The 70468-nt window shown below is 44.6% G+C and overlaps 6 protein-coding genes and 1 pseudogene across 9 annotated transcripts; 5 read left to right on the forward strand and 2 right to left on the reverse strand.

Moving 5' to 3' along the window:
* Window positions 1–9328: 9328 nt before the first annotated feature.
* LOC127335633 (uncharacterized) lies at window positions 9329–13334 on the forward strand. Of its 2 annotated transcripts, none has more exons than XM_051362352.2 (2): window positions 9329–9814; window positions 11025–12926. In XM_051362352.2, the coding sequence occupies exons 1-2, from the start codon at window positions 9559–9561 to the stop codon at window positions 11189–11191; spliced, it is 423 nt and encodes a 140-aa protein (XP_051218312.1). In that variant the 5' UTR covers window positions 9329–9558; the 3' UTR covers window positions 11192–12926. The 2 variants fall into 2 exon arrangements, with proteins under 2 accessions (XP_051218312.1, XP_051218313.1); XM_051362353.2 differs by lacking the exon at window positions 11025–12926 and adding an exon at window positions 12933–13334 and having other exon boundaries at window positions 9337–9814.
* A 1182-nt stretch (window positions 13335–14516) lies between these two features.
* On the forward strand, window positions 14517–20886 carry LOC127335631 (uncharacterized). Of its 2 annotated transcripts, none has more exons than XM_051362351.2 (2): window positions 14517–15121; window positions 15245–15412. In XM_051362351.2, the coding sequence occupies exon 1, from the start codon at window positions 14661–14663 to the stop codon at window positions 15111–15113; it is 453 nt and encodes a 150-aa protein (XP_051218311.1). In that variant the 5' UTR covers window positions 14517–14660; the 3' UTR covers window positions 15114–15121; window positions 15245–15412. The 2 variants fall into 2 exon arrangements, with proteins under 2 accessions (XP_051218311.1, XP_051218310.1); XM_051362350.2 differs by lacking the exon at window positions 15245–15412 and adding an exon at window positions 20484–20886 and having other exon boundaries at window positions 14519–15121.
* Window positions 20887–20990: 104 nt separating this feature from the next.
* On the forward strand, window positions 20991–25317 carry LOC127335628 (IAA-amino acid hydrolase ILR1-like 5). The gene is made up of 6 exons (XM_051362348.2): window positions 20991–21502; window positions 21733–21858; window positions 22164–22478; window positions 23107–23235; window positions 23656–24162; window positions 24602–25317. Exons 1-5 carry the CDS (start codon window positions 21164–21166, stop codon window positions 24037–24039), a joined length of 1293 nt encoding a protein of 430 aa, XP_051218308.1. The 5' UTR covers window positions 20991–21163; the 3' UTR covers window positions 24040–24162; window positions 24602–25317.
* LOC127335629 (uncharacterized) lies at window positions 24501–25081 on the reverse strand (annotated as a pseudogene).
* Window positions 25318–31678: 6361 nt separating the features above from the next.
* Window positions 31679–35083, forward strand: LOC127335627 (IAA-amino acid hydrolase ILR1-like 5). 2 transcript variants are annotated; one of them, XM_051362347.2, is made up of 5 exons: window positions 31682–32079; window positions 32185–32310; window positions 32828–33142; window positions 33896–34024; window positions 34488–35083. In XM_051362347.2, the coding sequence occupies exons 1-5, from the start codon at window positions 31735–31737 to the stop codon at window positions 34887–34889; spliced, it is 1317 nt and encodes a 438-aa protein (XP_051218307.1). In that variant the 5' UTR covers window positions 31682–31734; the 3' UTR covers window positions 34890–35083. The 2 variants fall into 2 exon arrangements, with proteins under 2 accessions (XP_051218306.1, XP_051218307.1); XM_051362346.2 differs by having other exon boundaries at window positions 31679–32310.
* LOC127335630 (uncharacterized) lies at window positions 35045–35797 on the reverse strand. The gene has a single exon (XM_051362349.1). The coding sequence runs from the start codon at window positions 35741–35743 to the stop codon at window positions 35273–35275; it is 471 nt and encodes a 156-aa protein (XP_051218309.1). The 5' UTR covers window positions 35744–35797; the 3' UTR covers window positions 35045–35272.
* A 5089-nt stretch (window positions 35798–40886) lies between these two features.
* Window positions 40887–41946, forward strand: LOC127330589 (defensin-like protein CAL1). Its single transcript, XM_051356747.2, has 2 exons — window positions 40887–41451; window positions 41550–41946. Exons 1-2 carry the CDS (start codon window positions 41385–41387, stop codon window positions 41744–41746), a joined length of 264 nt encoding a protein of 87 aa, XP_051212707.1. The 5' UTR covers window positions 40887–41384; the 3' UTR covers window positions 41747–41946.
* Window positions 41947–70468: the final 28522 nt, after the last annotated feature.

Below are 70468 nucleotides of genomic sequence, written 5' to 3' on the forward strand. Positions count from 1 at the left end.
CATCTCTTTTATCCACAAAAATGACTGATGTACCCCATGGTGACACACTTTCTTGAATAAATCCCTTCTGTTCCAATTCATCTATCTGAGCTTTCAGTTCCACTAACTCCTTTGGTCTCATCTTATATGGTGGTTGAGCTATTGGTGCTGTGCCTGGAATCAGATCGATGGTGAACTCTATCTCTCTATCGGGTGGCATGCCCGGTAGTTCCTTAGGAAATACATCTGGAAACTCATTTACTACAGGGATATCTTCAATCCTCACCTCCTTCAAACTATTGAGCTCCAATCCTATCTCCAACTCACTTTATTTGTCTCCTTGGAAAACTATTTGACCTCCAATAGAGTTGCGAAGTGATACTGTTTTGTCTCCACAGTTGATCACCGCTCCATTCTCTGTCAACCAGTCCATTCCTAGGATGACGGATATGTCCTTCATGGGAATGATGAATAGGTCCGCGAAATACACACAGTCACATATGGTTATGACTTGTGCTTCTTTCACGTGGGTGACTAAGATCGTTCCCCCCGCGGATAGAACAGTTATAGGGGTTTCTAACTTAGAACATCTAAGCCCAAATTTTTCCACAAATTCCAGTGCAAGAAATGATGTGGTTGCTCCAGTATCAAATAAGACTTTGCCAGGATGAGTAAGAATGCTTAGCGTACCTAAGACGGTTTGATCCGACTCTTCCGCTTGCTCCAAAGATGTGCAATTCAGCTTTCCATAAGGCTTTCCCCTCTTGTTGTTGTTGTAGTTGCGGTTGTTGTTGTTGTTGCGGTTGTTGTTGTTGTTGTTGTTGTTGTTGTTGCTATTTCCACCTCATCCTCCTGAGCTCTATCCGCTCCATGCTGCCTTGTTAGGACACTCTGGCTTGATGTGTCCATCCTTCCCACAACCATAACAGATGATTCTGGGTTTCTGACAATCCTTCTGCAAATGACCTCTCTGGCCACAATTGTTACAAATGATTTGATTGATTGGGTTCTGACTCTGACCTCCCCGGTTGTATTGATTACCAGTAGGTCAAAATCGGGGTTTGAAACTCCGATCAGGTGTTGGTTTGCTAATTGGGTACTTCCTTGGCTCGATACGAGCCCTCTTCCTCCTATCCTCCTGGACTTGCCTGTAGTCATCCTCGAAAGTGATTGCCGAGTCAATCAGTTCCTGAAATTCAGCAGTCCGTGCCAACCTCCGTTGCATCTTCATGTATGGATTCATGCCTTTCATGAACTGCTTCTTTCTCTTTTCCTCTGTATCAACATCCTCAGGTGCATACCTTGACAACCTGTTGAAATCCCGAACATACTGCATAATGGGTGCAGTGTTCTGACGTAGTTCGTCAAACTCCCTCTTCTTCAGCTCCACCACGCTCTCCGGAACATGGGCATCCCGGAACTTCTTCTTGAACTCCTCCCAGGTGAACACCTTATCTGGAGGGTGTACTGCTACGAGATTCTCCCACCATGACGCTGCTGGTCCTGACAACAGATAAGAAGTATATCGAATCTTCTCCTCATCGTTGCATCCAACGGTCCTCAGCTTATGTTCCGTATCCATGAGCCAATCTTCAGCGTCCATTGGTTCTGGAGCTGATGTAAAAGGTAGTGGTCTTGCATTTTGGAAGTCTGATAGGGTTACTCCCTTGCCTTCATTACCCTTATCATTAATGACGTGGGTAAAGAAGTCTTGCATGTTCTTGCTTTGACTTTCCTGGTACTGCCTCCTATCTTTCTCCATTGCTCTCATATACTGTTGGAAATCTGGGTGCATCATTGGGTGTGGTAAAGAAGTCTTGCATGTTCTTGCTTTGACTTTCCTGGTACCGCCTCCTATCTTCCTCCATTGCTCTCATATACTGTTGGAAATCTGGGTGCATCATTGGGTGTGGTGGTGGTGGTGCATTCTCTGCTCTAGCTGCTGCATGTGCCTCCTCTTTTTCTCTCGCCTCCCGCTCTCTTCGAGCATCTTCAGTTTCTACTAACGCCATGTTCCCCCTAGTCCTGTAACAAAGAGCGATTACTCATAATTACACCATGCAAATGTTTTCTGAGCTCAACTCATTGCCCAGAACTAGTCACACAATGAAATCAAGAAGCAAATCCAAAACAAACATTATTTATGCATATACTTTGTATATTACATAACATACACACTTATATTACATGTGGTATATATAAACCACTTATTTGGCTTAAAGCCCAAGCCAACGGAATTTAAAAATACGTTCTATTACAATACCACCTATACGACTTTATTCTTCCTTGGAGCTCTACTCCTCGTCATCATAACTCGCCTCCGCGTACATCCCTGGGGTCCATCCGGTACAGCGATTCGTCTTCCGAACACCGTCCGGAATGAAGGTCCTTCTAGTAGGTATGTAATCTGAATCGGACAAAGTGCCGAGACAGAGATCTGTCATGCCAAAGTAGCTGGATAATGACTCATACGTATCCCCAGTAGGATACAGCTCACCTTCTTCCGCCATCCATGGAGGATTTCTACTCACTTGACCTCTCATCATCTTCTTCTTCTTTTTCTTTTTTCCAGAACTCTCACCTACAACGTACTGGGATGTTTTGGGTAGTCTCATCTCCAGATCTAAAGAAATGGAGTTGGTGTCTTTCTCTTCCTGCCCAAAGCTTTGGTTAACGTCTTGGTTAACCGCGCCTCCTTCATCCTCTGTATCACAAGTGATGGGTTCTCCTTCATCCCCAAATGGTTCCCCGAAACGCCAACCAGTCGAATTCTCGATTGGTGACTCCGAGCAGTTTAGGTTCCTGGAATCATCTCCCCCATATCCAGACTCATACGGTGCTGACACATGCGGATAGTGTGGGACAAAGTTGGGTGTGAGTGGATCTTTCTGGGACAACTGGTCACTCAAATCTACATAGCTGTCTAGGCTAAAGAAAGGTGTAGTGTGTTGTGGTTGTGCCCTCAGATCACGCATCCGAGTTTGGACTTTATCAGGGTCCGTGAACTCAGTTAGCATGTGCTCAATCTCACCCCTCATCTTCATGTGTAAAAGGTACATCGTGGTCAATAAAGACTTACAGCTATCCATGTGTCGTGTCAGCTTCAGGGCTTCTATGTGCTAACACCAGATGATTCAGAGTGGGATCCTCATCTTCCTCGGCATGAGGTATATGAGAATACTCTGAACATAGCAGCTCTACTGACTTGTGCTGCCTTATCTCAAGGATTGCCTTGAATAGGGCCATGTGATAGGCTGTGGTGATGGTTTTGGCTTCTCCGTATGGCATTATACGACTCATCATCAGTTGCATCGGTAATTGGACCGATACCCTGCACTTGGCTAGGATTTCCCCATCATAATAGATATACTTGATAACAGGTATCCGTGGGTCACAATGGAGTTCCTTCAGCATCCCACGAGGAGATATGTGATTTGTCCATCATAATCACCGAGCCATCCCTCAACCTTCCTCAAAGTCCTCTTAGGAAAAGTGTTCGCCATTATGGCTGTATACAAAAGCAGAATATTAGTAGTGATGATGCATCATAATAGCTATAGTAAAGAATTATCGCACTAAAATATATGGTTTTGCTATTCTCATGTGAATAATCACCATATTTCTAGAGAATCCTTTACTATTTCTACTTGTCTCCTACAGGTTTCTTCCCTATAATAGGTTTTTCCAACCTATGGTCGCAACATTTGCTCTGATACCAGCTGCGGTGACCCAACATACCACTGCATGTTGTAGTATACAAGTCGTTGATATGATCTTTGTGAAGGGACTTCTTCACAATTGCCATATCCCTCAGAGTGGTACAACATAAACATTGCAGGTCATAACACTCCATATATTATTACAAACATTGTCTTAACAAGTTGGCATTCTCACAGGTCCTATGAGAACACCCTAAGCTACTACTTAAGTACGATTACAACTCATAACAATATATAAAAGAGAGCTCAACAACTTATTTAGGTAAGTTCTACGCTGCTCGGCTCTATGATGCTAGGGTATATCACTACTCCTCCAACTCCGTGTCATCCAGTCCATAGACTATCCCATAGTCTACTCCTTCAACTCCGCCGGTAAGATCAGGTTCCTCGTAGACCAGCTCGTAGCTTCCTTCTGGTGCTCCATCGTTGATGGCCTCCACTTCCGGATCACAGTCTAGCAAGGGTGTCAAAAGAAAGTGAGTACAGAGGTACTCAGCAAGTTCTAAAAGAGTAAAAGGTGTTTGATGCACTAGCTACGACCATTGATCAGGAAATCGCAGGTCAATGCATGTTTTGAAATCATTTCTTCAAAAGGTTGCTTTTATTATGAAAACTATGCCCATCAGTCTTCACAGGTTGACCAGAACTTTGTGGAGTTCCTTTCCTGCCGCGTTCGCAGTTCCCTTCCCGGAACAGGGAGTGACAGCCACAATTTGATACACTCTGCAGAGGTGCGTTACTTTTCCCACAAGAGATCCCACCCTTTTTGCCATCCGCAGGGACTTGCCCCCGTTCACACTTCCTTTGGTGTGAGGCCATGTATGAAAATCCAAGCCCACACCGCCTTCTCCACGACCCTGCAAACCCACTCTTTTGTCCAACCGCACACCCCCAGTAGACTTCTCCCGATAATACGGCTTTACTCACGGTGTTATTTGGACAATCCATCATAGACCGTAGAGCTCAACATCACATATGGATGGGGATTTAAAACGCTATCCCAACCTACGGCAGTGCCTCCAACACCCCGCAGCTCTACCAGTCTGTTGGCGTGCAGGAGGGAAAAGATACGGCTGGCTTCCCTAGAGCCATTATATATCTCATGGTTAACGCGGTTTGTACGGCGCTAGAATCACTGGACGGCATTGGTAATTAATCCTAGGTTAATATAACCCATGCAATGGAACCTCCACCATATCAACACATACCATGGTTCCATTGCCAGCCACATAGTCATATTCATAGTTGGAAAAGTAACATTTTATTTGCGATGCAGGAATGATAAGTATATAGCTTTGCATTGAAGTAATAGAAAATACTCAAGTTGGTATGAGCAAGGGTGAACTTGCCCGTGGACTACGAGATAGTGCAGTGCAATGCAGTTGATGGAACCTGGACCTCGGGTTCTGTAAGAAGCATCATTGTCCGGTAAGGACAATGTTATAAAATCCAAATAATGCAGTCATGAATGTATTATTTTATATGGAATCCCTTTACCCCAATGAGTTATTACAATTTAGGGTGGAGTTCAGATTTATGCCTTTCGCAGTAACTTGCAATTTTTTTTATATGTAACACCACTTTAATTCTCATAAAGTAAAATGATTCAAAGTAAAACTACTTTACCTTGGTGATTCATTATTCATTCCAAAAATGCTTTGAAATAATAGAGTTGCCTCTATATTTTTGGAATAAGAAGGAATAGGATATTTTCCTTTGGAAAATATCTTTCTTAAATAGAAATGACTTGGAATAATAGAATTTCATTTTGAAATGTTTGAAAATAAGTATTTGAACTTAGTTGAGATTTTTCCTTGATTTGTAAATACAAGGAAATAATAGTTTGAAATTCCAAGTTTTTATTTTAATTCAGCAAATTCATAAATTTGAATTTGTTTCTTAAATTCTATTTCATATTTTATTCTTGTTAAGAATAATTTTTGATTCACAAATCCAATTTTTAATGGATTTTTAGAGTTGTATTTTATTTACTAAAAATTGGTGAAATTCTGGCCTTTTCTTAATTGTGAAAAGACCAGAATGCCCCTGGCCCCTATTGGGCCAGCCCACTAACTAAAGCCCATGGGACAGCCCACTAAGGCGTGTCCCATAACGGGTCGGTGGCGCCGAAGCGGCCTACCTCGCTCGCTCACTCACTCGTCTCTCTCACTCGCTCGACCTAACCCTAACCTCTGGCGACACCCGTGGCGATGGCGTCGCCGCCATGGCCGCCGCCGTGCTCCGGCCGTCTCCTTGCTTCCCTGACCTCGCCACCTACCTGATCTGGACCGCCGCGAGACGATCTATCGATCTGTCCGCGTGGTTTCTCCGATTGCTTCCTCTCCTGGCGAATCACCTCCTCTCTGGATCTCGTGGAGAATCGCCTCGGGCGATTGGTGGTCTCCGATGAGCTCTCGTCCTCGCTGTCGACGTGTGCGCCTCCGAGACCGACCTGGCGCGGGTGCTGCTCGCAGCGCCTGTGTCGTTGTCTCTGTGCCGTGCTGGTGGTGGTGGTGTTCGTCGGAGTAACGTCGGCGACTTCCCTGGCTTTGCAGCAGCTATGGCCGCGCGAGCACTGCCTCGCCATGCCATTGCCTCTACCACCAGGCGTGTGTAAGTCTCTGCTCCTCCTTCTCCTTCTCCTCTCCATGTCTGTGCGCCTCCCATTCTTCTGTGCGTCTTCTTCCTCTTGCTCTAATGCTCTCTGTTGATCCTGTGATCATGCAGAGCCTTGCTACTGCTGCTTAAGCTACTTGTGCTTCCATTTTCTGCAAGCTCTGGCCAATTCACCAATCTCTGGTACTGGCCAGTGTGTGTTGCTTGCTGTGCATGCCATTTGTTGCTTGCTACTGACTGGTTGCTCACATGATTGGCTGGATTTTGTTGGCTACTCATCTTTGCTTGCATATTTGGGGATCATACTAAATATGAATGCCAATATGCTTGCCTGTGAAGAAATCTAGGGTTTACTGATGGTTATATACTTAGGATGTTCTGTGTAGTCTTTATTAGCTGCTAATCCTTGCAATACATCTACTGGTGCTATCTGTGCATGGGATCTTGCTAGTGTGTGCATCTGTGCATGATTGCTAGCTTCTGTGCACAAGATCTGTATCTGGATGATTTCTGTTTTAGTGGCTACTAGACTGGCAGTAATCCTTGGTGAAAACCAAGTGATGATTTACCCTTTTGAGCATCTGCTCAATCCCATGACTATGTCATGCATGATTTATGGATTAGATCCATTGGATCTCCTCCTTGAACTAGGTATACCTTGTTCCAGCTCCTAGAGTGAGATTTTGTGTTGATGCAGACTTGTGGTTTGTGTCACAGCCCTTCACCTCCAGGTCTTGGTTGATCTTCTTAGGTCACCATGATTTCTGGTGGCTGAGTGGTTGTGTGTGTTGGTTCTGTTCTTGAGCAAGAACTGGATGAACTGTGCTGCTCTACCTTCACCTTACCTTGTGAATCCTTATCTGTCGACTGGTTACTGTTTCTAGGGTTTGTGCCCCTTTTATATGAACTCTACTTCTGTTCTTGCCATGACACACAAGCCTGGCTTGCTTTGGTGACTAAGCTTGTGCATTGCCTTGCTGTGGCTTGCCCAGCACACATGAGCTGTGTGCTCTCATATGCTGAAACTTGAGCCCTCTGGTGGTGCTCAGGTTTGGTCTGCTTGCTCTTATCTTGTGCTGTCCAGGGCTTTGGACAAGCACAAGTGTGTGATGATTGGTTCTGTCCAAACTGAATTCTGTCAACACTTAACTCTGTCCAAACTGAATTTCTGTTTAACACTTGACTCTCTGGCTATTACTTGCTGTTTTATTTTGCAGGTTTTGAAGATGAATATGACCATGAAGATATTCTTCAAGTCAATTAGTCTAGGTTTTAGTTTAGGACAATATTGTAATCTTCCTTTTTCATTTCTGTTTATTATTCATCAATTCTTGTATCAAGAATATTGTAAAGACAATGTAATCTGTGTTGGTTATCAATAAAGCTCAAGTTTTGCTTATGAGCTTTTGATTTATGTAATGTTTATATTCTTGATTAAATATTGTATTTAATATTCAATTTGAAATTCAAAGTCATTTGAATTGTGAATTCAATTTCCATAGTGCTTATTGCTTGTTGTTCAATGTATTATAACTTGTCAAATGAAATCATTACCCAACTCAACAAGATACAAAAGAGATCATGTCGAAATTTCCCCAACTCACATTGCCTAACCCTAAGTGCAAAATGAGAGAGAACCTCGATCCCTCTTAGGTTTAGTTGCAATAAGGCGCGAAAATTTCCCCCGTTTTGCGATGAAATGCACATCCCATTTCTAAATCTACCCTTCATTGTTCCTATGTTCTGGGTTATTACAGTCGTCCTCCTCGTCGGTGCTGTCGCCGTGGTAGTCCCGGCGGCAGCGCGTCTCGTCGAAGACCTTGACGCTCATGTCCTTGTCGTCGAAGTAGGAGAACAGGAGGATGAAGCCGGCTTCGAGGCTGTGGTGCCGCACGAACTTCTCCCAGCCGATGTTGAGGTACATCTTGCCGCGAGCGTCGTAGATCACATCGACGATCCACCGGTAGTAGCCGCACGCAGCCTCCCGCAGATGCATCGTGCGCAGGCGGTCATCTCCGGCGACGTAGTCGTCGAAGGAGCCCGGCAGCCTCTGGATGCCGCGCGGGTCGCCCTTGAGGACGAGGACGAACTCGAACAGCACGTCCGGCTCCACGTCCATCTCCGACGATGAAGCCGACGGCGTGGGAGGCGACGGCGAGCGTTCACCTCTGCCGCGGCCACGACCACGACCACGACCACGGCCACGAGGTCGGCCTCCGCCTCTACCGGACATAGCGTCGAGTCTTGTTGAGATGGTGGCGGCTAGGGTTTGGAAGAGAGGCGCTAGGGTTTGTGTGTGAGAGGGACGATGAGAGGCGGCCCTTTTATAGGCCGGAGGGAGGCGGAGGAGCGGTGGCGCTCATTAACGCCGGCACGCAGAGCTAGGCGCGACGGGACGCGTCGCTGCGTCGCTGAGGGAATTGCACCGTCGCTGCGCGCCAATAACTTCCATCGCGAGGTAGGCGACGGTTAGGTTAAAATTTATTGTGCCGCTGACGAGTCGGCCCCGCCACTCCCCGCCTCCCTTTTCGGTGTGTCCGGCGTCCCCGGTGCGTCCCCTGTGGGACGGGGACGGGCTCGGGGCGCCGGACACCGTATCGGGGCGCGCCGGACAAAAATGGGATTTGGGGCACGCGGCTGGAACGGTTTTTTGGTCCGGCGCGCCCCAAATCTCTTTGGGGGACGCTTTGGGGGACGCGGCTGGAGATGCGTGCCAGAGCTATTGTGGTGCTCAAATATGGAGACAATTCCACTCAACGATGTCGCACACGAGCTATTCGCCCGCTACAAATGTGATACTTCATAAATATGTGAAACTTGAGGCTCCAACTAAGAAAAAATAAATTATACGTGAATAATGGTAGTTTACCGTTTGCCACTCTAGCAGAATTTGGTTTTGCCATACCTCTAAAATGAATTTGGTTTTGAAATTAATCCTACAAATTGTTTTACTATGTAAATCTTTTGAATCAAATGGTCCCTGGCTTGGATTCCACCCAATGTTCTGTCGAACTCACCACACCACCTGGCAGCGGCTCACCGGAATCAGGACTCGCGCCTGCTCACCAGTCGTCATCGCCGTCCCATCCTCCGATCTCAACCCACACCGTCGCAATTAAGACGAAGCCGCCACCAAGGCACCAAACCACAACGATCCAAAACCTCACGCTTCTCCCCGCACGCCAAACCTGCGTGATCCCGGAGAAATCCCCACCCCGGCCAGCCCCCTCCTCGCCCGGCGAAGATGCACCTGTGGCCGTCGCTCCGGATCCGGGACTCCTTCAAGCACGCCTACCTGGAGAAGCTGGAGCTCAACCTCGCCGGGAAGAAGCGCGCGTCGCGGCAGGGGCAAGACGAGGACCAGGACAAGGGCCAGCAGCAGGAGCCCCTGATCGAGGTCCCCCCGTCGTCCAGGGGCTCGATGGTGGCCAGCGCGCTCGAGCTCGCCTGGGACGCCGCCATGCTCCTCACCTGCTGCTGCTGCTGCTTCTGCTGCGGCGGTAAGTCCTGCCCATTTCTAATATGTTCAGTCCAGAGCTTTCTGTTTTACTTGTCGTTTCATAAATATAATTGTCAAATACGCATGTGATTGCCCCCAAAACACTATATAAGCACGCGCCATGGAATCAGTTAGGATCGGGATGGTAGTTGAATGTGCAGCTCGACGCCTTAATACCAATTTTGTTCGGATTCTGATTTTGATCGACCAGAGTTGCGTACCAATTGCAAATGATGATCCGTTAGGAACTAGTAGAGCAAAGCTTCGGTGTTTCGTTAATCAGAGCACCACAGCTGTTGCACCATATGGGGTGTTTGCTAAATGCTAACTAGAGTTGTGATGGGATGTAGTACTGTTACTCCTTGTATACTTCGGGGATAACAATTACTGGAGGGCAGCAGAGTATTTTAACCATGTTTGGGATTAGTGGATAGTATACGATGTTTCTGTATTGGATGAGTGATCAATTATTTCCCTGCTCAAGTTCACCAGCTTGAAAGCCCTCCCTGAATATGAACTTGTGGTTTGTTCCATTTACAGGATATAAATGGACTAATTTCCCTGCTAGCTTAACATAGAAAAAATCCGGCTCAAGAAAAAGCTTAACATGTTGAAATAAACAATAATTTCAATTCATGATGTAGTTAAATCAATTTGGACTCAGATTGTTTTGGTTATTCAATTTGGTTGATATCCTCTTAGCCAGATTACATCCTAGACTCAAGAATTGCCACTTTGCATATCCTGTTTGTTCCTCTGAAATCTGAATACTGGGTCAAAAACTCATTTATCACCTCACGGCTCTGACCAGGGGAAGCGACACCAAGGGAGAGCTTCAACAACTTTTACTGACCTCCATGCATGGCTGTTGACATACACCCTACATATAGTTTCGAAACGTGCATATGTAAAATGGATGTGCATCTAGACAAAACTATGTAGTACATAACATGAATGGAACCCTTAGCAAGTTATCATCTAGTTCCACTTCCACAGTGACTTGATTTTCACTAGAAGCCAAAGGTCTAAATTTTGGTGTTCATAGGTGTCTAGTCCAGAGGATACTATGTGGCCATGGGCGTACGCAGCGGGGGGGGGGGGGGGCCAGGGGGGCCGTGGCCCACCCAGAATTGATGAAAACGTTTTGATACCCCTAATTTAAGTGCCTGTCTCGTTCTAACCCTTTCAAAAAAAACCTGTCTCGTTCTAAGGATCGACTGGGGAGACCAGAAGAGCGACCACGCGATTCCCCGTCGCCGTGCTGCCTCCAATCTCTCGCTCGGCCCTCTACGCTATCTCCCGTCCGGCGGCTGCTGCCCGCCTGTTAGCATGTCCGCTCATCGCTGCCCCCTTTCCTGGACTCCCTCTGCACATCTGAGGGCTTGCGGATGGCCGCCGCTCGGCGCTCAAGAAGAAGCGGGCTGGGGCTCGGCCGCCGCGGCGCCGGCCGCCGACCGCCGGTGTACACCTTCCCCGGCTCTTCCCGCCGGCCGCCACACCACTGCGTTCTAGCAGGTCCACGTTTCGCGTCCTCTCCCGCCTCCCCATTCTCTGTTTCTATTTCCATGTGCTATACTGTGTGTTAGTGTTAAGTGCTCCTCAGATTGAAACAAGATTTGGCATTCCCCAGGTCCAAAGCTGATCCGACTATTTTATATAATATTTGCTTGTTCTTCTTATTGTTATGTGATACAAATGATCATACTAACATACCACTACAAGTTAGTGCAATACTTTGACCATCTAAACAATATTTGGCATTCACCCTGAATATTAAGTCGAGCTTCTGAATATCGAAATATTCAAATAGAAATATTGGCATTCAATCTCAAATTATCAATATCCTATAAACATAATGACAAGCCTCCCAATATAAACTCCAAACGGAGACTTACATATTGTTCATTCGGCAAACATTTTTTCACAATTTGGAGGGCGCCAAATTTTTTTTTTTTTGGAGGTGTGCCCCCCTTCAATTTTTTCCTGCGTCCGCCACTGTATGTGGCTCAGTAGTGAGACACAACATCATGGTTGTCCAGGTCTTGGTACAAATATATCCACAGTCCCATAAATCCTTCATCCTACCTATGGCGTTGCTGAAAGATTCACTACACCCTTGACCTGTAAATTATAAGGGGGAAACCTGCTATACATAAAAATGTATTCTGGTGACCAGATCATTCATTTTGTCGGCGGCTATTCATCATAATGGTATAGGTTCTCTTATTTTGTACGAATTTACTAGCTATAGTTGATTCATGGCCAACATTCAACTTCCTGGCTTCAAACTATGTGATTTGTTTTTGTGACAAATAAGTTGGAGATGCAGCTGCAACTCTTGCCCCCTTTCCACATGCTTCAGCATGTCAAGATACTACAACCTCTAGGGTTGGGAAGTTTCTGTGGATAATCCAAAATATCCGATATTTGTATTCGAGAAAATGAAAATGGATATGGAAATATCTCCATCCGATCTAAAATGAAAATGGGTATGTGAAATATCCGAATTTATTTAGCAAATACAAATCTGGTTTTAGATTTTGACGCAAATGTGGATATGGTAATGGATATATCCGTATTCAAATAAAACTACGTTAGCCAATTTCAGAAATCCTAGCCTTATATGAAAATTATCCAACCTAACAAATGGTCAACTGTACTTTTGTGAGCTTGAACCTATTAACTGTTATGTCTTATGGCAGTATATCTATTTTTCTAACAGTCTATAGTAGACTTATTGCATGACAGGAGTATATCATTTCTTATCTCATGTAGTTACATACCTATTTCTTTTACTTCTTCTACCTAACATGAAAAAAATATCCGTATACATTCCGAATTGAGTAAACATCTGATCCGTATCCATATTTGAGGAACATCCACTCCACATTTGTATTAGATGCCATCTGTATTCGTGTCCATATTTGGTTCGAAAATATGAAAATGGAAGTGGGAAGGGCACTAAGATCTGTTTCCACCCAACCCTGTGTTGTGCCATGCCATCACAAGATCTTTTCCCCTTAAAAAGCTCCTGTATTGCTCTCTGATTCCTCATCTTAATACTGTCTAGTTATTTGTTTCTAACTTCATCTTTAACCAATTCGTATTTTATGTACCAGCCTTTGGCGAGGAGGATGATCATCTAACAGGTCGCTGACGCTGCCAATCACCTCCAGAAGTCAGACAACTCATTACATCAGGAAAAGTATTCACCTGTAGTGAGTCAGTCAAATAATTTCAGCTTTGTACATACTGTATGAATGTTTGGTTTTTGGCAGATGTGGCCCAAATTAAGATGCCACTGATAGGTAGACAAACAGGAGTATTTTCTGTAGGAAAATTTTCTCAGTCTAGGCTTCAGAACTTATCTGAATCTACATTCAGGGGTTGTGTGATTGCATTTCTCACCGCTGCATTGTCGTTCTCTCCACATTGATGTTAGCTCAGAACTTATCTGGGTTACTGGGTACATCATGGCTGTATCTACTTCATAGGATTTTAATTGCTCGTTGTCGTATTTAGTGGTTTCCCTTAACTCGGCAAGAGAATTGCTATTTTGAACTAGAGTTTCTAGTTTGTATCTTTTGTTCCTGGTCCTGAACATATTTCTTTTGCGTTTAAAGTGAACCAAAGAAACACTGTGAACTATGCAAGCAAATATCCCTTGGTATGGTATGCAGATTAGTGGAAAGGTTGAAGTTATCGCCTTTGCCACCAGGACGACCGGGCTCTCTGGATTCTATGGCATGGCGCAGCTGCTCATGAGTGCCAGGAGATGGTCATGGACAGTTTACACGCTGGAGCTATCAGAAATACCATCAGAAAGAGCGCTGTGTCTTAGTTCGATGTAGTGCGCAGATTGGTCTCCCCAGCAGTGGCTGGCGACCTCTGAGAAGAAGTGCAGCGACCTCCCAGAGGGTTTTCTCCAGGAGATCAATGTGGAGTCTCCTAGTGCAAGCCGAGTCCCGGAGACGTCAGCTGGTGACATGAACTACATGATGCTCAGGGACTGTGGGAGTAATGTTGGTGTTAGGGGTGAAGTACAAAAGCTCAAGAGAGCAGACAACGAATTGCACATGAGAACTGTTTATAGCTTTGTTCGCCCTGGAGGTGGAAATGCATGTCGGTTGCCTCAGCAGGACATATAAAGCGCTGGATTACTATTCGTTAGTTTCGCGACATTATGTTGGGGTAAACCTCTGATCTTGCAGCCGGCAACCCAATTTATTCGAAGCTATGGCAGTTTCTTAAATCTGCCAATTGTGTCCCAAGCATGGGAGTGCTAATTTACAGCAGTCATTTTTTTCTCTGTCAGTAGGGAAGCAAAGATGCAGTAAAATAAAAATCCCAGGAAGAAGTGAACTGCTATTCATGTCAACCAGATATAGAGACAAACAGTCAGCTAAAATTTTCTATTTGATAATCAGAGGAACACAAATTGCAAGAGGAATATAATCAGTTAAGACAATACAGAAATCGATGTTTGCATAGGATCGCAAAAAATGTAATTTAAGAAATCTGTTCGATCACTATGTTATGCATATGGTTTGACCTACTTTTTTTTAAAATAAACTATGTGTGTTCTCATTCTATTTCATCGCAGAAAGAGTCTGTTTATTTCATTATTTTGCTGGTAACACAATTCTGATCGGTGAATTTTACCATTCCAAGTTTCCAACGTTTTGGTTTATTTTCTTCGTTGCGAAACCAATCCATTTCCGATACTTCTCGAAGGCTGAGGCGGTTTATCTCTGCCAGCGCGACGTTCCCTCTGCTCCGCCGGACCGCCGTCGCCACGACTTGCCACGGCCAGGTGAAAATTCCCGCCCCACCTCGCTAGGCCAGACATGGAGCTCGATTCACCTCCGCCACAACAGGCGCCGCCGCTCGCCGACCTCGCTGCCGCCATCCGCCTGGCCGCCGAGGCTGCGGCCGCGCTCTCCGCCCCATCCTCCTCCGCCGCCGCAGCCGCTGCAGCGGCCACCCTCCGCGACGCCCACGCCGCCATCGGCAGCTTCCTCTCCCGCCTCGACGCGCCCGCCGCTCTCCCATCGGACAACGATCAGCCTATGGCGGATGGCAGCGAGCCGGGCGGGCCCGTGATTGGGGAGGTGGAGGACCGGCTCCGGGAGTGCGCCCTGCAGGGGGGCAAGCGGCGGAAGCGGCCAGTCCCGCCGTCGTGGCCCCTCGGACGCCGTTCCGGCGGCGCTTGCGTGGCACCGGAGGCCACCGAATCGGTGCTGGACGTGGAAGGACGGCGTGGGGCTGCCATGGATCTCTTGCTGCAGTTCCATGCGTAGGATGAAAGGTAACTCTTTGTGCTTCGAAGGGGTAATGGGAATTTAACTCTTGATGTTGTATTTTCCAGTTACTTCCTCAGTTAGAAAAAACAAAGCTGCTTGTATTAAGAATTCTCTTACTCCATCTGCAGGATACAATCCTTGTAACTAGGCATATTGTTAATTTCGCTTTCATCATCACTTGATAAAGTCTGAAGGAAAGTAGCGAAATGTCCTGTTGGAGCAGGATAGATGATAACTAACTGAAAAAATGCTCCTTTGCTTCTATGGTGAAGACCAAAAATTGAAGAAGTTCAATATATGCATTGCTTCTTATTGGTGAACTACGCATAATCAATCACGTTGGTAGGTTGAAAATTTCAATAAAACATTGGTAGGTTGAACGCTGAAATCTGGGAATTACAAGTCGCTGCTGGGATGTCGACTCAGCATTTGGGCTCGATTTCTGCAGTAGTCACTAGTCAGTCGACCACTTGACTATTCATCTACTATTCTTGATTAGTATAGGTTTTTTAGTTGAATTACTAGTGAAAATGCACATTTATCAGGTTTGCTCTGGAGCATTAAGGGCATCTCCAACGCACTGACCCAAACGGACGTCCCTTTCGGGTCGTTTGGGTCGTCGCGCGGACACGCGGATGTCACCCGTACACCCACACACGTCCGGCTACATTTTTAATCCCCAACGCACATACGACCCAAACTCAAAAGTAGACCAAACAGAGGCAGAGGCTGGGCAACGGCGTGGGCGCGGCGCGGCCAGCGACGGCGTGGCGCGGCCGGCGACGGCGTGGGCGCGCGGCCGGTGACAGCGTGGGCGCGGCCGGCGAGCCCCGCGCGAGCCCCCGCTGTCCTCCTTTTGCTTGCAAATAGTACTAGTACTAGTACTAGTTGTGGAGAGCTCCAGCCCGGCGTGGTGACCAGCTGCTCCTAGGCCACGCACGAGCAAGAGGAACGACCCCAAGCTCGCGGCCGGAGTTGGAGAGGAGCACGGCGGTCGGGCACAGCCAGGGGACAGTCCGCGGCAGCGCGCGTCCTCCCCGCCCGTGCCCGCGAATGCCCGACGTGGCGGCGCCGCCTTTCCGTCCGCGCGTGCCCGCTCGTGGCCGACGCGGCCGGCGTCCGAGGCGCGCACGGCCAGCTCCGCTTCGCCCGTGGCCGCCGCGCCGGCGCCGCCCGCCCGTGCCTCGCGCGGCCGGCTCCGCCACGGCTCGTGCGTGCCCCGCCCGTGCCTCGCGCGGCCGGCTCCGCCACGCCCGTGCGTGCCCCGCCCGTGGCCGACGCGGCCGGCGTCGCGGCGCACGGCCGGCTGCGGCCCCGCCAATGGCCGGCTCCGCCCTGCCGGTGCCCGCGCGGGGCCGCCGCCGCCCCGGCCCGCGCGTGCCCGCACGGGGCCGCCGCGGCCGGCGTCGCGGCGCGTGGCCGGCTCCGCCCTCGCCCGGGCCCGCGCGCCGCCGCGGCCGGCGTAGCCCCGCCGGTGCCTCGCGCGGCCGGCTCGGGGAGGTGAACGCGGGGCGGCCGGCGTCGTCGATGGCGACGCGCGGGGCAGCCGGCGTCGTGCCGAGGCGCCCTCGCCGTTCACCGCCGCGGGCGCGGCCCCGTTCGCCGCCGCGGCCCCGTCCCGTCTCCGCGAGCGCAGCCCCGTCGCCGCCCGCTGCCCCGTCTCCGCGGGCACGGCCTCGTTCGCCGCCGCGGGCGCTGTGTTCAGGGCGTCCAGGGCAGAGCGGCGCGCCGCCGTCTTGGGCTCGGCCGTGGCGAGGCGCGCGGCCGCTCGTGGCTCGACTGCAAGGCGCCGCCCGTTCACGCACCCTTGGCCATCGCTCTGCGCGTCGCCGTCGACGAGCTTTGTCGCCGGAGCTCATTTTGGCAGCGGCAACTTCCGGTAGGGATGAAAAAAAAGGAGGACTCGGCGCCAGGGTGCTCCATGTGTGGGCGGCGGCGGCAGTTGGCCAGGCCAGCCAAACTCCGGCAGCTATTCCGGCCATATCCATGGGAAAAAGAAGACATGGGAGAGAGAAGATGTGGGGTCAGGCGGATAAAAACGGACGTCCGGAGCTGTCCCGAGCGAGCCGGACAGACGCAAAGTCCGCCCAGATTTGCGTGAGATTTGGGTCGCCCCGGACTATTATTGCCGTCCGTTTTGCATTTGCGTCCGCGCGTTGGGACGCGTTTTTACCTAAACGGACGAAAGTGGTATCCGTTTTTGGGTTTGGGTCTCCGCGTTGGAGATGCCCTTAGGCTCTGTCCGGGCTATATGTTCCTGGAAACCAAACGTTTGGCATGACAAACTCACAACGGGCTGCCTGGCCTCTGCACCACTGCCTCTGCTGGCACTGTTGCTGCTCTGCTCCTCCCCCATCTGCAGCAACCTTGCTCCTCCACGTGCTCTGCTCCACTGTTGTGATCAACTGTAGCATACTAGTAGTAGTATTAGCCTAGCCATACTAGTATCATGCACATTAGTTCCACAAAAATGCTGATGTGGCAGCTAATTAAGGAAGAGAGAGGAGATTAGAGTAACATAGGTAGATACTGTATCATAGCGCATGTCACGAGAAAAGTTAATGTCAAATAAATCTTGTGCACAAATTTGCATTGAGATTCTAACAAGCAACAAATATAGTATGACTATGATACTACTTCATGATACTAACCACTATAGAGATAGTTTCATACACAAGTATCATATGCATGATACTACTATATGATACTTACCACTATAACCAGCCTTAGTTAAGTATCATGGTATTTAGTAGTAGCTATTACTTTACTACAAGTCAACTAGTCAAGCTCTACGTGTTTGTAGCGACTATTATATGTGTCGGTATCCTGGGGACTCTGCTCTGCTTGTAATAAATAATCTGGGATAAATCTGTACAAAATCCAGCAGAAAAAATGCTAAAACAAAGGGTGTGCTAATTGATTTGTAAGCGTTTCTCTAGTTCTCTTCATCACTTCATCAGTTGTGAAGCGTCTCAGGTTTTCTTTTTTGGTTATGACATGGTCTGTCATTTGGCAACGAACAACATTAAATTCGTCAGTCTACTATGTACGTAGCACTTTGCCTCACACACTGCATAGTATCATACACTAGAATTATGCATATGACCTCAATGAATAGTATTAAAGTGTTGTTTCTCAGACAATTAGGCCTCTCACAGTGCATAGTATCATACATTAGTATTATGCTTATGATTCCAATGGATAGTATTATAGTGTTGTTTCTTAGAGATCATTTAATGATTTTGTAGGCTCCATAAGTGTTTCAACATTATGACCCATTTTTGCCATATACCAAGCAATTTTTTTTTATTGATATCCACATAGATAAATACGTAAACACAAAATTGAATGAGTCCATACTTAAAGGGTCATACAATATTTTAAAATATATCTAGTATTACATGAATGAAGACCTGAACATAACCTATTATGGCCGGAATTTTTTCACGTATGCTCAACCAAGTCAATTTTGAAGATGCCAGATGGTAGTATTTCTTTTTAGTACCCTGAATTTTTTTGGCTTATGTTCATGAACAAATGCTGATGGAAGAACAGTAGGAGCAGATGTGATTTCTTATTCAAATCAAGAATATTGCCCACCTCATACAATATCTACCGTTGTATAGAATGATATAACCTAACATAATATTCTGAATATCGTCTTGGGAATACAAACGCGGCAGATATTGTGTGATGTAGGACCGGCTCAGGAATACCCTATATGCACATTAGACATCCTTCCTTGCCCCATCTTGATGACCGGCAAACAATCTGTACTTATCTATTAGTGTTATTGTTATTGAATTCCCGAATGCGGCCTATTCAGGGTATATCCCTGTCTACAAGGTAATAATCATGTTGGTATTCCTTCTCATTGACAAGATACTTCATCTGAGGAGCTTGCCATTTCAATTTCTCATTGGACAACATTGTTTGATTGAACACATTGATATCATTGTTGGATCCTGCAGTACCAAGAAAGCATGCCATATCCATAGATCACACGGAGCTAGTGTAAGTGTAGGAACAACTTCATCACTGCGGGTGAGTTGACCCTTCCATGCCACAAAACATTTTCCCCAATGCCAGTGCATAGAATCAAAGCTTACTGAAATGCTAGAAAAAACCATAACTCTCCCGATATAAGTAAACGTTGCACATCTTAACTTGAGGTACTTAATTTAGATGTGCAAATCTGCAATGCTTACTTTATATCGGTGAGAGTCGTGGTTTCCTGGCATGTTAGGAAGCCTCGGGGTTTAGAAGAAATGTCCTGCGGAATGGAAGGGTCAACTCACCCGCGGTGATAAAGGTGTTCTTACACTTCTACTAGAGACCGTTGCTTCGCATAATCTTCAGATATGACGTTCCTTGTTGGCTTTGCTGGAACCAACGATTGTATCAACAAATGAATCAACATCGGCCATTGAGCAATTGAAAGAACTATCTTGTCAACGAGGAGAAATTTCAAGATGGTTATTACCTTGTAGATGTGATATACCCTAGATGTGCCACATTAGTGAAGTCAATACCAATGGCATAAGCAGGTAATAGAAAATTGTTTACCGGTAATCAAGAAGGGGCACGGAAGGATGTGAAACATGCAATTGGTGTGTTACAGAATATACACCATCCGACACATTAGTATTCCTCGGGCGCTCTCCAAAACACTGTCTCATCGAGGATGAAAAAGAAGAAGCAGACAATATTTTTTTTTTTTTGAACGAGGAAGAAAACCCATTTATTGTTCTTCCATCATTATTTGTTCATGGTGACTTTAACACCAGCATTTGCCGAACTCTTACAAAGTGATGCTAGCATCTGGCATTGTTCGATGCATGGAGAACTGAAAAATGACTTAGTTGAGCATATATGGAAAACATTTGGGCCACAATAAATTTTGTTCATGTCTTCATTCATGTAATACTAGAAATATTATCACATTTTTTAATGATATTTTATTGACACTTTATGCATGGATCAATTCGATTTTTATATTTATGTGTTAATCTGTTTGGATACCAACATAATGATTTAGATTGATACATGCCACAAATGTGTCCACTATGTTGAAAATGTTTAATATGAATCCTAGAACGCATTAAATGATATTGTCTGAGAAACAAGGCTATGATACTATGAATTGAGGAAGTAGTATCATACAAAAAGATTAATACATAAATGTATGATACAATGCATTGCAAGATGCCTTAGATACTGCTGTAATTTCTCTCCTAATTAACTGCGATAATAAACAATAAGCTTACAAATATGTATTTATCTGTTAGGATTGTTGAAGTGTTCCTCTCCATTTCAGTGGAACTTTCAAATCTCGCATTAATCTGTTCTACTCATTTCCCGCTACAGGATTCATGAATCATGAGTATCAGGAACAAGGTGATGACCGCTGGCTGCAGCACATTTTGGCTTATATCAAGTCCTGTCGTCATCTTTGTTCTTTAGCAGATATTCATAGCCAGAGCACACTTCCACTCCGAGGCAGCTAGGATGAACAGAGTGGTTTAATAAAGAAAAATAACGATACAACCAGAGTCTGAGACACTTCAGATCAGAGTGAGATGTTACATTAGAATGCTTGGTGCCTTCGGAAGGTCTATTTCTGAACAAGCGGGCTAAAGCTAAATCATCTGCCCCGTCCCCTTGTACTACTTCTTTTCCTCCTATCGGACATCAAACTGATAAATAGTCTTGCTCAACATGTTTTGATGTCCAGCAGATCACCTTTTTTTACATATGTTTTTTTTTAGCATTAGCGTTTGTTCGAGTGATTATTTTAATCCTCAGATATGCAGTACTCCTGCTCCTACTCCTGCATGTATGAAGATAAAAATCTGCAAGCATCCTGAAAAATGGTCAAAGATTAAAATGTAAAAATGATTCTTTCAGTTCAGTACCCGACTACCAGCTTACAGGGCTTCGAACGTTCTGCGAAAAATTAAAAATAGAGGGCTTTGACCATTTTACATGTTACTTCTTCTCCTGCTCCTCCAAGCATCTCGTTCAAGACTGTTGCATTCGCCCAGTCAATGAAGTTTGTCCCCACCTACCACTTCACCATGGCTATTCCTCTGGCCTCCCTACTGCTCCCCCTCCTCCTCTCCACGGCCTTGGCGGAGTATGCGCAGGACCTGCTGCGGCAAGCTGTGGGGGAGCGAGAATGGATCGTCGGCGTGCGGCGGCGCATCCACGCGCACCCAGAGCTCGCGTTCCGGGAACACCGCACCAGCGCCCTCGTCCGCGAGGAGCTAGAGCGCCTTGGGATCACCTCCCGGTCTGTCGCCGGGACTGGTGTCGTCGCGGACGTCGGCTCGGGTCTGTCCCCCATTGTTGCCCTCCGCGCTGACATGGACGCCCTCCCCCTTCAGGTCCGTTCACTTCCCCTCTGATGCTGTTGGTGCAGGGTGTGTGACCAATATCTATACTGGTTAAACTGTGTATCTGGTATGGGTTATGTTACTTATGTAGCAGTACTTACATGCTGATCGTGCTTACTTGATTTGAATGCTGTACCATGTGGCTGTTGCTTGCTGTCAGGTATTAGGAAGTTGTTTTCTGCAATAATCACGTTTTGTTGGATGTGCACCTGCGATGTCAGGAATTGGTGGAGTGGGAGCATAAGAGCACAGTTGATGGCGTGATGCACGCCTGTGGTCATGATGTGCACACGGCGATGCTCCTGGGAGCGGCTAAGTTGCTTCATGAGCGTAAGAATCAGCTTAAGGTAAGTGCTTTCTTGTAGTAGTGTTCAAAAGTTGAAGGAATATAGTAATTCATTCATTAAAAAAGGAATTGGATAGTGCCATATAAACAAGCTCTTGATTTTGATTTATCTCTCTGGCTTAACTCAAGAAAGTAGGATGATCGACCTTTCCTTCAAAAAGAGTAGTCTGGCCATTAAATCAGAAATTTTATGTTAACTTACATATTTTCAATTGTCTTTTACTCGTTAGTCGTTAGTTATGTGGACTCACTCTTCAGAACTTTATAGAGGTTAACATGTTATAACATTTTTCTTGTATGATGAAGGGGACTGTGAGACTCCTTTTTCAGCCTGCTGAGGAGGGTGGTGCTGGTGCATCTCACATGGTAAAAGAAGGTGTTCTACATGGTGTTGAGGCTATATTTGCCATGCATGTCGATCATCGAATTCCGACAGGCATAATAGCTGCTCACGCAGGGCCAACACAAGCAGCTGTATGCTTTTATATAGTGAGAATTGAAGGTAAATCCGGGAGGGCCGAAACCCCACACTTAAATGCGGATCCTATCGCCGCTGCAGCATTTACCATCCTGTCCCTCCAACAGCTCACTTCGAGAGAAGACGATCCTCTTCACAGCCAAGTACGTCACTGTCCTTTAGCAATACTATTTTGCATTGCTGATTTTCTTCAAACATTTTACACAGAAAATTATAAAGAAAACACAATGGATCATGCCAACAAACAAAAAAACTTTATTGCAAAAAAAAGTAGAGTAAATCTTGCTCATATACATGTTATTGGGGCTATTTGTGTTGGTGTTCCTCTGTGCAAGTATCCGCCCCTGTTGCTCAAGGCATTGTACCAATTAAAGGAAACAAGTGCTAAATTTTCTCCTTTATACAAAGTTCTCCTACAGTCCTACGTGGTCGACCCCACCTCCATGTAATATTAGGGCTTATACATCAGAAGACTGCATTTGTTCTAGTGTGGATTAGGTATTGATGCACGATTGTAACCAATTTGTTCCATAACTTGGGATTAGAAATCAACAGCTTGGCGAAGCATGTGATTCTCATTTTGTTGCATATTGGTAGCATCATTCCATTGGATGTCTTTAGATTCGGCAATATAACTATATACAATTATACATTCAAAAAGTCTTAAGTTAGGCAACAGCAGATCCTTGTAAATGTTGTCGACCAGAATTTTGCTCTGTTATACAGCCCAACATTGATGTGCTCGGGTTGATCTGTATATTTTATGTTCAGGTGCTCTCTGTTACCTATATCAAAGGTGGGAAATCTGTCGATGTCACGCCTTCATTTGTTGAATTTGGCGGTACTTTGAGGAGCCTCACTACTGAAGGACTTCATCGGCTTGAGAAAAGGCTTAAGGAGGTTAGCATTATGTCACAATTTAACTTGCTAAAAAGTTGGCATTTGATGATAATATTGTATGCTGCAAATTCGCGGGTGCCTTCAAATTTTATTATTGTGTAAGCAAAGGGCTTCATATCATTCACCACGCTAATTTTCAACTACGGAACTTACAATCCCAACACGTTCATGTATGATCTATTGATCTTTTCCCCATGGCCAGCGATTCATGTTTCTTTTCCTTGTAAACAGGCTGCACGAAGGAGTTAACACTGTTAGTGTATGCAAATAATCACTTCAAATACTCCAGTTTCTTGATGAAATTTGAGGCCATTAGGCCCTTTGATCAAAAAATATCATCACTTAAAAATACTGAATAGCTTTGCCGTCGGTGTCATGCAAACTGAAGCAACGTGAATCGATGCTCTTGCTTTTTTCCAGGTAGTAGAAGGGCAGGCAGCTGTACATAGATGCATGGGAGTCGCGAAGATATTGGGAACTCCTGACTACCCAATGTATCCTGCAGTCGTGAATGATGAGAGACTGCATCACCATGTAGAGAATGTGGGAAGACATTTGCTCGGTCCAGATAAGGTGAAGCCTGGAGAGAAGATCATGGCAGGGGAGGATTTTTCTTTCTACCAACAGTTGGTTCCTGGCGTTATGTTTGGCATTGGTATTCGAAATGAGAAAGCTGGTTCCATCCACTCTCTGCACAACCCGCATTTCTTTGTTGACGAGGATGTCCTCGCAATTGGAGCTGCATTACATACTGGTATAGCGGAAATGTATCTTACTGGCCGATCGACTCTTGATGAAGACTAGCAGCCTGCATTCGATTTGATGTTCTTTGAGAAGCAATGGAATGTATAAACTTATATTGAGATGCTCCAAGTCTGTGCGGTACAAGGCTCCTGGGAGGTCAAATTCATACTTGAAAGCGAACAGGTATGTACAAATTGTACTCCCTTCATCCCAAAATAAGTGTCTCAACTTTTTGTAGATACGGATGTAGTATCTAGAATTAAATTACGTTTAGATAGATCCGTATCTAGACAAAACTGAGTCACTTATTTTAGGATGGAGGTAGTAGTTAAAATGCGGAGTACAAGTTCATGCTCTCGAAGGCCCATACAAGTTCATGCTCTCAGTAATCACATACTGTATGTCAAACATAAATGTGATACAAACTGCATACATGTTCGCGTGAAGTACTCAACAGAAAAAAAAAACCCAACAATATAGGAATCGTACAGTGTAACCAAGGAAGATGCTGAAGCCCTGTCATGGCCAGAGTCACAACTGATCAATCAAGTAAACATGGCTAAAACCATTGAGCAAAGAATGTAAACTCATTGACGGCATGGTCTGCTTCATGCCTATGCAGAAGGAGGCGGCGCAAGGAATGGCATCGGCACAGTCACAGACGGAATGGAAGGCATCGGAGGCAATGACACCTTGGGGATGGATGGAATTGCAGGCATTGGCGCCAGGGTCACCTTGGGCACAACAACAGCAGGCATGGGCGGGGCGGCAAGGTGAACTGTGGCACGGTGATCACGGGCACCACTCGCATGGGCGGCAATGTAACCTGGGGCACGGTAATTGTGGGCATGGCCGACATCGGTGGCAGTGTGACCTGTGGTGTGGTGACCGCGGGCACGGTTGGTATCGGTGGGATTGTAGTAGGCATGGTGGGCACGGGCGGCTTCGGCGCAGGGATGCCTGGGACGGCGGCTGGAGTTGCCGTGGGAGCAGCTGCTTCCGTCGTGTCAGCAAGGAGGTGACCGGCATAGGTCATGTTGCCGCTTAGGAGAGCGAGCGCCATGGCAATGGCCAAGAAGAAGCTACTAGCACTGGCGGCCATTGGAGGAAGTAGTTGACGATTGCAGGATTGGTTCTCGGCTTGCTTGGTGCTAACATCAGGAATCGTGCATGCACATTTATACGCGATAAGGTGATCCGAGTTGTGATTAGATTGGTGGTTGGCCAGATTAAACAGAGTCTCGGGAAAAGGAACTTCTATGTGGAGTTGGTGATGATCGGACCAGTTTGATGACGAGGTAGTATTGACAGGTGATGATCAGACCTTTCTTCAGTTAATTCACCTCCCCGCATGAGCATTGGATTTTTTTTTAAAACAGAGGCGGAAGTTTTACTCAAATCTATAATTATACAAGTTTTACGTTGGTATTTTTAATAACCATCTATCAACCCCAATGGTAAATAGACGGAGAGGAGAGAATTGCCATTTAATTTACGGAAAACCAAGCGAAAGCAGATACTCCTACAAACAAACTAAAGCCATATATTCATCACAAAGCAAGAAAACCCCACACTAGCAAAGAAAACCCGACAAACACTGCCAATATATAACAACTGCGCCAATTGCAAACCCTCACACATGAACGGCGGAATGGAGCCCTCGACGAGAGCACTCAACAAAAGCCAATGGCCTACACCAAAGCTACAGAACGGCCCAAACCGAGGAGAGCCAAGAAACTGAAGAACATCCAACAAGCAGCCACAAGCTCCTTTCATATTGCGCCATTCTTCTTGTCTTTGCAACCGAGGGACTTTTCCTTTCGGATGCCGGTACAAGGACAATCACCCACCACGAAATCGCCCTTCGACATCTAGGAATAGCAACCTCCAAGCTCCTGAGCATGTCACATAACTCTTTTGCAAAGAGAGCGCTAGGGTTATGAGCCAGCGGAGGTGGAATGAGCATGGAAGCAACATCCGATTCCTCAGGCGAGCTCAAGATCGCCGTCGAGTCCACCTTCATGTGCTCCACTGAGAGATGAAAATCAAGGCTTTCACCAAGCCCCCAAAGCTTAGGCATGATTTGCAGCACCGGAGCCATAACTTCGGTGATGGCCTCACCCTTAGCGGTAGATGGAAAAGACAGCAAGGAGGAACGGTCTTCAACACAAGGAGAAACAACCATAAAACTCTGCTCATGTGTCCTTCACGGAGCCAGCACCAACCTCACCAAGAGAACGCGACTTAGGGGTAGTCTTCTACATAGCCAACACAACAAAAAGCTTGCTCAGTGCAACCTCCATCTACTCCAGATAGCTCCCAACCCGCGCCAAGCATCTTACAGCTGAGCTGCCAAAGTGAATTGAAGCACTACACCAGACAGAGTCACAGAGCCAATGGGAGCAAAAACAACCAATGCCCAAGACCAAAGAAGAGGTGCTTTGGAAGGGAGCGAGGATGAAAGATCTCATCGGAACCCTTAAGAGTGATTGGCATTGGATTTGCTTACTAGCAAAGTGATGACACCGGCTCTAGCACCTCTTGCGTCATGTCAAGTCCATTGGTCATTTTGCACCGATGTGCACAACCATCGATAAATATAATATATTAGTGATGGCCCCCCTTCGAAGGGAAGGGAGCTAGACCCCATACATCCGAATGGATCAAGTCAAAAGGATGTGCTGACTCGCTAGTGGGATAAGGTAACTGAGTCTGTTTGCCAAGTCTACATCTCTGACAATGTAATGAGACATCTCCTGAGACAGGCCCCAGAAGACCTCGATGAACTAAAGAAAACACACAAGAACCACAAGAATGGCTAAGTCGATGATGTTGTAGCAGAAACAACAAGAGCATGTGGATTAGTGGGTGTGGTGGTATCAGAAGGAGCACGGAGCCAGTCGAGCTCCAAAAGACGCTGGGAGTCACGGCGCCGAGGGCTAGCCCCAACCAGAGCTTTGGTGTGACAATCCTGGATAGAACAAGAATCAACATCAAGAATCAGTAAGCTGAATAGCAGAAAACAAATTCATGGTAAGATGGGGAACATGAAAAATATCGGAAACATATAAGGAGGGGAGTAGAAATGTTGTCGTGACTAGCAATGGGAAGAGAATATAAGATGTGAGAACATTAACATGAAGATCAAGAGGTCAAAGATAAGAAAGAGCGTAAGAATCATAAGACATGTGAAAATGAGCTTCAGAATGCAGAACCCACAAAGATGTACCTAACTGTGTAGATGGTGGGTGCGTAGTGCTAGAAGCACTTGTCATAGACCCGTTGAAGAAGAGCCATAAGTGGCAGGCATCCACTTAAGCCTCATATGTCCTGCTCATTGAAAGAGGTTGCTGAAGGAGGAGCACGAGTACCAGTAGACAAGGTGGGCACACTGTTGTGCAAGTCCAACATATTGTTGAAGCAATCTGTCTCTGGGTGTCCTGGCTTTTGACAATATCCGCACAACATATCGGGATGAGATCGCCCCTACCATGACAAGAATGACCTGCACGACCAAGCGGTGTGGGCAAGAGTGGTGTAGCACTCTAAGGAGATGGCACTGATGCGGCAGGATATCGAGCAACGAGCACATAGGGCACCGCAACTAAACCAACACCATGTAGACAAGTCTCCGTAGCACAAACCTCGGATAATACCTCTTAGATAGGAACACGTCCGGGAGAAATCAACTAAGCATGCATGGGCTCAAACTCCGGGCGAAGCTTAGATAAGAACTCATAGATGCGCTATAAATCCAAGTCTAGCTCACAGTATTGCAACACAGGCAAGTACCACAGACAACGCTGCGGAGGGAGTAAAGATGATGCCAGATAGCAGAACTCTCTGGGTAGAACTCATCAACTATGAAGTCACCCCGCTGAAGAGCGTGCTCCTAACATACGATAAAAAACTGCAACAACCTTGGTAGCCTTCACAGCATCCTTAGCATCCTGGGAAGCATCTACATTAAGGACTGGTGGGATGGACAGGATAGGAACCGCAGGAGCAACTGAACTGTTGGAGGGGAGACCACACTAGTGGCCCCAAAGTCGATGGCAACTAGCAATGTTAACATAGTCCGACAAAGACATGACATACTGGTACCCTATTTTTCTTTTCTTGAGAGTTAACACTCACTAGGCAGTGGCGACCTAAATAGGGAACGAGCAAGCAGAGGCTCACACAATGGGGCAGGCAGAGGCGGCCAGTTCTATACACCGACCAGGTCGGTGCCTACCAGACAACGTACACCCTGGTCTGGTATTGGGCTTGGCCCATTTAGCATTTTTCCTTTTTCTTTTTCGTTGTCTGTTTTTACTTTTTATTTGTTTTTATATTTCCTTATTCTTTCTTGTTTCCTTTTCTTTTCTATTTTTTTTTTCAAATTCGAGAAAAGGTCAAATTCGAAAATTATTAAAATTTTAAAATTATTCAAATTCGAAAATTGTTCAATATGAAATTTATTCAAATTCAAAAGTTGTTCAAATTCAAAAAATCAAATATAAAAAACTGAAAATTATTCAAATTCGAAAAATGTTGAAATTTGGAAATTGTTTATATTTAAAAAATAATAAAATTACGAATTTTGTTTTCAAATTTAGAAAATATACAATTTTATAATATGTTCGTAAGAAAAAATTTCAATCTTTGGAAAAGTTTAGATCTTTAAAATAGTTTAGTTTTTATAAAAAGTTCAGATTAATTTTTATTTTTTAGAAAACGTTGAAAAAAACAAGAAAAGAAAAGGTAGAAAAGAAGAAAACGAAGAAAAAAAAGATAAAAAACAAGACGTGGGTGGCCCAGCCCAACATCCACCCTGGGTGTGCGGCACCTGGTCCGCACCAACCAGGATGGTTTATAGCACCTCCTGGCAGAGGCCGGCACATGCCTGGTCGGTGCAGAGGCGGATCGGGCCTGGCCCGGTGGAATCGGGCCCAGGCTGGCCGAATCCGAGTCGAGTCTGGCCGAATCGGGGCACATACGACGGGATTGAGCGAGGGCGCTCGAGTAGACGAGTACGGCTCGATGGCGACGAGCGCCGACGCGGCGGTGGCATGGGGATGACGACGCATGGATCCACGTGGGCGGCAGCTAGATGACGGCGAGTGGAACGGGGGCGGCTTGCAGAGCAGCGGCACATTTATTTAGGAATTAATAATACAAGATTTCTGATTTTTTACTGCTTAAGTGAATTTGGAAATAGTTTGTGGCACAAGATAATTTCCAAGAAATATTTAACTACGGAGAGGGTGGAGGGGTCTATTTTCAACAAATTCTAAGGATCTCAGTTCAGAAAATGGTTTACAAAAGATTAAACATGGGTTCTCGTGGGGAGCTAAATTTGAATTGGGTAACGGGAAAAAGACGCTCTTTGCATGATCTTTGGATTTCTCAAGTTCCTCTTAGATTGTGTTTTCCTTCTCTGTTTTCAGCTTCCTCTAGCCTTGACTCTTCTGTTTCTGATAATTTTGATATGGCCGAGATGGTTTGGAACATCAATTTAAACGACCTTTTGATCCCGAGGAAGTTCAGAGGTGGGAGCTCTTGGTGGATATGCCCGATTAGGCTGATTTTGAAGGTGTCGATGACAAAGTGGCTTGGCTCCTTGACAAATCTAAAAAAAAAAAACTAAAAATATTTCGTACACTCCATGTAGATGGCTGGCATTTCAGGAAGTTTTTGTTCCGTATCTAAAGCTTATTTGGAAACTGAGAATCTTTCAAGATTAAAAGTTTTATTTTAAGATTAAAAGTTTATTTTAAAAGATATGTCATGGAGAGATGTATCTGATTCATAGAAGAAAGGCTAGAAGGCGAAAGTATAACATCGTTCCAGGCATAGACGTCAAACAAATGCAACCCCGTGTTCCATCCGGGAAGCCAACACTCACACGCTACGGAACTACTCGCGGCATCTTCATTTATCCACTAGTACGCCTCTAAACAACCTAGCAGCTCGCCATAGCTCGGCCTCGTCGGAGATCCTTGAAATCACCGCAACTTTGGAAGGGGTCTTACCCTCAAAGACCACATCATTCTGATGGCGCCATAGGCACCAACAGATGAGTGTCACACCTGTCCAGAAAATCGCGATCTGCTCCTAGTCCTCCCCACTTCTCTTGCAACCAACGGACAAAACCTGTGTCTGGTTGCGGCATCCAGTGAAGTTTGCCCCACCAATGCAGACAAATCGCCCAAACCTCACGTGCCAAAATGCACCCACCAGAAGGTGGTCCAAGGACTCGTCCACCTGGGCATGCCGCTGGTGCGGGAGGCCACGCCTGCTCATCAGTTGTCCATCATCTGTTGCTTGCTCCTAGCCAAAGGAAGACCTTGCAGTTTGGTGGAGCTCGTGAACGCCAAACCTTTAGTGCACCCGCCATCTCAATCCTGGTGCCCACGATCGTGCAGAGTAGGTTTAGTCCTTCTCCCAACTCCAGCGGAAGGCGTCTTCCACACCCTCAGTAAGAGTAACATCTACCAGTCGATCGGCCACCTGGAGCAATTCTCTGATCGCCGGTGCTCCTAAATCCGGTGGAATGTCATCTAGCCATCCACCAGCTAGGCCCTCGTGGACAGCACGCAGATTTGGCGCTATGTCGCACATCCGCCCATCTGGGAGCCACCGGTCTATGCAGAAGAAGGTGAACGTCCCGTGGCCATGATCGTTTGCCAACAAGGGAGCAAATCCTGATTTTCATGGTCCTTCTGATGGTATTTGACATCAGACTGATAGATGCTCAACACATCACTTTTTTCTGAACACACGCAAAAACATGTGTCATAATATATCAGAAGAAAACGGCGAGAAAATGTAAACTATACAAGGCCAATCCAAAGAAAAGCTAAAAAAAGAAAAAGAAGAATTAAAGAGAAGTATATATGGCCAACATCTACTAGCCAAGCCTCAGAGGAGGGGAAGCAAATTTGCTGCACATGAGCACGAGTGCTCTCAGTTTTTAAAATATTTAAAAACTGAATTTCTACATTTCAAAAAATCATCATATTTATTCCATGAATACATATACATATTTTGAATAATCGTGCAAAGTTTTGATAGAAATTACATTGTATTTTGAGCTACAGTAAAATAACAAATTTGTGGCTGCGTATAGAGGTATATGTTTGTCAGAAATTTGTCTTTTTTGTATAGCTTAAAATATAATATATTTTTCTTCAAAATTTCTACCGTACCTTCAGAATGTTTATATGTATGTGAGTATTTAATTTCATTTTTTTTAATCCAAAAAATTTGATTTTTAAAAATCAGGAGCACTGGTGTATATATGGCCAAATACACTTTTCGCAGAGGAGGCCACAACTTAGCTTCGTCAAGGGAATGGAGTGAACCAGCTCTAGGCGATTGGGCGTGGCGTTATTAAAGACGCAGGCATTTCGCATCTTCCACAACCGCTAAAGAGTGAGAACGATGGTCGATTTTGCTCCCGTATGAAAATCAGGTTGAGCTTTAGAATAAGCGGCCTCAAACCATTCTCTGAACTCTTCTCCAGGTAAGGGCATTCAACTTTGGAGCACGAGGCGATGCAGTATTAACATTTGTTTCGAGTGATTTTCTACTATCTCAGATATGCAGTGTGGTGATCCATTCAGTTATTCCATACTAGTTAAGTATGACACGCACAGGGCTTTGAACGTTCTCCCCAAAAAATTCTTAAGAAAAATAAGTTCAGTTCTTATTTTTCTGATTCTGCAAGCGTCTCACTCTCATCGTCAGACTGCTGTACTCGCCCAGTCAATGAAAGCTTCCCCATTCAATTACTTCATCATGGCCATTCCTCTCCCCTGCATCCTTCTCTTCCTCCACCTCCTCCTCTTCACCGCCTCGGCGGAGTACGCGCAGGACCTGCTGCGGCGCGCTGAGGGGGAGCGAGACTGGATTGTCGGCGTGCGGCGGCGCATCCACGCGTACCCGGAGCTCGCGTTCCGGGAGCACCGTACCAGCGCCCTCGTCCGCGAGGAGCTCGAGCGGCTAGGGGTCGCCGCCCGTTCCGTTGCCGGTACCGGCGTCGTCGCCGATGTTGGCTCGGGTCGGCCGCCCATTGTCGCTCTCCGCGCTGACATGGACGCCCTCCCCGTCCAGGTCCGTTCCCCCTTTCCCCTCCGATGCCATGCTACTCCGGTAATATCGCGCTGGTTGTATGACCGGGATCACGTTTTTTTTTTGGTTGTGAAATTGGGATGGCAGGAATTGGTGGAGTGGGAGCATAAGAGCAGAGTTGATGGTGTGATGCACGCTTGTGGTCATGATGTGCACACGGCGATGCTCCTGGGAGCAGCGAAGTTGCTTCATGAGCGCAAGGATCAGCTTAAGGTTATTGCTTGCTTATCGTTATGCTCCCAAAAAAATTCTGAAAGTATATGTTCCAAGTTTACAGGAAAATTATAATGGGAGAATTTAGTACTTATATGTTTGGGTGAGGTAGCAAGACAAACCACTTGATCATCTTGTGTAAGTTCCTCTATTTTCATGTTATTGCAAAGTAACTTCTATTATCGTGTGTGTGGTATGGATAAAGAGCTTTGCTGGTGAACTCTGTATTTCCGCTATTGCAAAGTAATGGAAAGGGTGGTAGCCCATTTTGAAGGGTGGAAAGAGTCGTAGCATTATAATAATAGTCAAATATCATGTAAAATAATTCGTAGTCAAATACCAACTACTCCTAGTTTTAATTCATTTCCCTGGTCTAACTAAGCAAAGTAGGATGACCAATAAATCTAATTTTGTATGTTAATTACATATTCAAAATTGCTTTTACCCGTTAGTTCTGTGAATACAGTTCTTGTTCTTCTATATACGCGTTATGTAACATTCATCTTGTATGATGAAGGGAACGGTGAGACTCCTTTTTCAACCTGCTGAGGAGGGTGGTGCTGGTGCATCTCATATGATAAACACTGGTGTTCTTGATGGCGTTGAAGCTATATTTGCCATGCATGTCGATTATCGTATGCCGACAGGCATAATAGCAGCTCACGCAGGACCAACACAAGCAGCTGTATGTTTCTACATAGTGAGAATAGAAGGTAAAACAGGGAAGGCCGAAACTCCACACTTAAATGTAGATCCTGTTGTCGCTGCGGCATTTACCATCCTGTCCCTGCAACAGCTTACTTCAAGAGAAGACGATCCTCTTCATAGCCAAGTACGACTTTGCCCTTTAGTGATACTATACTTTGATTTGCTGATTTTCTTCAAACATGTAATTATAAAGAAAACATAATTAATCATGCGAACAAACAAAAGTTTCTTTGTCACCAAAAAGAGAGGAAATGTTGCTGATATACATGTTTTTGCGGCTATGTATGTGGGAGTTCCTTTGTGCAAGTATCCTCCCCTATTGCTCAAGGTATTGTAGTATCAATTAACAGAAACTAACACTAACACTTTTTCATTAGTACAAGTGGTCCTACAGACCAACATGGTCGACCCCACCTCCATGTAATTCAAGGGTACATTATAAAACTGCATTTCTTCTAGTGTGGATTAGGTACTGGTGCACTTGCAACCAATTTATTTCGTAACTTGAGCATATGAAAAATATTCAGGTGGCACCTGAAATGTTACTCCAGTGACAACATTATATGATCAACAGCTTGGCTAAGGATGTCATATTCATTTTGATGCATATTTCTAGCATTATTCCACTGGATGTCTTTAGATTCGGCAGTACGACTATAGATACATTCAACCAACCTACGTTAGGCAACAGTGGATCCTTGTAAATGTTCTTACATTTGAACTTCGTGTATGGTTGTGGTTGCTTTATTTATAAAGCGGGGAAAACATCTATTTTGACGGTCCTTGTAAATGTTGTTGACCAAAATTTCGCTCTACGATACAGCTGAACGTTCACATGCTCGGGTTGATCTGTATTCTGTATATTTATCGTGTTCAGGTGCTCTCTGTTACTTACATTAAAGGTGGGAAATCTATTGATGCCACACCTCCAGTTATTGAATTCGGAGGTACTTTGAGGAGCCTCACTACTGAAGGACTTTATCGACTACAGAAAAGGCTCAAGGAGGTAAGCATTATGGCACAATTTAATTCACTAAGAGTTGGCATTTGGAGATAATGTTAGTAGGCTGCAAATTCACTCATATCTTCATATTTTATTTTTCAGTAAGAAAGAGCTTCATAATTATTCCCCGCACTAATTTTCAGCTAAGCAACTTCTTTGTTGTGAGACTGACTACGCAACTTACAGTTGCAACATGTTTATGGATGGTCTATCATTCTTATTCCCATGGTCAGCAACTCCTGTTTCTTATCTTTGAGAACAGTGTACACAAATGAGTTAACAGTGTTACTGTATGGCTAATTCTTTGTATGCCAATAATCATTTCAAGAAATCCAATTTATTAATGAAATTGGCGTCCATGGGCCCCTTTTGATCGAAAAAAGATAATTACATCAAACTATTGGACAACTTTACCATTAGTATCATAGAAACTGAAGCGTCCTGAATAGATGCTATTGGTTTTCAGGTAGTAGAAGGGCAGGCAGCTGTACATAGATGCATGGGAGTTGCGGAGATATTGGAAGCTCCTGACCACCCAATGTATCCTGCAGTCATGAATGATGATAGGCTGCATCACCATGTAGAAAATGTGGGCAGAGGTTTGCTTGGTCCAGACAAGGTAAAGCCCGGAGAGAAGATTATGGCTGGGGAAGACTTTGCTTTCTACCAACAGTTAGTTCCTGGCGTTATGTTTGGCATCGGTATTAGAAATGAGGCAGTTGGTTCGGTCCACTCTGCTCACAACCCGCATTTCTTCGTGGATGAGGATGTTCTTCCAGTTGGAGCTGCACTACATACTGCTATAGCAGAAACGTATCTTACTGGGCGTTCGACTCTAGATGAAAACAGAAGCGTGCATTCGATTTGATGCTCTTTGAGGAGAAAATTCAATGTATGAACTTATATTGGGATGCTTCAAGTCTATTGGGGTTCAACGCTCCCAGGAGATCATATTAGTACTTTACAGCAAACAGGTATGTAGACATTGTAATTATGCACAGGATAAGTTCTTGCTCTCAGTAATCACATAAAGTATGTCTGATATTAAGTGTGATAAACCTACATACATGATCACTGTGTTAATCAAAACAAAGCTCATATTACATACATAAACACACATACAAAATAGGAACCGGATAATAAGATGCTGAAGCCCTGTCATGACCAAAGTCACATTGATCATTCAATGAACATGGCTAAAACCATTAAGAGAACAATGTAAAATCCTGGACGGCGGGCTCTTCTTCATGCCTATGCAGAAGGAGGTGGCGCAAGGAATGGCATCGGCATGGTCATAGTCGGAATTGAAGGCATCGGAGGCAATGTCACCTTGGGGATGAATGGCATCGGCGGCAGCGTCACCTTCGGCACCACAACAGCTGGCATGGGCGGCAACGTGACCTGGGGCACGGTGATCGCGGGGATAGCAGGCATGGGGGGCACTGTGAACTGGGGAACAGTGATCGCTGGCACAGCCGGCATCGGCGGCACCGTAACCTGTGGTATGGTGACCGCGGGCACTGTTGGTATCGGTGGGAGTGTAGTAGGCATGGTGGACACGGGCGGCTTCGGTGCGGGGATGCCTGGGACGGCGGCAGGGGTTGCATTGGGGGATGCTGCCTCCGTCGAGTCGGCCAGGAGGCGACCGGCGTGGGTCATGTTGCCGCTTAGGATAGTGAGGGCCATGGCAATGGCCAAGAAGCTACAGCTGCTGGTAACCATTCTAGGAAGCTGTGCGCTATGAGGTTTCTAAGTAACTGATTGAAGGCTTGGCTCTTAGCTTGCTTGGTGCAAAACATCAGGAGGTGTGCATGTATATTTATACGGGACAGAACGACCAGGTGATCTGGGTTTGATTAGATTGGTTGTTGGCCAGATTAAAACAGGGCATGGCAAAGGGACTTCTGTATGGAGTTGGTGATGATCAGACCAGTGTGACGAGAAGGAGGTATTGACGTAGTGACACTGGACTTGATTTCGTCAGTTAGTTCACCTCCCCGCTGGTTCGAAATCAATGCGTGGGCATTTGATTAGCTTACCAGCAATTGGCCTAAATTCAGCCTTTTGGGTATTTGGTCAAGTAGTGACAATGCAAAGCAGATCTACCAGTCTGTTTCGTGTTATAAGTCCATTTAGGCTATTCTAGCCCGCGTCAACTTTAGAGGCCGCGCCAGGTCTGGCGCGCGGGTGGCTGGTCTTATGAGCCGCCATCAATGGCACGCGGCCATTGATCAAACAACGGCACTGATGGTGGCCTCTCCCAGTCTTTTTTAAGGCTAGTGACCGCGCCTGCTGTCGCCCACACCACCCACCGCCATTGCCACTCTCACCTCCTTGTGTCCCTAGAGCACCGGCAACCTCCCTTCCTCGGGAAGACCATGGGCAAAGAATGTCCATGGATGAAGCCGAAGCACGACAACGAGGACTGGTCGTCGGTGAAGAAGGAGCAGCGCTCCCGTGACCCCATCGGCCCATCCTCATAAAGTGAATATATTAATATTGCGAAGATACCAATTACATCCAGCCTCTGCAATAACGTAGTGTCCTAATAGCAATACGGATGCACATAGCAAAAAAAAATACCGAAAAGAAAAGTCCCATTACAGTGACCAATTCGTTGTAGCGGACGGACCACCACCAAAACAGCACCAGAAATCCAGCAACTCCAAAAGCGATGCTTTCAAGAAGAAAACAGTGCACAAGCGCCGTCATCGTCCTGATCAAAGACCATAGATTTTCATCCGAAGAAAGTCCGCACTCCTAAAACAATACCTTCAACAAGGACATTGCCAGGCACAACCAAGACCATTTTCACCCTGAAAGTTTAGACACTGATTTTTTCCGGTGTTGTTGCCCCCACTTGCCGATTCCGCTGCCTAAGTAACGAATCATGAAGCCAGCCTCACTGCACCACCAGGACTTAGAATTCTATTGCCAATCCTTAGTTCTCAGCTTCCATGCCATTCTCCGCGTCTGACTTCTCCATGGAACTAACATGTCCCATGATGGCAACAGACCGCAGAGCTTTGCAACGCCCCCTCTGAAACCAAACGGTCAGAATAAAACATGGTTGCGCGCGATCGAAACGACATCAAACTCCTGCAAACTCCAGGCATGGCGTCCATTTGGAATACGCCGACGGATCCGTCCAGAACTTGGCAGGCAACCCTAGATCCAAGACAACTAGCACATGCAAACCTTCATCACGGTGAGAGAGAAGACCAAGGACCGCCACCTTTATTCAAAACTGTATCGGTAGCCCCCACGCCACCGGCCAGCAGCGGAGAAGAAGACAAATCCGAGATGCGAAAACATGGGTAGACATCTGCATAGCCGGCAGGCACCGCGCATCACCAAGGCAGGGGAAGATCGGGTCCAGAACGGCCCACCCCACTTCCAGCGCCACGCAACCACCAGCTCAATGCCGCGCCGCCGCCGGCCACCTCTGCCCACGCCCGTCCGCGCCCCACCTCCATCCGCTCCTCCACGACACGGCCATGGCCCGCTGAAGCTGTACCCCGCCGCTCACAGAGATCAACCGGGCGAGCCCTCTCCTGCCCTCTGCCTTCAGCGGGACAGGCGCCGCCACCACCGCCGGCATCGGTGGCGGCAGCGGCCTAGGAGGGGCGGAGATGGAGGGGCTAGGCGGCGGATGGAGAACTCTAGGATCGCCCACCTCATGGATGTGGCATCAGAGCTATACAAATAATAGGAAAAGGCTGCAAGGGGTGGGATGACGTCCACCTCCCCGACGGTTGGCAGCTCAGCGCGCAGAGGATACCCATGCCGTCGGTACCGCGATAGGGTCGGGTGAGGCACTAGGAGATCGTGCGGCGGCGTGTTCTTCTTCCTCCCGATCTCCTCGCGGACCTGGCGTATGGCTTCGACTTCACGTTGTTGGCAAAGTCGGGTAGGATCCTCGTTGTCGTATCGGATTATCGGTGACGACGAGTTCGTGCATGCCCTCTACGGCCAAAGATGGGAAGATTGAGGCCGAGGAAGAGCCGTCATCGCCCAAGAATGATAACACAACTGACTATCTAGGTTACCTCACCTACTTGGCAGGGAAGGCCAAGGAGGAGGGCCCGAAGGACCATCTCCCCGTCATGGCGAAAGGGGTGGACGGGGAGGAGGCGCTCAGGCTCGCCATGAAGGCATCTGAGCTGCAGGGCACGCTGGGCGGGCAGAGGCTTCATTTGACTGGCCACATGCCGAAAGGGATGGATGAGGAGGAGGCCCTCAGGCTCGCCACGGAGGCCTCGCATCCGCCGGCTCCACCTGCACCAAAGTCACCATGGGACCAATGGCATGCACCCTATGGCGGTTCCACCACTGACATTCCCTACGGCTGCTCCTCCGCCGGTGTTCCCTCTAGCGGCGTCGGCGCCCAACTGACCTCGGTGATCGTGGACCTAACCATGAGGACGACGAGGAGGAGCAATAGACTAGGGTTTTGGCCTGTTTTTTTTTAGTTTCTATGTTCTTCTTTTTGGTTTCAACTATGTAAATTAAGTTTGATATCTAAAAAAAATTATGAACTTTTTTCTGCATCGCGCCGCCAGGCAGCCCACACACAAACAGACTAAGATGGAGCCACAACCGATTTCATATATGTGGCCCAACCCAAACAGATACATTTAAAGATTTGTTTGGATCGGGCTACCTGAGATGCCCTTAAGGCCTCGTTTGGCAGGGGAGTTTCCCTGTGTTTTGCTGAGGATTATTCCATAGGCCTCGTTTGGCGGAAGTGGTTTTTCTGGGTTTGGAGTGTATTATACCAGGTCAACCTAATACTCCAGAAAACTCTCCAAGGACCATTTGGCAGGCGCGGCTTGGACGGGTTAAACGCCGGTAAACACGTGAAAACTCGTCGGGTCGAAGCGGATTAGAAACGCGACTCACCCCTCGCGTTTTTGGCCGCTGCTCAACGCCTCGCTGTCTCTATCGGCGCAGAGCCAAACCGATCTGCCTGCTCTACCATCTCCTTCCGCCGCCTTCTCCATACGTTGCTCGTAGCCGACCGCTTTCTCGCCGGTAGTCTTTTACTTTTACCTCAACTCCGCGCTCCGCTGCCTCTCCTAGTGATGCTGCCGCTAGAACCTCGTCGCTGACAACATGTATAAGAGCATCTCCAGTCGCGTCCCCCAAAGCGTCCCCCAAAGAGATTTGGGGGACGCCGGCCAAAAAAACGTCCCAGTCGCGTGCCCCAAAGGCCGCTTCGGTCCGGACGTGCTCCAAATGTTGTCCGGCGTCCCTAGCCCATCCCCTGTGTATAGAGTCTCTACCGGGGACGCCGGACACGACTTTTACACTTACTTTTTGTTTGGAGGTCGCGTTTGGGGGACGTGGCTAGAAAACGGTCCAGTCGCGTCCCCCAAACGATGTCCGGGCAAAGCGCCGGATTAGTCGTTTGGGGGACGTCCGGACAAAATTTTCGTTTGGAGAAGGTCCCTTTTCTAGCCACGTCCCCCAAACGCGACCTCCAAACAAAAAGTAAGTGTAAAAGTCGTGTCCGGCGTCCCCGGTAGAGACTCTATACACAGGGGATGGGCTAGGGACGCCGGACAACATTTGGAGCACGTCCGGACCGAAGCGGCCTTTGGGGCACGCGACTGGGACGTTTTTTTGGCCGGCGTCCCCCAAATCTCTTTGGGGGACGCTTTGGGGGACGTGACTGGAGATGCTCTTATACATGTTGTCAGCGACGAGGTTCTAGCGGCAGCATCACTAGGAGAGGCAGCGGAGCGCGGAGTTGAGGTAAAAGTAAAAGACTACCGGCGAGAAAGCGGTCGGCTACGAGCAACGTATGGAGAAGGCGGCGGAAGGAGATGGTAGAGCAGGCAGATCGGTTTGGCTCTGCGCCGATAGAGACAGCGAGGCGTTGAGCAGCGGCCAAAAACGCGAGGGGTGAGTCGCGTTTCTAATCCGCTTCGACCCGACGAGTTTTCACGTGTTTACCGGCGTTTAACCCGTCCAAGCCGCGCCTGCCAAATGGTCCTTGGAGAGTTTTCTGGAGTATTAGGTTGACCTGGTATAATACACTCCAAACCCAGAAAAACCACTTCCGCCAAACGAGGCCTTCGTGTCCGTTTTAGGTTGGGCCATTGGATTTGAGATGCCCTCATCAGGTCTATCGTCCGTCCACATGTAACCGATCGGGTGGGTCTGTACGGGTGCCGGACACCCCACGATCCGGCGGCCGTATAGTGGGCCGGCCTAGGTTCTATTTTTTTTTTTTTTTTGAAATAGGTTCTATTTTTCTTTCCTTTCTCGTTTTTCTTTTCATTTATTCATAGTTATTTTAAAATTCGAATAATTATGAATTTGAATAATTTTTGGATCTGAACATTTTTTGAATTAGAATATTTTCAAATTTGAAAATTTTAAATTTTGCTCAATTTTCGAACTTGAACATTTTTCGGATTTGAACAATTTCCAAATTTGAATAATTTTAGTATTCAAACATTTTTCAAAATTGAATATTTTGAAATTTGAATATTTTTTAGGTTTGAACTTTTTCTAACTTGAACAATTTTCAAGATTTTTTTTCAATTTTTTTAATTTAAACAATTTTAAATCTGCATATATTTCAAAATATTTTTTAAAATTTAAACATTTTTAAAATCTTCACATTTTCCAAAATTTAGAATTTTTATTTTTAAATCTTTAAAGAAAAAAAACAGAAAAAAAGAGACAAGAAAGAAAAAGAAACAGAAAGAAGAAACAGAACCGAAATTGAAAAAAGAAGTCCATGTGCATCGGCCTGTACCACGCGTGGGGATGTGCGCGACAACCTGGTCGGTGTATAGGATCTGCCCACAGGTACTGTCAGGTCGGTAGTTCGCGCTACGAAGCACAAATTTGAGTGCGTGATTTCATATGCCCCCTTCCCTAGCTAGTCCCCGCGCCTGAATCCGTAGCATGCCCAGCATCAACGCACGCATACGAGTGACCCCTGCCTGCGTCGCTATGCGCATCTACGCACTACATTCTGAGGACATCCACGCATGTACCGATGCGCGACCTCTAAACCCGCGCACAATACTATACTTCTTGCACGGAGAGCAGATAATTTTACGGGTGCCGATGACATTGTTGTTGGGACACCAAGAGCAACGACACAAAATCTCGGACCGTCCTGCAGGCTGCAGGTGCAGGGCTCCTGGCTACATTAATTGTAGATCTCAAGAAGAACCGCACTATTGTTTCAGACCTGGAAATGTTTTTGGTGAATTTGAAATTGGTCTCATGGGCTTCTCAGCCCCTACATAAACCCGCGCCATACTCGTAGCAAGTCGTATATCAGCGTCTCAAGTGCATCCCTGGGATCAGAAGCTCACATACTCCAAGCAAGCGAAAGCAAATGGCTCCGATCTCTCGCCGTATGGTTGCCTCCGCCCTCTTCGTCCTTCTCCTACTCGCCGCCACAGGTGATAAAGGTCTTCTTATTTTGTAAAGTGCTAGTAGATCAGATGGTCAGATATGCGTGAATCTAGTGAACACTACATTATTTGTTTGTGACTTGCAGAGATGGGGACGACGAGGGTGGCGGAGGCGAGACACAGGCACAGGCACTGCGAGTCTCAGAGCCACAGGTTCCGTGGAGCGTGCTGGAGTGACAGCAACTGCGCGCACGTCTGCAACACGGAGGGCTTCCCCTCGGGCAACTGCAAGTTCCACGGCTTCGAGAGCAAGTGCTTCTGCAAGAAACCATGCTCCACATGACCCATCAGCTAGCCTAGTTAGCCGCGCACCGAGAACGCCGTCGATCGTGTCTTTCAACTTTTTTCCCATGTTCGTGTTTCTCTATCGCTTCTCCCGTGTTCATGTTCGTTTCTCCTTCGGGTGGTTTGTTTTGTAAGTTTTTTTTACATGGTTTGTTTCTTAAGCTGTTTTGGTGGAGAAATAAAAGTGATCGTTGGTCAGTAGGAAAGGAAACTACCCTCGTATTTGGGTGTCTATCAAGTACTACAAACTATCTCTACCATTTATTTCACCAAGATCTGAAAGTTTTACACATAACCCCCTTCAGGTGCATACATTCATGTCCAGAAAGGCACATATATTTTGCAAAATAGACTCAACTTCTTCGCCATCTCACTATCGACCGTGTTATATATCTACCATGGTTAAGATGCATTTTGTACACTCGTACATTATTACTTTCTCAAATATTACTCATAATTTCTTGCACTATACACATAACTACATTAGATTTCCATCAAAAAAATTATGATTCTTTCATGACCAACATAAAGTGCATGAAAATAAAAAAATGTGTTATTTTAAAACATTTCTGATTACTAATATTAATCTATTTTACTATTAGCATCCCATTCTGAGTACAAACAAACATATTGTATATTTTTACATTGGCCAATTAAATTTCATGAAAAAACCAAATCAATTTTTTTGGCATGCATTATTTTCACAAAAATTTGGGATTACTACATATCTATAAATAATCAGGTATTCGAAATATATCGACAAAAGGTTTGTTCATATTCTTTCATGAGAAAAGTAAAATGTATGAAATGACCCAAACATGTTATAGATTGAGAGTATACAGTATCATACATTCTATAATAAGGAAATAAGGTGTCATATGGTGTTGAAGTGGTTTGCATCAATCTTAGAATACTGTGACCCTAGGATAAGGTGACCGTAGCATGTATGGGTAAAAAAAAAAACAGCACGTGGTGCACCCAAAATCACGTTCTGCTAGTAAACATCTTTGGCATTCAACTAGTCGTTGCTAAAAAGCTCGAATACATCTGCATGTCATTGTCAGAGCCCTTGGGCCGAATGGCTTGAAAGCTGTCAAAAATCTAGTCAGTGTAGTTATGGATTTCTTCTAGGTGACAGATTAGCCTTGGGGTATGAGTTGTGTGTAAAAAAGCCCTTAGAGTTGTAGTCTTTTTGTTGCACGTTCTCTTGAAGGTGGTCTTATTTGCAATTCACTCATTATAAAAAAAACACATATGTAGTCGAATAGTTATGAAAGGCCGAAGCAAATCGGTCGTCCATGGCAACGGCTCAGAGATACTACTTCCTCTATAAGATTGCACGTCGGTGGGATGACTAGAGGGTGAAGGCTCATATGGGTCACTATAGGCAAAGAACAAAGATGGCCCCGGTGAAATCAGGTGTCTCAACGAGGCGTCCCTTGGTACCTAAAGATCAGTCTCATCTCAACTCTTTAACGTGATCAAGGGATACATAACCCCACTAGTAATGATGAGTTGATTACTTGCACAATATTGACTCACTTCGGCAACCCAAGTTAGTTCCCAAATTACCGTAGTTCAAATGATCAGTTCTTATTTGAACATATATTAAAATGAAGATTATGTAACAATTCAGCAAAAGTAAAAAAAATTAATCCTCAGGCCATGCGTTTCCATGAACTTGGAACTTGGTCTTCATCTTCTTGACTTAAAGTACTCCTTCCCATCAATAATAAGTGTCTGAACTTTAGTGTCTGAAATTAAATTAAACAAAAATCCCGACACTTATTATGGATTAATTGGAGGGAGTACATAGCTTAGAAATACAACTATGGTGCGCCTCATGCCACATGGGCTACATTGGCTTGGGACGATACGTAACATAGATGACCCATGACCAAGCACCGAGACGTTTGCAAGAATGTGGGACAACCTATATATAGCATGAATCAAATTAGTGGAAGATCGCCCAAGTTTGTCGTCGTGTTCAGCTGGCATCCGGACACAGTCGCGGATCGTGGACGTGGGCTGGTCCACCGCGCACGCGCGCGACAGCTCCAACCGCCGTCTCATGTCGTACTCACATAGCGCCACAAGTAGCCTGCGGCCCTTTCATCATAAACAGTATGGAAAGGCTAGGCCGCTAGGCCTAAAAAGGGGTACACGCCTGCATACAATTAAAGTCTGACAATTCAACAAGATTCAGAGAGCGCTATCGGATGTTGATTCGAGGCGTACGACGCGTCTAACTCAAGGCACATTCTGATCGCGGCAGCTGTATGTATGAGTCGATCGTGTAGCAACACGTCGATCATTCAAATGGTGGACATACATCATGTAAAAGCGCTCTTGTTGATTGGTCGGAGTGCTACATTTCAGCGAAGGCACCGATCACATACGACGGAAGTGTTTGCGTCGCGCGCGTGTGTATCAGGTGGGCGCTGGGCGTCGCGCGCGTGAAGATCATGTGGGCATGTCCCTCACCCACACGAGCCACGACAAAGGCTTTTGTATGCCACGCCTCGTCGTTAGTTCGATCGTCCTACAAAAATCAGCGGCACTCCGGCGATCGATTCACCAATCATATGCTTCAGACCATTGACAATTACGCCTAGTGAACCCTTTCCATATTGTTGTCGTTTGGCATCGATGATAGTACGAGGAAGCTGCGCTGCTGCCGGCAGCGATGGCTTGGACAACATCAAGATTTTCCACCTAAAAATCAATGATATCGTTTGCTCACGTATATCGTCAACTGTTGGGACTCCAAGCGTAGAACGTCGTAGCAAGAGAAGCCTTCCCCTCAAAGGTGAGTCGAGAGTTTATATCAAACTCACAAAGAATGGCGAAAGAATTGTCTCCTCTCTTTCTTCTTCAACTAATTCTGCAAAAATAAAGTATTTGTCCCGTATCCCCAACTATACCGTGTGGTTGTCAAGTACAAAGTTAAGTGTAAGTAAAAGAAAATAATAGATGTAGTAAAGTAAATGCAATGTAAATAAACTAATAAAACTAGATACAAATGGCAATATGGTAGTTGTGGTTGTGTTTTGAGTGAAACTAAGTAAAGTAAATATTTTTGTATTTTCGGATTTAATTATAAATGAAAATATAAATGATGATAAAAGTATTGAAAAGGTGTTTCTTATGTTTAAAATTGAACCGGGGTTCATGGGTTCACTTGTCTACTTTCTTTTTTAGTTATAGTGAACACTAACAATTCATCAATGTTATAATAGTAATGGAACTTCAGTATGTGTAAGATATACATTTATATGGGCATCACATCCTAACATAGAAATGATGCTACACATATCTCCTATGCTCCACGGGGAAGAGAAAACTCCAAGAAGTCTTATATTAAGAATTAACACAACATAGGTTTAAGTAATATGACATGATGTTTGAATATCAAATACGCTGCCTTGACTAAACAAGATTATCAAAGTTGTCACATGGTAAACATAGCACATGCACTCACTTTATCCCTAGTGAGACGACAAAGTAATGATAAAAACCACAATGGACCAGGAGTTTTGTGCCACTACTCAATCACCATAGCAATGCTACTCCATCTAATACACACATATCCCCACACATGCTCTTGCATAGAAGTTAGATCAAACCTAGTAGTTAAGAACGTGGTAAATAATATGCATCTATCAATACACCTCGCACATAATAGATTCCAATGTCATATATCAATATCATAGAATAAGATCCACCGCATAGGAATTACATATGTGACCATTATTATGTTGGGTAGCTCATATGGTACTAAGAACTATGAACAACAAGAGAGAAATAGATCAAGCTACTGCCACAAACCTATAGTCCAGAAGTGGACTACTCCCTCTTCATCATGGTACAACTGAGGAAGACGTTGGAAAAGGTGGGGATCCCTCCGGCGACGGCTATAGTGGAGTTTCCCCTCCAATCTTTGGTGTTACAGCCTCCATTTTGGTGTTTCTGTCTCTCAGTGGCTCTCCTCTGGCGGAAACCTTCGGGGCTCATATAACTATGGGGTTATAGGGTAAAAGAAGTCAGTTCGCAAAACAATCAAGTGATTTGGACGATCGAAGGTGGAAAGAGCATAGATGGCGTGACCCCCCCCCCCCCTACTGGGTGCGTCACCTGGTCTCTTTTGGGCCTCTAGGCCCGTATATTGAGATCAAGTTGCTCCAGATTCTCTTGATGAAATATTGACGTCTCCGAAATCCTAGGTGAATTTGACTCCATATAGGTCTCTGAAAGTGAAAAATACACAAACAGGGTTTTCCTGTTCCGCAGAGTTATAACCTAAATAAGGGGATCATTGGTAAATCCCCATAAATCAATATAAAACATGGATATAACATCATATATGTTGCAAATATGTGGGAATATGTGTCAATAAAGTATGAAGTTCATGTATGCATTTTACATGCATCAACATCCCCAAGCTTAACCTACGCTCGTCCTCGAGCATGAAGGTGATAAAACTAACATGAACTTTGGAGTTTATTGCATTGCCTTTATGTTATCATGCAAAGTCTCACAAGGTTCAGTCATTAAAGGATAAAAATAAGCAATATGAAATATAAAGTGATATCCCTTACATTCTACAAATCATGCTCAAAAATAAATGACATCGTAAGCAAATAAATGATAAGTATTATGAACCATAAAGCATGCGTGGATAATCCTATAGAATTTATTGGAAGACTCTTGTGACTCTTGAATACAAGAAAGTAAGTAGTGAATATATGTGGTAGTCCTCCGAAAAAATAAAAGATAGAGAGAGAGCATAAAGTAATATTTTGAGATATGCAATTCATGTCAACAATACTCATAAGGATGGGGTTCCATGCATTTCTTTGTTATAAATATACGCATGCTTCATTCCCCTTGGATACTAACAAGTTACGCCTCATGGTACTCAACTTTAGATTATCATCGACCTTTCACATATTGTATTAATGAAGTGTCACAATGGAGTACCTCCATGCCGCCTGTACAAAGAACCAAAGGATTAAAAATATCTACTTATCTAGGCCAGCCATACCGGGAAAACATGGACAATAGACTTATGAGCATCCTCTCTGAAATCTATCTCTCACTTTTTTCTCTTTGTCTTTTTTCTTTCTTTTTCCACTACCTTTCTTTTCTTCTCTCTCTCTCCCCTCTCTCTTTCTCTTTTCTTTCTTTCTTTCTTTTTCCACTCTCTTTCTTTTTTCTCTCTTCCTATTGAGGATGCTCTTGCTGAAACTTTCACCATGATTAGGCATGGTTTTTCTTAGCGGCCCATTGATCACATGATGGACTTGTTTGGAGCTAACAGCAACTCTGCTGGGAATTAGAGAGGGTTTTGTTGTGAAGATGTTGCTGATTCTATGTCATTTTGGTGTGAAACTTGGTCTTACGTCCTGGGAGGTGGGTCCTTTGTCGAACCTTTTTGTTGCAAATTGGTGGTCATTTTGATGATTCTGTGAATCTGTGAACCTGGTCATTTTGCTATATATGTTGTGATGCTGTTGCGAATTTTTCAGATTTGCAATGTTGTTTTTTGTATTTATCTGCTGAATTTCCTAATTTAAATGTTGTGTTGTTGGGCTATTGTTGAATGTTAAAAGGCCAAGGCCCAAAGTAGCATGGAAATATATGGTCTCTTAAAAGGCTACAGCCCAACCAAAAATTGTTTAGTATATTGATACCCACAAGTATAGGGGATAGCTGAAATCTTTGATGGGAAATATTACCCAAATTTATAGTTGTCTTCAAGGGGAACACAAGAATACCAATATGAATTTAGCAATTGAAATGTCACTCTCAACCACACATGTATATCAATAAACTCAAAATAAAGTGGTGATTTTATAGTAGTTGATTCAAAGCAATAAAAGCAAACAGTAAATAAAAGCAGAATATTTCCAATTTTCGCCGGAAGTAGTAGTATGAAACTTGCAGTGCATAAATACGTAGGCATGAGGCAGCAATGGGGTAATATATAGATGACATTGATCATATAATGTAATCCAACTAACATAGAAGTCATCTCTAATCCAGTTGTGTGTAGGTGTGTGATCCAAATATAGTCATGCGTACTAACCAAGAGAATTTGCATAACATCTTTTGTCCTGCTAGCCCATTTTATCAGGGCCACCTTGGAACTACAATCAATCAAGTTCTACCCTTTCGAATACACCGGAAAAAGCATTAAGATTCATGAACACACATAATCCTTGAACTATCACATATTCCCCTTGTTTTTTTCCTATCTGTCACCTTAGGGATTCACATGGTCAACATAATAAAAAGTAATACACCTTGCAAATAGACACCTACCTCATATATATGATAAAGCAATATAGGTTCAGTAACGAAAGAATGTCACTCGGGCACTTGTAACAAGCATTAAACATAGCAAAGGTGTACCAACAATCATACATGAATATCTTCAAGACGAACACCTCAAATCTCGATACATATGGATGATTACATGATCAATATCATCCAATACCCATCCACCTCTTAAGTCTACAAAGAACTACTCACTCATGATGATGGAGAGTGAGTACATGATGGTTGGTGGTGGAGATGATGTTGGTGGTGGTGATGATGAAGAAGCCCTCGAAATCCCTCTCTTCGGGGTGGAGAGCAGGTCAATCTGAGCCCCTAAAATGAAGATTGTGGTCTCGGCGACGCTGTGTTTCGTGAAATGTTGTCTCCTTCCAGGGGGCAGGTTTTTAGGGTATATAAGGCCCCATGCAAAGAGGGGAGGCGAGACGGCGACCGAGGGCCAAACGGGCCTAGGTGGCGCGCCACCTGGCCTCGTTTGGGCCTCGTCGCTCCGCTCTCGTGATCCAACACTTTAGGTCCTTACTTTTCATGAAAAACTTCCCTGGTATTTTTACCTGATTTTATTTCCTGCAAAAACTTGACAAAAGGAGAGTTTGCTAAAAACAACATCAGATTCAGCAGTTTTCATCCAAGTATGGTGAGATTCCGGACCAAACCATTGAGCAAAGTTCTTGGAAAAGTAGATACATTTGAGATGTATTATATATATGCGTGCATTTTCGAAAAGTAGGAATTAAAAAAGGCCGAAAAAGGTGAAAGCCGAGAAAATAACTGGACCATAAAAAGGCCAGAGCCCAAAACTAAAATGGACACCAAAAAGGCCAAGGCCCAAAACTGTAATGGACCTAAAAAGGCCAAGGCCCAGTTCGAGATGCTCACGAAAAAACAAGGCCCAAAAATAGTGGGTTGAAAATGGAAGCTAAAAAGGCCATGGTCCAATAAGAATTGGGATCGCAACAGGCCAAGGCCCAACAAAGAAAAAATTCATCATTACTAGGCTTGGTCCATATAAAAGACTGAATGAACCAGGCTGATTTCAAATAACGACTTTTTTCGTCACAATCTTTGCCACGCAGGATTGCCTACGTGGCCTGGCCGGATCAACAATGGCTTTTTAAAACATCATAAAAACTATGACATTCCTAAAACATCACAAACGTCTGTGATGTTCCTACGAAGATCGTCACTACAGGTCATTACTGACGCTCAGCTTTCGATGTTCACAAAAATGTCACAAAAACGTCACAAACCAATTATAGTGACGATTCAGTGACATTTTTGAAGCGTCATAAACATCCAGATTCCTAGTAGTGTCTAGTAGTTAGTTTGATAATCCCCTTTATTCCGCAAGAGGTAACTATCAAGAAGCCTAAAAGGCATGAAGATCAACTCAAGGGTAAGTGCAATGTCAAATGGTGTTTCCCATGTCAGCATGGTTCCGACCTAGCTCATTACTCATAATTTTTCAAACTCACAACATACATAGTGGTGTTTTCCTTCCATAACTTACATTCATATGAGCTTTAAATTGCATAAAAAGGAATATTCTGAAATGATTAGAAGCATAACACACATATTATACTTGGAATAGAAAGTTCTATGTAGGTAGATATGATATATATTTGGGGTTGAGTTGAATTGGAACCAAGTCTATGCTTGTGTAGGAATTCAAAAAAAAAATGGCTAGGAAGAGATCTAGAAGCATGCAATAGTGTCCATAGTGTTATTCATCCATCATCAAACAATGATACTTAATGTTAAACATCTATGTATACTAGTAAGAAGTAGCACTAATAAGGCACACGGAAAATCATCATTCAATAAAGCATTTTAAACTAGCAATACCATGCACAATATAAATTTCAGCTTTTAATTGGCATCCCTCTTCTTCTTTTAATAATATGCAACTTATTTTCATTGAGACATTCAAGAATAGGAGAGTTCAGTTCAGTATCTCTTCAGAAGCATCAAAAGTATTCAATATGATGGTCTTATTTATTTCAAAGCAGAACTAAACACAAAACTAATAAAGGACGCTCCAAAATTTTTGCGAGAATTCTATGTTGCTCAAAAAACAAAGTTTAGAAGTGTGCAAACCGAGAGTTTAATATATGTCTAGTGAGGTTCCTTGGGCATCCCGAAGATTATGTTATTCACCATTCTTGGATTTCTCTTGGTGTGGTTTTCCTCTATTCCCTGTGAAAAAACTTCAACACAAAATTTTCTCCCCTCTCTTTTCTATGTGTTGGCATTAGTGGTACAAGAATAATATGCTTGCTGCCATTTCCTTCAAAGATAAAATAATTCCTTTATGTGACAGATATCACATAAAGTTCTACACATTCTTATCAATTCAAAATATTCAAGAAAAATCATTTTGGAACCCAAAAAGATTGGTGCAAACAATAGAAGACATAATCTGTCAAGAAATTTAGCAGCAGCAAAACTGAATTTTTTGGACCACTTAGACCTGTCAGGAATTTTAGCCAATTTTTTTTCAGGTAGAGGATGAAAATTTTCAGCTACTGTGAGTTTATCAAGATTTTAGGAGTTACCAAAAAAATAAAGAAAATCTTGTACTAAAAAGTGCAGCGCAGAAATCAACAACTCCTATATTGTTTCATAAATGTATAACATCCAAATGGGTAAAAAAAAATTAATTTATTTAAAAACCAGATAGTAAACAAAAAAGAAAAACTTCTTCCTACATCAAGAATGCAAAATAAAAACCAAAGATAAAAACAAATCGGGGTGCCTCCCGTAAAGCGCTTTCTTTACAACAATATAGCTAGGCTTACTTACTTGTTTCAAGTGGTATGGAAATCATGTGGTAGCTTGAATATTAATGCTACCTCCTTCTTACTTGGAAATTTCTCCATACACTTCATATGTGCGAACTGAAACTTCACATTCCCTTCTTTAACTCAATAATTGCACCTGTAGTTCTCAAAAAGGTCTCCCAAGAATTATAGGACTAGAGGTATTGCTCTCCATGTTCTCAAAAAGGTCTCCCAAGAATTATAGGACTAAAGGTCTCATCGGCAAGTAAAAGATCTATAGAATATTTTTCCATTTTATGATTAAGAAAATCATATAGATCCTTAGATAAACAGAGACACTAGATCCTAGATCTAAAATAGCATGGTGTGTCTCTTTGTATAGAAATTAGTATCTTGGGGATCCAAACGTACCCAATCATTGGTGGTATCAGTGCTTCATTATTATATCTTTCTATCTTTTCTTTGATGACATAATTAGCTATGTACGAGCCAAATCCCGCTTGATGAACATTAATAGTAGGATCTTGAGAAAACTTTTCAAGTATAGCAAGAAGGTCATGCAAGCTACATTTATCAAGATCAACCGAAGGCTCTCTTACGTCGCTTATCATTTTAACTTCTTCAATTTGTTTATAATTTGCTAGGTTATTTTCCTTATAAATAAGCATAGTAGTAATTTTTTCTTCTTCCAATGGTTTTTTCATATGAATTTCAAATTGCAAAAGTAGTGGTTCAGGAAGGTTAATATATTGCATCAATTCATTATAGGTTTCTTCAAATGTAGAAGGCGTGTTTGTTGTAATTGAAATATAATTCATACCAATGGCTAGTGGTCCTTGTGACTTCCCCACAGACATATTCAATATAGTTGCTTGGCTGCAAGGCAATTATGACAAGGCTTTATCTAAGCTAGCTGCTTGGTGTTGTAGTCCTTTAATGCCAGAGTTCATAGATTAAAGTGACTTAATTGTGTATTTTTTCTATCACGGTGGCATGATTAGCTACTTGTTTATCAATATTTTATCTAACTCTTGTTGTTTTTCTGGATTTCCATTACTTTGCGAAACAATGGTAGGCTTCCATTTGTTTTCATTGGCACGATGATATGGAATGAAAGGGCGGCTGCTATAATTATTTTGAGCATAAGGTGCCCGACCAAAGGTGTTTTTGTAATTGTTCCCATACCCATTGTTATCAAAGTTTCTTATGTAGTTGACATGTACATTTTCATTGGCGTGTCCAACTAATTCTTGTAGGGGGGAATTCTCAATATTTTGTTTGGATATGTAAGCAAAATGGCATCAATTTTATTAGATAAAGGTTCTACCTCTTCAATATAATTTATTTTTCTAGATGGGTTTGGTGCTTTTTCAGTGTGCCACTAACATTGATTACTTAGAATGCTTTCTAAGATGGCTTTAGCCTCAGGCACAATTTTCCTTATAAAGGCACCCCCACCCCCCCGCAGCAGAATCTATAAGGCTTCTTGGCAAGATATTTAACCCATTATAAAAAAGAGTGTAAGATTGTCCATTCATTTACACCATGTGATGGGATAGTTCGAAGCATATTTTTATCTTTGCCACATTATTGCTTCATGTTCATTATCATTTTTCCTAAATGATAGGATGCTATTTCTGTTTTGTAGGATCTTAACAGGTGGGTAATACTTCTTAATGAATGCTTCTTTAAGATCATCCCAAGAATTGATGCTAGCAATAGGTAATGATAGTACCCATTCTTTTGCTCTTCCTCTAAGTGAAAATGGGAATAATTTGATTTTTAAATTTTAGTTTCCACATTTTAAAATATGTTCATGTCACAAATTTCACTTAAATCATGCGAATGCATGGATGCATCTTCACTAGCACTACCCCTTGATGGTGCGTATCGTAACACCGACTTCACACTGTTGGGGAACCCCAAGAGGAATGTGTGATGTGCACAACAGCAAGTTTTTCCTCAGTACGAAACCAAGGTTTAATCGACCAGTAGGAGAAAGGCGTGACTTCTGAAGGTGTTGTTGGCAGACTAGTGGAAGGGCGCACTACCAGCGTCAGCAACAACTTGGAACCTACACACAACACAATCAAAGTACTTTGCCCAACTTGCAGTGAGGTTGTCAATCTCACCGGTTTGATGAACACAAAGGATTAGACGTATCGTTTGGAAAGAGATGTTTGTAGAAAGTAAACAGAACAAGATTGTAGTAGAATTTATATGTAATGGAAATAGGACCGGAGTCCACAGTTTACTAGAGGTGTCTCTCCATAAAGAAATAGCATGTTGGGTGAACAATTTACAGCTGGGCAATTGATAGAATATCGACCAATACATGACAAGATGATTATTATGAGATTTGATATGGGCATTACAACATGATACATAGACCGTAATCTAACTGCGTCTATGACTAATAATCCACCTTCAGGTTATCGTCCGAACCCGTTTCAGTATTAAGTTGCAAGCAATAGACTATCGCATTAAGCAATGTGTGTAAAGTAAACAATAGAATTACCCTCGGATAAAACATTGTTGTTTTCTCTCTAGTAGCAACATCACATCTACAATCTTAGAAGTTAAACGTCACTCTCCTAGAAAACTAGAGTGTGGTGACCCTGCATACCACTGCATGTTGTAGTATGCCAGTCGTTGACATAACATGTGCGAAGTACCAATCCGCAAATATTACATCCCTCATAGTAGTAGAACAGAACATAGCTGGTCTATAACTCATGCATACATTATTACAAACCATATATATACATCATCTCGGAGCTCCTCCTGGGTCCAAAGAGGTTTACTCCTGGGTTCGAGGTGAACCCAACTTGACTTACAATATAAAAGTCTTAGCAGGTTATACATTTATTCTCTTCGAGCAGCTAAGTACTATAGTATTCACACTGCTCGGTTACTACTACTACTACGGTAGTTTAAGCTTGTTCTCCTTCGGAACCCTCCCTGGTTCCGTAGTCGATAAGGTAGTCGACTCCTTCTATCCCTCCTGAGAGGTCTGGCTCCTCGTAGCCGATCCCATCTGCTCCGTCTGGTCCGTCATTGCCTTCCTCGAGGTGATTCAGTCAGTCTAAGCAGGAGATTATATGAGGTATGAGTACGAGCGTACTCAACAAGTTCATTATAGGAAAGAGGTGTTTAATGCACTAGCTACGATATTAGACCAGAAAGTCTAATACCAATGCAGGTTTTCATAATCATTTCTTCAAAAGGTTGCTTTTATTCAGAAGAACTATGTCCGTCAGCCTTCACCGGTTTACTAGAACTTCATGGAGTTCCTTTCCGGCAGCATTCGCAGTTCCATAACCCAGAACAGGGAGTGAAAAGTCACGAATCATTACACTCCGCAGAGGTGTGTTGCTTTACCCATAAGAGATCTTAACCTTGGTGCCAACCGGGCAGCTTTCCCGTTCACACTTCTGTGGTGTGAGGCCCTGTATAAGGTCCTAGTCAATAATGCATTCTCCTGCGACCTCGCACACCCACCCTTTGTTGCAACTCCGACCCTGGGTCCTCGCCGGTGAGCGTACCCCTATGGATACCTTCCGACCTCGACGACAATCAGGACTCTCCCTGATTCCTTCGCTGGCGGTTGCAACCCATCATAGACCGCATTACCGTGGGGACTTAGGGCTCCCCAACCACTCCGCTTGTCCTTAACTGGATCAAGTGACTACGGTAAGCGCATCTGTTTATGAACGAGAGGAGAGAACACACTTGACTACTCCGTCCCACTCCAGATCTTATGGTTAACACGGGTATTACGGCACAAGAATCACTGGACGACATTTGTTGTTTAATCCTAGATGGATACAATTCCTTGCAATGGAACCTCCACCATACTCATACCATGGTTCCATTGCCCACCACTTAGTCATATTCATAATTATGAAGATAGCAATTTTACTTTTCATGCAAGAGTGATAAGTATAGTACTTTGCAAGTAATTTGGTAAATACTCAAATTGACATGAGCAAGTGATGAACTTGCCTGAAGACTGCAAAGTATTGTAGTTGGAAGGTGTGGACTGACCCTTGTCCTCTGTTTCTGAAAGATAGCATCATTGTCCGATAAGGGCAATGGTTAAAGAATCAAATATGCATGCTTTCAGCTTTTAGGGTTTAGTTTCCCCTTCCCGGTATTTTATTATTTCATGTCGGAGATGATTAATAAGAACAATTTCAAGAATACTCCTTAAGAGTAAAATACTACCTTGGAATATTGCCAAGGTGTTTTTAAGTCCAAAGAATTTATGGACTTACTTTATCATTAAAAATATGGAGTTTATTTTTAATGCTTATTATTAAATCTTTATTCTTTGCTTTTACTTATGGTTCAATTTTTATTTGTCTCAAAAATTCCATTTCATATTTTATTATGATAGAGAATTTCATTCTGAGTGGATTACATATTTTATTTATTTATTTAGAGCCATGTTTATTTTATAAAATTTGGTGAGAGATTCAATTAAATGGCTATTTTTGGAAATGACCAAAATGAAGGATGATGAGGATTTGAAGCTACAAGCCCATAACCAAGCATACAAGAAGGAGAGCGCCCTTCGCAAATCCATCGAGAGTTTGCTAGGTAAAACTCCTTTGCCTCGTTTATTTATTCGTCCTTTGTTGTATTTTATCTTTGTAATGAATTGTTCTTCGCAATATCCTTAGGTACTGCCGACATGCCTGTCGACCGTACCAACAAGCTCAGAGTGGATTCCATGTCGGATGCCCTTTCCTTTGTCGTGGAGTCCAGTGAACAGATCCAGGAGCTTCTGAAGAAAGCCAAGGGAGCTCTATCAAAGCTATTCATGTTGATGTTTCCCAAGCTGGACCAGATCAAGACTCTTGGAGAGTTTACAAGCACTTTCTTCATTGACTCCAGTAGCGACGTTGAGGTATTGAAGCATCGCACTCGCCTTTACGGAGCGGTTCTTGCTTTTCAGCTCTTGATGGGGAACGGACTTAAATCCGAATTGGAACAATTAACCTAAGTGTTACCAGCAGACGCCGATGGCCCTCCTGTTGACCTTGGCCCCTTCAATGAATTGACATGCAAATGCGCAAGTCAAATCCTCAAGCTAGTTGATGATGAAAAGAAGAAATCTGCATCCGAGGCTACTCCAAGCTTATCTACGCAAACTCGGGTGCTTTGAGTTTATTAACTTGTTTAGTTGTAACCTGAACACATTTATCTTGTACTTTTGCTCTGTAACGAATTATGCTGGCTTTGTTGCCAGCACTCAACTTTTGTCATAGCCTTTCTTTGAATGAAAATATTTTCATAAATCATGATGGGAGTTCCTTGAATTTGATAATTTCCCCTTGTTGATTTTCTGAGGATACATATTAAATAACTTGCTGCAGATTCCTTCGAATTCTTCTCGTGCCAAAAGTTCTTTGAATTCCGCAACTGTTGATAAATCTGAACTTATGCGTCGAGTGCGTAATCGAATATCCCAATTGGAGAAAGACATTGTTGGACTTCATGCCATGGCAGCATTGGTGAAGAAGAAGAGCGAGCTCGCCACAGCAGTCGAACAAGATGCTATGGATCGTCTGCGCATCGCTACTGAGAGCTTAAGTTGTAAGCAATCAATCCTTTTTGTTCCTCATTATTCTTCTCCCTTGTTTTTAGAAAAAAACCCATCTCCTCACTTGATTTTCTTCCATCTTCGGAAGTCATTGCTTTCAATGAATCAGAAGAAAACACGCGAGTCCACGAGAAAATAGAAGCCATGACCGATGTGTCGCACCCGAAGTGCTCACTATGGTTGAATAGGTCGAAGGCCGTAATAGTGGAAAAATTTGAGTATCGGGTAGAGAAGGTACATTATTACTTCGACAAGTACCATGCTCATCTGACCATGGTGTGGAAGACCATGTTCCCTCTTGATCCGGCTCTCGAAACATTGTCAGCTTTAATGACTCGTTTCAAGAATCCTGCCAGAATTCAATCCTTGGTACGTAAAGAACTTCTTGCTGGAACTGAACTAGCGTTTGATTATGCGGTGGCTTGTCAACCAACCCTGGATTTAGAGTCTATTTCCAATGCCGATGTAAAACTCGATCAATACTACCCTGTAGCTAGGCATCCTGCTTATATTGTTATCTCTAGGATGGAAGCAAGTACTAAGAGAGACTTGAAGAAACAGTCAGATCAAGGAACCTCATCATGACGAAGACTTTTGAATATCCTCACACATAATGTGCTTTGTAATTATTGAATCACTCTTCTATTTTGAAGAGAACATTGTATTGCAATGATGATGTTCTTTTTAACACCTCATGCCGACGATGTTCTTTTCATAACATCGTATTGAATCGATAGTTTATATTTGGAGGGACCATAAGCCCGGGGATCAGGTCAGTTTGCTCATTCGAAGACCCTGTAGTAATCGCAAATATATTTGCTGGGTCGTACGTATTTTTGTAATGGCGACAGCCCCCGAGTAAATGAGGGAACCATGCACCTATTCAGCTTCGTAACACGGTGCACCGGCGTGAGCCTTTCATATTTGCGTAGTTTCCTCCAACTGTAGCACTCGCATGTTCCCTGAGGCTTGATGGAAGTATTTTTGTATAAATATTTTCGTCAATTATATCACTCGCATGTTCCCCGAGGCTCTTTACGAAAACCACAATAGACCTTGCATCCCCCGAGTATTGCCGGGTAGACTGTGATATGTCGATAAACCAGAGCTCCCGATGGGAGTAATAGTAGCTGATAAATCTGAAGAGCTCCTGAACGTTTATTAGGGTAAAATAATAAGTGTATAGACTGAACTAGAAGTTTAATTCATAACATGAAATTGGGGTATATATTATTCCGATACTGGCTAAGAAGCCTTTTTGTAAAAAAAGAGAAGTAAATATACGAGGCTTAAGCATAGAAATGTCGCAATTGTATAACTTTCCATGGGGTGCCTTACATCTGTCCTGTTGTAGTATTCTTGATGCGATAGGCTCCTCATGGGATGACTTTGGTATCGATGTATGGTCCTTCCCATGGAGATTCAAGCTTCAGATATCCCTTCCGTTTTAAGCGTAGTACTAGGTCGCCTACGTCCAAACTTCGAGTGCACACCCTTCAACTATGATAATTTCGTATCACCTGCTGATATACTGCTATTCTTGCCAAAGCAATATCTCGAGCTTCGTCAACGAGGTCCAGTGCGTCATGTAATGCTTGAACAGAGGCTTTCTTATTATATGCAACAACCCCGCAGTGCTTTGAAGCGAACGTCGGTAGGTAGAACGGCTTTGGCTCCATGCACAAGGAAGAAGGGAGTACACTGCGTTGATCTATTCAGCATAGTCTGCAGGCTCCAAAGTACCGATGGTAATTCTTCAACTGAAGCCCCAACTGCTTTCGTGAGACATTTTTTAATGCCATCGCAGATTAAACCATTGATCCTTTCCACCTGCCCATTGGTTTGGGGGTGTGAAACCGAAGCAAAACTGAGCTTGATGCCATTATCTTCACAAAATTCGTGAAATTCTTTGGACGCAAAGTTGGTTCCATTGTCTGTGATGATGTTGTGAGGTACACCAAAGCGACAGGTGATCCCTTTGAAGAATTTGACAGCCGTTGTAGCTGTTTGGTTGGTTACTGGTATGGCCTCAATCCGCTTGGTGAATTTGTCGACTGCTACCAACAAATAGGTATGTTCACCTGGTGATGACTTTGGCATTGGTCCAACCTGGCCGAGTCCCCACTACGCAAAAGGCAATGCCAAAGGTATCGTCATGAGATCCGTAGCATGTGCGTGTGGTTTTGGTGCGAAACATTGGCAAGGGTCGCACTTCCGGACCAAGTCTCTTGCATCGGCTGCTGCTATTGGCCAATAAAACCCAGCTCTGAAAGCTTTAGCCACAACTGCTCGGCTGCTTGCATGATAACCACACATGCCTTCGTGTATCTCTCGCAACAGGGCCTTTCCATTGTCGGTGGTGATGCACCGTTGGAAGATGCTAGAGATACTCCGTTTATAAAGTTTGCCAGCTAGTATAGTGAATGCTTTAGAGCGAACCGCAATGCGCCTAGCCTCTGGTGGATCATCTGGTAGCTCATGTCGAATTAAATATGCCAAAAAAGGCTTAGTCCACGTAGGCACTAGGAGCAAAACTTGATGTTCGGGTCCGACGACAATATCTTTGGCAACATCTTGGAGCGCAGCCCCCGTGTCAGCAGTCGACTTTTTGGGAGGTACCGAAGTCTTGACTTTAATTGACCATTTATTAATTACTTCATAAAAAACTCCATCTAGAATTGCAGAGCATGTGGAGCCAATGTTAGCCAAGGCATCTTCTTCGTTGCTAGATCTACCGCTATGTTTTAACTCGCAAACTTCAAACTTAGCTTCCATCGATTGGTAAATTTGGCGGTAAGCAATCATGTTATCATTGACGGCATCACAAATTCTTCGACTGTTGAACCACGAGGTTTGAATCTCCATAAATATCCAAACGGGTAGCACCATATGTTTTGGCCATACACATGCCATGCAATAACGTCTCGTATTCTGCTTCATTGTTTGTCGGCATCGAGAAGCTCATCCTTAGCACGTACTTCATCTTGTCATCTTGTGGTGACATTAACACCACTCCTGCGCCTGCGCTCATGTTCCGCTTGGAGCCATCAAAGTAAATGGTCCATGAACCCGACATATTGGGTGCAGCCTGGGTTTGCGACTGAATCCAATCAACAAAAAAGTCTGGAAGGACCTGGGACTTGATAGATGTTCGATTGACGTAGGAAATATCATGCGGAGCTAGCTCGATGGACCACTGAGATACTCGACCTGTGGCATCTGGATTGGTCAGTATATTTTTCAACGGAGCTTCAGTGACAACTATGATCGAATGCTCAGCAAAATATTGCCTCAACTTCCGTGTTGTCATCCATACGGCATATGCCAGCTTCTGGTAGTGTGGGTACCACTATTTTGCTGGCGTGAGTACTTCACTAAGGTAGTAGAGAGGGTGTTGTACGCCGTGAACTTTTCCTGCTTCCGCACGCTCGACTATGAGCACAGTGCTAACAGCTCGACTAGTTGCTGCAATATAGAGTAACATCGGCTCCCTATCATATGGGTAACAAGGATCGGGGAAGTCGACAGGAATTTCTTTGGATTGTCGAAAGCGTCCTGTGCTTCTGCTGTCCACTCGAATTTTTTCGATTTTTTCATCAATTGATAGAAGGGCAGAGCCTTTTCTCCTAATTTTGCAATGAACATGCTGAGAGCTGCTACGCGTCCTGCTAGCCGCTGCACCTGCTGCAAATTCCTTGGTGGCTCCATGTCGAGAAAAACCTTGATCTTCAATGGATTAGCTTCTATTCCTCTGGCTAAAATAAAGTACGAGAGTACTTGGCCTCCTGGTACCCCATAAAGCATCTCTTCCGGTTTAGTTTGATTTTGTAGCGATCGAGATTGTCGAAGGTCTCTCTCAGGTCGTCGATGAGCGTGGCGGCGTTTCTGGTCTTGACAACGATGTCGTCGATCTAAACCTTGATATTCTGGCCAATCTGCTCCCCGAGGCAGGCTTGCATACACCGTTGATAGGTTGCGCCCGCGGTTTTTAACCCGAAAGTCATGACATTGTAACAATAAACACAGTGCGGTGTAATAAACGCTGTTAACTCCTGGTCTTCTTCTTTGAGATTGATTTGATTATATCCCGAGTAGGCATCTAGAAAGGAGAGGCGATCGCAGCTTGCCGTGGAGTCAACTATTTGGTCTATAAGAGCCAACATGAAATGATCCTTCATGCAATGCTTGTTGAGGCCCGTGAGGTCGATACACATACGAAGAGTTGTTGTATCTTTCTTCGGCACCATGACTGGGTTCGCTACCCACTTGGCTTCCTTGAGCTCTCAAATAAACCCGGCTTTGCAGAGCCGATTGATTTCTTCTCCAATGGCTTTTCTTTTTGGTTCCGAAAAATGACGTAGTGTCTCCTGTACATGTTTGGCTTTGGGGTCAACATTGAGTTCCCTGGGAATACCTGGCATGTCAGATGGCTCTCATGCAAATATTTCCCAACACTCACGGAAGAACTCGATGAGCACGCCTTCCTATGCGACAGTAAGATCAGTCGATGCATTGATTGTTTTCTTCGGGTCAGAGGGATGGACTTGATGCTTGTCAACACCCGGATTTTTAAGTCCAGATGCCTATTATGCCGTATATCGTAATCCCAGGAATAATGTTTTTGCGAGACATAATAGTAAGTAGCATAGAGTCATCATTTATTACAACACATATTGTCTTACAACCATAGATCACCTGATCCAATATTACACGAATATATTGTTCAACATCACAAATAGTAGCGGAAGCGAAGTAGTAGTGGACTATCTATCCCACAGGCAACGCTTGACGTTAGAAGACGATCCTAGTTATCGTAGACGTCCTGTTGTCCATCATCCTGATACTGGTGCCCTCCTTCATAGTCTGGCATTTGAATAGCCAGGGCAAAGCCATGAGTACTTTTAAAGTACTCGCAAACTAATTCTACAATAATTACTCATTAAGTGTAATAAGGGGGTGCTAAGCTCTAGGTTTATTTGCATAAAGCCAAGTTTTAGTTTAGTAAACATTTAGTAAAGCCTTAGCATACGCTAGACTAACTCAAGTGGGAACATTAGTGTCATTCCCACAACTCATATTGATTCACCACAATATCACCTTTCAATTCACCATTCATTCTTTTAGATCAAAACATATTAATGATAACGGGGATAGTATGGCCTTTCCAATCGTCCGTAACCGTGGACACGGCTATTCGAATAGTTTTAACACTCTGCAGAGGTTGTACTCTTGTGCCACAACTTTTGATTACATCCGTCGAGGATAACCCCGAATCATCGTAACACAGTACGCGGATCATCAACCATAACCTTTCACTTATATATGTTAGTATGAGCACCTCTCCCCATGAGCTTGGCCTCCCGGTGAAAACCGCAGTCAACCCGGGAACTGCACAGGGCTTGGGCCGTACATTCACCTCATATTAACATCATTCCACACTTAACGGAGGCAGCCTCGGCGTAACCCCCATGATGCTTGTTTAGAGGGAACCCATACTAAAATACACAAGTTTCTAGTTAAGCCCTACCCATAATCAGGTATTGTGGGGGTACTTGTATACTTGGAAGGGTATCGCATTCAGACCCAATCATCAATTTTATCAAAACTCACTATCTTCTCTTGTTCACATCCACCTTCACTTTACTTTCTTTCAAAGTCATTTCACTTCACCATGTTCCCACCTAGAGTAGTCAATTTTAATTTGATTAGCACTAGCAACTATATGAGGGGTGCTATCTAGCCTTGAGTTGTGCGAATCTAAATTCAAGTATTGTTCTACTCTAGATCAAGTGAATCATAAACCAAAAAGTACTTTCAAATAATTAAGCAAAAGTAAATGTAAGTAAAAAAACATGGGATAGGTAATACATAAAAGTAAAGTGTGATAGTGCCTTTGCTCTTTGTAGAGCTAAGCACTTGTGTTTAGCAAGGGTTAGCTTGCCTTGAGCTGAGTAGTTATCGAAGTTCTCTTCTTCTTCCTGAGAGTAGGCCTCCTCCTCTTGGTATTCCTCGTTACTAGCGTCTATATACGAATACGAGGTATAAATACTAAACCAAGCTCACATACTAAACTAGAAACACTCAAAAGAGTTCACACACTAATCCTATCATCAATCAAACATGGCATGGTGGGTTACTTGATGAATTCTTATTTAGGAGAAAAAAAATAATTTCCTCTCATTATTCCTATTTCTTATATTTGGTATGTAGATACTTAGAGAAAATTAATTTCCTCTCATTATCTCATATTAAGATTTAATCTCTTCATATAATAATCAGGTATGAAATATAGGTTGACCCAAAATCAACATTTCATATCTATTATATGTGAGTATAATTTAATTGAAGTGTTCCACTTCACATAGTCTTAAAACTTAACATTTAAATGAATTAAAATCTCTAAGTAATAATTATCAGAGGTTCATTAGCCTAAGTCATTCCCTCTGGTTGTATTACTTAGGATCAAGATTTAAATGAGAGGGTAGTTCTCATATTCTTTATTGAATTTGAATTCAAGTTTAATTGCACTAGAATTGACTATATAGCCATTTTAATTGATCTAGTCCATGATCATACAAATAACATGTCTATATTATTGCATAATCAATTAGAGGACATCATTTGTGATTTATTGGAATTGGAATCAATTCAAAATCTATTCTGGTTAAAGTTTAAATAATGTTTGAATGTACAAAAGTCTCTGTCTTGTCTTTTTTATCAATTTAAATCTACTACGAATTTGGAGGTGGGACCAGTGGCATTTGCTAGATAATTTCGCTGGCTTTCCAACGGTATAAAGTTTGCTAAATTTGGTTTGGCAGATTTCAAACTATTCAAATTTTACTAAACCATCTGCTGAACAATTTGACCAAAGATTAAATCCGAATTTGAATTGATGGGCTAGGCGGGAAACGTTACTGGGCCGAAACGGTATTTAAAATTACTGCGCAGCCCAACAAGCAACTGGTACGGGTGGGCTGCCCTGACGAGGTGGGGGCCACCTGTCGGCGACATTTTAACCAGCGAAATGGTACGCTGCATCTAAGCCGTAGGATTAGAAAGGAGATCAACGGTGCTGGAGCATCGTCGTCTCCGACGAGCGACGGCTCACTGGCGGCGAGCCTAGGGGGTGGGAGAGCCTACCAGGCCGTTGCAGGTGTCTGGCAGTGTGCGCGGAGAAGTGGAAGTAGATGAGGAAGAGCTTGGTGCAGCGGCGGCGCTCGGGGAGGCTCCAATCGAAGCAGAGCTTCTGCGAGCTCCGGTGGCTTCGAGCTCTCGATTCGAGCAGCTCCGGCGAGGTGGTGTTAAATTGAGGTGGGGAGAGTGATCAGTGAGGAGAGGGGAGCAAGGTGTGTGAAGAGATGGAGGGCTGAGGTGCTCTATTTATAGCGGGAGGGAGTGGCCGTGAGGTGCTGCAAGGTCGGGTCGACGGCGTGGCCTCTCCGTCGATCGAAAGGGCAAGGCGAGGACGGCATCTTGTAGGCGTCGTCCTGGCGATGCTCTAGGTATAGCTGGCGCGTCCAGGGGACGATGGGATCGCTCGGGAGGTCGATTCGAGTGCGGCAGTACCCGCGGTACTTCACCGGCGATGACGACGGTGACGAGGCAGCCGCAGTCGCTCGAGTGGGTCTAGGTGGTAGAGGGCGTAGAGGCGGTTCTCGTTCCAGGTGTAGGGATGCAGGAGGAGGACGATCGCGCTCGAGTGCGCAACGTACTGGGCGTCCAGGGCGCGCTCACCGCGTTGGCTGGCATGCTCTGGCATGGTTTTGGACGCGGGTGTTCTGGCCAATGCCGTGCGTTGGTGATCGAGCGAGCGGTACTGGCGTGATCCGTGTGCTTCAGAGATGCTCGAAGACAAGAAGAAAAGTTGAGAGGGAGGCTAGAGAGAGATGGGCCAAAGGTGGCCGGCATGGCCAGGCATGTCTTAGTTTAGGGTTTTCTCTCCCCTTTCTCTCACTTTAATCGACCAAGGCAGGTACTGGGGTGATGCAGGGGATGTAAGAGGGTGTGATGATCACAGGTTAAAGGGGTTTAAGCAAGAAACCAGAGGGTAATAGAGTGTAACTCAATTCTGGAATAATGCCTGCCACCTGTTCGACACAATGGCCGCATGAACAAAACTTTTGAATTTCGAAATTCTTTTTGGGGGAGTTTAAACATATTAATTATGGGTTAGAATGGTGGTGGTGGTGTTCATTTTGGAATTGATTTGCAACATTTCAAATTTGGCATTATCTTCATATTGATTCAAAGTCTCCTCTTGTCCATATTCTACTGGTCAACCTGGTCAACTTTAACCATGATGGTCAACATGAAAGTTGTTGACTATGACATGGTCTTGGATGACATGGCATTGGTCGACTAGGTTTAGTTTAAGAGTTGAGAGATAAAGTGGTGCAAAGTAGGGAAGAAAATAAATGTGTGACATATGACCATTATCATATGTGTTTAAAATTTGACTTTTCCTTTGATTTGAATCTGGTTTCTTTTATGCATTTATGTTTGTTTTTGTTATATATGAGTTTTAGAAACCATAGGGTAAGCAATGGTGGCCTCATGTAAAGGTTTGCAAAATTGCTCATATGTGTATGAGAGAGAAAATGGACTTATTTTCTAGTTCTTTTTTTCTCAATTTAGGGTTTTGTGATCTGAATTTAGGGTTTAGTAGCAAGTGATTCACATATCAACACTCATCATGGCAATTGCACAAACGAAAATCAAACTTATGCATGAAACTATATGTGGCACTATATGCATTTAAAAAGTTTTTGTTTGTTGGAAAAATTGGAGTAATGGAAACTCTCCCTTGATTTTATTAGTGTTGAAACTTGGGATGTTACAAACCCTTCCCCCTTACAAAAGATCTCGTCCCGAGATCTGAGAAAACTAGGTACTAAAGAGATTTGGGTACTCAGTCCTCATAAAGTCTTCTCTCTCCCAAGTGGCTTCCTCTTCGGTGTGGTTACTCCATTGGATCTTCAGAAACTTGGTACTTCGGGTACGGGTGGTTCTGAAGGCTTCTCCCAGGATGCGAATAGGTACTTCGCGGTATGTCAGATCTGAGTTGAGATCCACAGCTCGATGGTCGATGTTCTTGAAAACCTCGGTCTTCTCAGGCACTTCTAAGCACTTCCGGAGTAGCGAGATGTGAAACACATTGTGTAGTGCTGACATTTCTTCCGGTAACTCCAGTTGATAGGATACTTCTCCTCGGCGACTCAGGACTTTGAAAGGTCCGACATATCGGGGTGCGAGCTTTCCTCTAAGCTGGAATCTCTGCATTCCTTTAAGGGGGGACACTTTGAGATATACGAAATCTCCGATCTCGAAGGTCATCTCTCGGCGTCTCTTGTCGGGGTAGCTCTTCTGTCTTGATTGGGCTGTCTTGAGGTACTCGCGGATTTTGTGAACCTTCTCTTCGGCTTCTCGGAGAATATCTGGTCCAAAGACTTGACTCTCTCCTACTTCCGACCAATTCAGAGGGGTACGGCACTTCCTTCCGTAAAATGCTTCAAAGGGGGCCATCTGCAAGCTGGCTTGGTAGCTGTTATTGTACGAGAATTCTGCGTACGGCAAACAGTCTTCCCACTTAGATCCATACTCTAGCACACATGCTCTCAACATATCTTCGAGTATCTGGTTGACTCGTTCAGTCTGTCCATCTGTCTGCGGGTGATAGGCGGTGCTGAAATTCAGACGAGTTCCGAGTCCTTCATGTACTTTCTGCCAGAATCTGGAGGTGAATTGGGATCCTCTGTCGGATACTATCGACTTTGGGGTTCCGTGAAGGCTGACTATCCTTGAGATATATAGCTCTGCGAGTCTTGGTCCTTGATAGGTGGTCTTGACGGGGATAAAGTGGGCGACTTTGGTTAGTCTGTCGACCACTACCCAGATGGAATCATTCCCTTTACTTGATTTGGGCAGTCCGGTGATGAAGTCCATTCCTACGGAATCCCACTTCCATTCGGGAATCTGTAGGGGTTGCAACAGTCCTGCGGGGCGTTGATGTTCTGCCTTGACTCTTTGACAGATGTCACACTTGGCGATGTAGCTTCCAATTTCTCTCTTCATTCCATGCCACTAGAATTGTTCCTTCAAATCCTGGTACATCTTGGTTCCTCCGGGGTGAATGGAGTATAGGGTGTCGTGAGCTTCTTTCAGAATAACTTGCTTCAACTCTGAGTCTGATGGCACGCAAATGCGCTTGTTATACCATAGCACTCCTTCTTCATCTACGGTGAATCCCGGTGCTTTTCCGGCAGCTATTTGGCTCTTGATTCCGTCAATGCTAGCATTTCCTTTCTGAGCTTCCTTGATTTGACTAATCAGGGTGGGTTGGAGTTCAATACTGGCGAGATATCCTTCGCTAACCAGTTCAAGCCTAAACTGTTCAAACTCTTCAAACAGGCTGGGTTGCTCAATTGCTAACATGGAGTTTAACTGACATGGCAGTCTACTCAAAGCATCTGCTACCACATTGGCCTTGCCGGGGTGATAGTGGATTTCCATGTCATAATCCTTGATTAATTCTATCCATCTGCGCTGTCTCATATTCAGCTCCTTCTGCGTGAAGATATACTTCAGGCTCTTGTGATCCGAGTAAACCTCGCATCGATTACCCATGAGGTAATGACGCCATACTTTCAGTGCTAAAACCACGGCGGCTAGCTCTAAGTCATGGGTTGGATAGTTCTGTTCATGCTGCTTCAGCTGTCTTGATAGATAAGATATCACTTTGCCTTCTTGCATCAGCACACATCCAAGACCAATCTTGGAGGCGTCACAGTACACATCAAAGGGCTTGGTAATGTCCGGCATAACTAGTATTGGGGCTGTTGTCAATCTTAGCTTGAGCTGTTGAAAGCTCTCTTCACACTTGTCAGTCCATTCGAACTTCCGGTCCTTCTTCAACAATTGAGTCATCGGTCTTGCTATGCTTGAGAATCCTTCAACGAATCGGCGGTAGTATCCCGCCAATCCGAGAAATGCACGGACTTCGGTCTGAGTGGTTGGGGCTTTCCATTCTTCAACAGTCTTGATTTTTGCGGGGTCAACGGCAATTCCTCCGGCTGACAAGATATGACCCAAGAATCCTACTTCTTTTAACCAGAACTCACACTTGCTGAACTTGGCGTACAACTGATGCTCCCGAAGGGTATCTAGGACCACTTCCAAATGTTGCTCATGTTCTTCTTTGGACTTGGAGTATATGAGGATGTCGTCGATGAAGACAACGACAAACTTGTCCAGGAAGTTCATAAAGATCTTATTCATGAGATTCATGAAGTAAGCGGGGGCATTGGTCAATCCAAATGACATGACATTGTACTCATACAATCCATATCTGGTGGTAAAGGCAGTTTTTGGAATATCGGTGGCACGAATCTTCAGCTGATGGTATCCTGTCCGCAGATCAATCTTCGAGAATACTTGGGCTCCGGTCAGCTGATCAAACAGATCTTCTATCTTGGGTAACGGGTACTTGTTCTTGATGGTGACATCGTTAAGCTTACGATAGTCCGTAACCAAACGAGTGGCACCGTCCTTCTTATCCACAAACAAAACTGGCGATCTCCAAGGTGACGCACTTGGTTGAATCAGACCTTTGAATAGCATATCATCCAGTTGCTTCTTCAGTTCCACTAACTCTGCCGGGTTCATGCTATAGGCTCTCTGGGCTATAGGTCCGGTTCCGGGGATTAACTCGATGATAAACTCGATATCCCGATCTGGGGGCATACCGGGTAGATCATCCGGAAACACGTCAGGATATCGACAAACGACCCTGATCTGATCCAAGGTGGGTTTGGCTAGGCTTTGGTTGCAGGTGAACTTTCTGGGCATCCTCTCAGATATGTGTTCGACTATTATTCCGGTGCTACTAGTCATGGTGATGGCCTTCTTGGCACAATCAATCAGTCCATGATGTTTCGCCATCCAGTCCATTCCCAGGACTACTTCCAAACCTTTAGCTCCCAGAACAATCAAATTTGCATAAAATTCTATTTCATGAATTCTGATAGGCACATGTTTGCAAATTTTCCTAGCTTTAGTTGTTGATCCGGGTATTTGAACTATCATGACATGTTTCAAACTGATGGGTTGAATCTTACTAGTGCATGCAAAATCTTCCGTAATGAACGAATGCGATGCTCCAGAATCAAACAGCACTCTTGCAGGTATTGAGTTAACAGAGAACATACCCAGCACAACGTCTGGGGCTTCCTGAGCTTCTTCTGCATTCATGTGGTAAAGGCGGCCGTTACGGTTGTTCGGGTTGTTGGGGGCGAACTTCTTGTTGGTGGTGACACGACGCTGCTGCTGTGCAGGGCCCGAGGTGTTGGCGGCAGTCTTGGCGAGCTTCTTGGGGCACTCATAGGAGAAGTGCCCCGCCACTCCGCACTCGTAGCAGTTGTAGGTGGATTTGTCCTTGGGGGTGATGGGAACAGCATTGCTCCCAGTCCTTGGAGCAGTGTTGGAGTTGTTGTTGTTGGGGGCGCGAGGTGGAGCGCGGTTGAAGTTGTTGTTGTGGTTGTTGTTGTTGTAGTGGCCTCCTGGCCTGGGGTTTCCTCCACTCCGGTTCTGATAACTCGGACGTGGATTCTGCATCGGGGGCTTGTTGTTTCTTTGGGCGAACCCTCCACTTGAGCTGGGGCGATACTTGTGATTATTGCTGGGCCCACTCTGGTTCATCATACGGCGCTTGCGGTTCTCATTGGCTTGGTGTATTTTCCCCTCCATCTGAATGGCGGAGTCAACGAGGGCTTCTAGATCAGCAAAGGGAATGTTGATCAGTATAGTCTGCATCTCATCATGCAGTCCATTCAGAAACCTCTCCTTCCTCTTCTCGACGGTGTCCGTCTCATCCGGGGCGTACCTTGACAAATTGAGAAACTTGTCGCGGTATTCTACCACGGTCATTCTGCCTTGCTTCAGTTCTCTAGACTCATCCCTCATCTTCTTGATCAGACCCGGGGGCACATGATATTTGCTAAACTTGAGTTTGAAGTCTTCCCAAGTCATCATTTGCCCCGCATTCAATGCGCGAGCACTTGTCCACCAGGCACGTGCAGGTCCAGCCAGATAGTGGGTGGCGAACAACACCTTCTCGTTGTCCTCCACTCCGGCAACCTCGAGATTGTTCTCCATGGTTTGGAGCCAATCATCAGCATCGAGGGGTTCCTCTGTCTTGCTGAACACCGGTGGGTTGGTGTTTTGGAAGTTCTTCAGCTTCGACCCTGGGTGGTCGTGGTTTCCGTGGCCTTGATTGCCCTGAGCAATCTGTTGAAGTGCAGCTAGGTTGGCTTGACGGTCAACTCTCTCAGCTTCTCTTTCTGCCATCATCTGTTGCAGCACGGCTTCGCTGCGAGTTGGGGGTGCCATCTGAACAGTGATAGGGATCATGAGATGAGAGGGAAATTTCTATGGCTCATTTGGGATAAAATTTCACACAACTTAAAACTTAATTTCATAAATATGATAATATTACACACACAAACATAGTCATGGAGGTAGCAAATATTACAAGCCAAATGTTCCGGAGGGTTTGAAGAACCCTTTCAACAATCTACGATACATGGGGCGGGTACAAAGGACCGATACATTTCCCGAGACGCAAGTGCTCATAAGGGGGATGGAAACTATCCATCGATGCGGAGTGGGAAGGTGGTGTCCATCCCGGCAGGCAGGTGCTGGTGGAAGTCCAGATCTCCTTCATCTTCCTCCTCGTAGTCATTGTCATTGCTGACATAGGAGTAGCCATCCCCTTGGATGTCTTCCCCTTCGCCCTCTCCTTCTAGTATCTGGAGCTGCTCCGCCTGAGTGGCGACGGTCTCCTTCAGGACGGCGAGCTTGGCCTTCAGGCGGTGGATGGTGGCGTCCCTCTTCGCGACCAGCTGGCGGAGAGTTCTACGCTCCTTTGCGATGACCTTGATGGTCTCCGCATACTGATTCAGCTGGTGGTGGGTGTGGTTGGCGGCGGAGCGGGAGT

Source organism: Lolium perenne, chromosome 2 (genome assembly GCF_019359855.2).
Source record: "Lolium perenne isolate Kyuss_39 chromosome 2, Kyuss_2.0, whole genome shotgun sequence".
In the NCBI taxonomy this organism is placed as follows: Eukaryota; Viridiplantae; Streptophyta; class Magnoliopsida; order Poales; family Poaceae; genus Lolium; species Lolium perenne.

What these genes read in the sequence shown, in the direction of transcription:
- LOC127335631 (XM_051362351.2), top strand. Translation starts at nt 14,661, where the DNA reads ATGGAGCTCGATTCACCTCCGCCACAACAGGCGCCGCCGCTCGCCGAC.
- LOC127335627 (XM_051362346.2), top strand. Translation starts at nt 31,735, where the DNA reads ATGAAAGCTTCCCCATTCAATTACTTCATCATGGCCATTCCTCTCCCC. An exon ending in AGCGCAAGGATCAGCTTAAG is followed by an intron (nt 32,311 to 32,827) that starts GTTATTGCTTGC and finishes TGTATGATGAAG; the next exon opens with GGAACGGTGAGACTCCTTTT. An exon ending in TACAGAAAAGGCTCAAGGAG is followed by an intron (nt 34,025 to 34,487) that starts GTAAGCATTATG and finishes ATTGGTTTTCAG; the next exon opens with GTAGTAGAAGGGCAGGCAGC.
- LOC127335633 (XM_051362352.2), top strand. Translation starts at nt 9,559, where the DNA reads ATGCACCTGTGGCCGTCGCTCCGGATCCGGGACTCCTTCAAGCACGCC. An exon ending in CTGCTGCTTCTGCTGCGGCG is followed by an intron (nt 9,815 to 11,024) that starts GTAAGTCCTGCC and finishes TCTCGTTCTAAG; the next exon opens with GATCGACTGGGGAGACCAGA.
- LOC127335630 (XM_051362349.1), bottom strand. Translation starts at nt 35,743, where the DNA reads ATGGTTACCAGCAGCTGTAGCTTCTTGGCCATTGCCATGGCCCTCACT.
- LOC127335628 (XM_051362348.2), top strand. Translation starts at nt 21,164, where the DNA reads ATGAAGTTTGTCCCCACCTACCACTTCACCATGGCTATTCCTCTGGCC. An exon ending in TGGACGCCCTCCCCCTTCAG is followed by an intron (nt 21,503 to 21,732) that starts GTCCGTTCACTT and finishes CTGCGATGTCAG; the next exon opens with GAATTGGTGGAGTGGGAGCA. An exon ending in ACGATCCTCTTCACAGCCAA is followed by an intron (nt 22,479 to 23,106) that starts GTACGTCACTGT and finishes TTTTATGTTCAG; the next exon opens with GTGCTCTCTGTTACCTATAT.
- LOC127330589 (XM_051356747.2), top strand. Translation starts at nt 41,385, where the DNA reads ATGGCTCCGATCTCTCGCCGTATGGTTGCCTCCGCCCTCTTCGTCCTT. An exon ending in TCTCCTACTCGCCGCCACAG is followed by an intron (nt 41,452 to 41,549) that starts GTGATAAAGGTC and finishes TGTGACTTGCAG; the next exon opens with AGATGGGGACGACGAGGGTG.